This window comes from Ammospiza caudacuta, chromosome 6 (assembly GCF_027887145.1).
Source record: "Ammospiza caudacuta isolate bAmmCau1 chromosome 6, bAmmCau1.pri, whole genome shotgun sequence".
Taxonomy (NCBI): Eukaryota; Metazoa; Chordata; class Aves; order Passeriformes; family Passerellidae; genus Ammospiza; species Ammospiza caudacuta.
The window spans coordinates 54,561,649-54,633,737 of NC_080598.1; the positions used below are offsets into that span (position 1 = coordinate 54,561,649).

Sequence of the window (72,089 nt, forward strand, 5' to 3'; positions counted from 1 at the left end):
TATAGCTCAAAGTAGCTCCAGGTCATAGGAGAGGGCAGCAGGAAATCCTGAAATAAGCTGCATACATGCAAAATCCTATGTCTGCATTAAACATGAGACTTTACACACAGAGATATAATAGAAAGTCTGCTCACTCTTTGTGGACACAATTTCAGCACATCTGGTTTTCTGCAAAGCTAAAAAAATTGTTAAGCATGAGAGAGTAATTCAGTTTCAACATCCTCAGTATCTCCCACTAAGGATATGTGCAATTAATATTTCTTTTGTTAATTATCAAAGGTATTTACAAAGCTTTCTATCTTAAGAACATCACAAAGACATAATATGAAGCGATGAGACTTCTGTGTCCTAATATACAGTTAATTTCATTTGTCTGTTCAAAAAGTCTTCTAGAAGGCAAATTAATATGTACTGACAAAAACATTTCCTAAATTATATAATGACAAATACAATGAGGCTGTTCATAATTCCTATTTTATATCTACTTTTGTGCATATTTTGGTATTTCAAAATTAAATAATTGAGGTATATATTTTAGAAAAGGAATGGTGATAGAGTTGTTTGTTTCTTTGATGCCTGCCCACTACTTTAGTAAGCATGTGAAAAGTGATGTTTCTACACCCAGGAGGACCTAAGGGAAATATTTGCCTCTAATAACTTTTTGACACCTCTTTCAGTCAGCTCTAAGCCTGACATGTGGCATTTTTAGTGTCTTGCTCCTGGCCAATCTCAAAGGAAAGGATTAGACTAACATGTAGATCTTGTAGCAGCTTTCTCTCTGGCTTGGCTGCTCTGGTGTGCTGACATCCCCCAGCCAAAGACAGCAAAAATCCTTATGAGTTTTCATGGCAGCCCAAGCAGCTTTGGAGCTGCAGTGCCTTGGCATGGAGCAGCTTTTCCTGCTGTGGCTGTTGGCTCATCAGGGCTGGCTCTGTGCCTCTCTGTGTGCCACTGCCTCGGTCGCTGTGTGCAGCAAGAGGAACACACTGGTGTGGAAGAAGGTCTTGTTGTTATAGCAGCCCACACTTTTCAGTGAGATTTAATGAAAAGTTATAATATTACTTTATATTAGCTTAAGGGCTTGGTGTTTTTAAGCTACAATTTGCATAAGTGTTCTAGGGAATAGGGTTGAATAAACCCTCGAATAAATCATAACAGGAAATGTAACTAAAGGTGTTCTCCCAGCAGCAGGCCAAGCAAGTTGCCTTTTAAAACAACAGGGAATTCCACATGGATCACGTGCACATGGTAAGAAGTCTAAAAATAACTATTTATAGTAAAGGGTTGTCATTTTCTCCTCTCCTAAACTGTTACTTGTTGGATGTGAGAGGATGATATCCTCTCATACTTGGATGAAACAAATTATTTCTTGGAATATTGAATCAAAATAATTTATTTCTATAGAATGACTGAAATTTTCTTATAACTTTATAAAAAAAGTCTTTAGTAAATGTGTTGCAGTTTTTGCAAAAGGCAGAAGAATTATTACAGAGCATTCACATCTTCTGTACACATTTACAAACATGAAAGAAATAAAAAATTTTCAAAACTTGGCAAGAATTTTCTCTAGTTGTGGTCTCTTTTCATATTTATAATAAAAATAAGACATTTCTGAGACCAGATATTTCTGCTTGGTACAAACCCATCTTTTCCACCAAAAATAATTCATTTGAAAATTCCAGCCATCTTTAAATTATCTGATCTCAAAGGGTTACTTATTTTTACCATCTGTATGTATGAAAAGAAGGATATTACATTTTTAGCCATGTAAGTTTGAGGTCTGCCTGGCAAGTACAGGAATTGTTAAGAGCATGCTGGATTTCCTCAGGAAAGAGAGCCAATATCCTCACTAGCATTGTGCATTTATTAAAAGACAGAAGCAAGAATTGGCTTTCTGCATCTTCCAACCTTTTAGTGTTGCAGAAAGTCCCTCCTTTTCCCTTCTTTTTTTTTTTTTTTTTCTTTTCTTAAGAAGAATAAGCCATAAGATATTTGTGTTTTTATTCTTCATTTCTGGAGTTGCCTTGCAGAAGACAGAAGACAATCTAGTTTTTTTACATGCCCAGTAGGGACATTTATTTCACTGAGGACAATCTTGTTGCAGTACCCCACAAGTCAACACAGAACATAGGAATGCATTACCAGTACTTGGCAATAAGCCTCCACTTGCCCTAAAACAGTCTATTGAAATTCTCCATAGGTGGAAGAAAATCACGGGAAGCAAAAAACCCAACACTACTCTGAATCTCACCCTTCCTTGATCACCTTGTGGGTGTGAGGTTTGCTGTTTGCTCCTGTTTCCAACCCAGATAAACTGCCCCAGTTGGTTTGGTAAGACTTCTCTCATGAAGTCTTTTGTCCCTCCTGAGAAAGAAAGGAACAAAGCAACTGGGAACACTAAATGAGAAAAGCATGCAGTGCATTTAGCATTTAGAAATGCGTGAAGTGCAAAATTGCAGTGTCAGTGCCCTTCCAGGAGCTGCTGAAGGCAGGAGCCTTCTTCCTCTTAAAAAAACATGCTGCCACATAAAAAAATCCACCCCTACCCACCCAGCATTTTCAGGGAGGTATCCCCAAAGCAGCACTGATCTTCCTTTCCTCTTTCTCCTGTCTGGCTACACAGACTGGTCTCACAGCACAGCTCCAGTGGCTCTCTTGAGCCTTCAAAGATCCACCTCGGGGTGATGCTGCTGAGTCTGGGTGATGACACTGAGTCAATATGCTGGGTCAGAGCTGAAAAGAACAGGGGTACCATACTGGTCCTGAGGTGAAAACATGGTGCCTAGCCAGGTTTTCACAGCAGAGATGGTGTAGCCAAGCTGGTCCCTTGCTCTTCTCACCAGCAGGAACAGCAGACATTTGGTGTGGCATTGTCCTTAGCTTGCATCGCTCTGTAACAGAGCTAAGGCAGAGCCTGCTGCCATCCAGCCTGCAGAGCACTGCAATTACAGCCTTTCCCTTCTTTGTCCATTTGATCTGTGTGCTCCTCTCTGGGTGCCTCGGGAAAGCTGACTGGAATCAAAAGTTCGCTATTCCTTCCTCCAGCCCCAGTGCATCAGCTACTCAAATTAAAAGAGAGACCTGCTGTGAAATAGAAAGTGTTCTCCAACTTGCAGAGAGTTCTCATGAAGAAACTGTACCAATCAGTTCAATACCTGTGGCTTCCTACTAAAAGCAAATTATATTTCACAGCAGATAGCCAAGGACACAAAGATGTATAAATTTAGCAAAATGCTCTTTATTACCCTTCTGCCTTTACATGACCACATTGTGAGCATGGAAATACAAAGGGATTCCTTCTTTTTTTAAAGGCAGCCAATGAAAGTACCTAGGTTTTGGAACATGAATGCTTCCAGTAATAAACCAGGGTTAACTCTACTTAAAAACCAATTTTCTATTTGAATTGAAAATTTTATTTGAACCAGAATATCTTCTTGGTAATTAGCAAAGAAATGTACCCAGTATTTAAATCATTAGCCCCCTGACATGAACACCAAGACATATCTTTTAGTAAAAGTTGTTTTAATTTTTGCATTAAGGTTGAGTTTTGTATCATTTGTTCTTCAAGAACTCTACGTGCCCCTAGAAGAATATGAATCAGGTTGCATTTAGCTCATAATCAGTAATTCTGAGTTCTTTCAAGGACACCTATTATAACTACAGGTGAAGAAATGTCTTTTCCATGGGGCAGGAACTGTATGTAGATTGGACTCATCCAGAAACTCATTTACAAAATTCCTTGCCTTCCACTAGAAATCCCAGACACATCTATGCCCTTGTCTTCTCTGAAATAGAAGTAGAGCTGGTAAATAAGTTGAAAAACTCAGATGTATGACATGAACTGTCCTTATCAACAGAGAAGGCCAACCCCAACGCTGCAGACACCAGTCCTGTTGTGCAGTTTGTGGCTAAAATGCCCTCACATTCTGGGACATAAGGCTGGGAGGCTGTTCAGTCTTTCTGCAAACCTTTTGTAAAATACATACGAACTTTTCTCCTGAAATATCACTTCCCACTAGAGTGAGCAAACACATCCTTTGCGTATTTCTATTTATAAATCTTACACATTTATCCTTTAATTATGCTTTCTGGAACACATTTCACTCTGATTTCTTATGGCATCTTTCATTAGGACAGAAGGATAATAATATCTTTGATGAGTTCTTATGCTCCAATGGCAGAAGTGTTTATTTCTCCTGAACTTTCTCCAAGATTTTAATAAATCATACCTTTGCATTCACCAAGCTCCATTTCTTTCAGTTTTTCCTGTATGTTTTCAGATTATTTATTTTTCAGTGCTGAAGGTTAAGGTTTTCTTGTTTTAACTTGATGTTTTCCTGTGAGCTATCCATCACTGAATTCCAAAGAGCATGAGCCCATTCCATAAAACTTGAAGGAGATAATTTACACTAGCTTAAAACCTATGGTTTCTTTGTGTCTTTAAAAAAAAGAATAGCAAGTAGCAGGGGTTTTTCTTACATATATAGTGTATTAAAAAACCCAACAACACCAAAGGACATAGCTCCCATTTAAAAACACCTATAGCCTGATTTTTTAGCTCTGGCCAAAATATTTCAGTGATGAGAAAATAGTTATCTTTTATTCCACCAAATTACACCATCTATGTTTTTTAGCCATTTTTATCTCTTGTTTATCTTAAGCCACATCTCTGACCTTCACACAGCAGACAGGAGATGAAACAGGAGCGACATGGTCCTCTGGCATGTGGGGAGATCTGTACAATGGCATCTCTGGTTGATGATCTCTTTTCCCATATTCTGTTCTGCACAGCTATACCCCTCATGAAATCTGAGGCACACACTGCTGCAAGAAGAGGAGGGTATGTGTCACCATGTGGTAATGCCTACTCTGCTGCTTATACTAACACATTCTATGAATCTCCAGGCTGATTCAGCTGTTTTTATTTTAAACTCAGTAATGGATTGGGATTTTGATCACTGTTCAGATTAAAACATCTAAATAATATCAACAACTTGTAGACAAAGCTAAAACTGTAAAATAAAATTTGCAGAACAATTACAGGCACTTGTATTGTCCACCCCATAAAAGTAAGAGCAAAAACTGGTGTGAATTAAAGGGATGAATGATGAAAATTACTGTGTCTTAGTGTTCCAATGATACTCAGTAGATAGCAAGAGAATAGCTGAAATAAAGATGACAAAAATTACTGTGCTGAGAAATTACTGTAATACACATCAATCCAGTACCTTTCATCTGAAATTGACTACTTTTGAGTTGTCAGAAATGCATAAATGGGACATAAAATCAGATAGATTTCTGCCAAGGACAGAGAGGGATAGATCCCTTGCTACCACAATACCTGCTACACAGAGGGCACCCTGCTGTAGCTCTCAAATTCTCAAGCTGCCAGGCCTGAATGTAGGTTAGAAAGAATAGCAATTTTTATTTGATCATGGTTACTACAGGACATTCATCTGTCATTGACCAGTGTGGCATAATGTCCCTCTCTGGTCTCCCTGACCAATTCACATTGTCTCTTTGCCTGTTTTCTAAAACAACATCTGTTATGCCAGGATAAAGTTGAGTCCATATCTCAACAGCCTGCCTGTCTGAGTCCACCAAGGATGCTTCCACTGGTGACTTGGTGGCAGGTGTTTCCAAAGCTTTCCTGCTCATGAGGTTGCTTGCCAGCAGAAATGCTCCCATTTGCCCATAGCTGTGATGGAACAAGCTCTCTGTGGGTGCTTTTCCTTGTTTTAAATCATGTTCCATGAAGGCACTAACTGGAGGAGGTTGGGCCCTTCAGAAAGCAGAATATTCCTGCTTGTCAGGGGACAGGTTTCCTACGGGAAGTGGAGTTTCTGTGAACAAGAGGGAGAGACCTCAGAGCAGGGAGCCCTCAGCTCATGGATAGACTGAGAAGCTATTCAGAGGAGCAGAGAGTGGAAATCTGGGACTCTCAGATGGTAGTAATAAATACCCCAGGACCAGAAGGGATTGCTTTGTGTTTGTTGCAACTCAGGAATACTCTGTTTTGTTGGAAACCAACTACAGGAGCAATCATGTACTTGCAAGGATAGACTGGGCAAGAATCATCGTGGCTACATCAGAAGAACATAACCACAGCCATGGTAAGGCAAAGGTTCATTTTGCTCCCTGCTCTGTCTCCTACATCACACATGCAAAGTTGCAGGAAAATTGAAAGACTATCAAAAGCATTCTGAAAATCTAAGGATTGTACCAGTCACATAATCCTTATTCATATTTCTATCAAGTTCTGGAAAGAACTGCAAAAGATTTGCAATAAGGAGCTTCACTTCACAAAAAAACCAAACCCATAGTGACTTCTTCACAAAAAAAAGCAAAGTTGAGTCTTGCCAATTAAATCCAATGTATCACATATCCATTAATTTCACTCTTTATTATAGTTTCTACTAATTTTCTCTTCATTTCTCTTCTTTAAAAACAGATGTCATGTCACCCCTGAGTCCTCAGATACAGATGCAATTTAAGTAAAAAGGCATACCATGATTAGTAATTCAGTTATTTCATCCTTGATTTCTTTTGGATCCCATGAGTGAATACACCCTGGTCCCGGGGAGATGTGACTGTTGATTTTTTCAGTCAGTTCCAGCATCCCTTCAGAATCACTTCCCTTGATGAGTCCCCCATAAAGAATGATTTTTCAATATCTTCTGCCATGAACAGTGATGCAGAAAATTGCATCACTGCAATTGCACCTCTGAAATTGCTCTGTGTTCTCTGAATATGTTTCTAATATCCTGTTCAGGACTGGACCTGACCAATTTTCTGGCAGACCCTTTGTTTCTCATGAGTATTAATAAATACTTATCAATAGTTTTGATTACTTTTGCTGGTTGCTTCTTCAGTGTCCTTGTTGTTTCTTCTTTGTTTCTAGACATACAAAGGGTGTAAATATCTACATTCTTTCCTACCCAACCGTCTCCAGGTTCCTCTATTTTAAAGAAACTGGTTTAGTCCATGTTTCATTGAAATCTCATTTTAATTGAGTTTTGAACATTTCAGCCTTTGAGACATCACTCCAGGATGTAGCCCAGGCAAAGCCTTCTTGGAGAACTGGCCAATGTAAGGTCTCTTCATAATGCTGTTCTTCTACATCCTGTTAAAGAGTCTAATTTGATTTTCCACTTCTCCCAGGCAGGAGTCATTGGGAGTCTACCATCTGCACAGATCAGAAGGAAAAAAAAATTTTCAAGGTGTGCATCCAGGAATGCATTTATTTTCAGCAGTTCCTAGTAAATAAAGAATGCTTCCAGAATGACTCTGACAAAACAATTTATGTTTAATTAATCATCAGATTTTGTTTTGAAATTTGCAAGTAAACATTTATTTGATGCTCTTGAGTACCTGTTCTTTTTCAGATATTGTACATTTTTTGTCATCGATTCTTACACCCACCAGCCTAAATCTCAGGAGAGGACATCTGTTACTGAGCTGTTTGTGTGTAAACCTGGACTTTCATCTGAAGAAACCACACAGGAAATCAAACTCTACTGTCCAGTTTGTTCTTGATATCCATGCAACATGTAACAGTTTAAGGTCTCACTGTTTTAAAATACACCAAAAATACTTCACATCTATGGGAGTGAAAGCCTACTGCATGAAGGAGGCAAATACCAAAGCAGGAATTCCATTACAAACAGGAGACAAGTTCCAGACTGCATTCAGAGACAGTATCTCTAATCTGGATTCCAAGGGGCAGAGGGGGGCAAACCCTTTGCAAGAAAAAAGTGGAAATCCCATGGTTCATCTCTGTTCTGCAGCAACTTCTCAAGACTGCTGTCCCAGGAAATTGTTAAGATGTGGAGGCTTGTGAATGTGTGAGCTCAAATGAAATGACATTTTAGAAGCAGTTCTTGGAAACAAAATTAACCACAAATCTCAAAAAAATGTCCAAATGTAGCTTTCATTTAAAATTATTTAGTTTCCCTTCAGTCATTTGTTTATACATAAACAAGCCATCCTCACTCATCCTATACATGTAGATATAAACAAATTAATTAATTGTTTTCTACAACAGTCTCAAAAAGGAAAGAGTGAGAGAGATTTTCTACTTCTAAATACTTGGAAACTGCTGGTACAGGCACTTGATAATTGCCAGAGTAACAAAAAGCAAGTCTTAAAATGGAAACACATAACATTTCCTTGAATTGCAGGTTATGCATTAGGAGTCAATCATCCTTCACTTGACAAGGCTAACAGGAGAAAGTGTTATATCTGTAAGACAAATCATATGGTAGCTATAGAGGCCAAACAGTAACAATTTCAGAACAGTGGTTTTGTCCCATTCGTGGTGTTTAATTGCCCTTGATATTCTTTCTAAAAGGCTATTCAATGCTCTTTTGTAAACATTCTTCAAATTTCCAGCCAAATTTAATTAATGACCAGTTCAAACAAATCTGATTTGGTGCTAGCTTTGTCCTCTGTACAGGTAACTGCTCTGTCCTCAGTGATGCATTTACAGACAGCAGCTGCTCTCAGTTTGGGTTGAGTTCAGCCTCTTCTGGTCACACTGGTGATTCCCCAGGTCTCACCATTTCCATCCCTCTGAACCACACATCAGTCACTTCTCTGGGTCACCATCTGCGAATCAGTGATTGTGTTTTGGGGACACCTCAGATTAAGAAGATTTTGCAGTGCCCATTCATGGATTGCTTTGCTCAGCAACTGTGTGTCTCTGGCAACAGCAATCACTACTTGGAGCCACTATTTGAGTGTGGTCTCATTTTCCCTCATTTCCCATGGATGAGCTCCTGACTTTTAAAATCCAAGTACCCAATTGAACAAACTTACATGCCATTTAATTTAACTCCATCTCATTTCACCTCCTATTAATCTACTTGCTTCCTCCTATGTTATTTTAAGGAGATCTGATCTTGTCCAATTGCAACATGAGGCATTTCCTCATCACATTTCTAATTTTTGTGCCAAGATCATTACCAAAAATATTACACAAGATAACCTGGAAAAATACCCAAGAAGAACTCCAGAAATCTCCCTCTGTCCAGCCAGATACTTCTCCTTTCTACTTTTCCTATTGCCATCCCTCCTCTAACTGACTTCTTACCAAGGTTACCATTCCTGCACTTAAACTTCCAACTTTTGAACTTTACTAAATCCTCATGTGCCCCTGTTCTGGTTTCAGACAGGGACAGGGTTTATTTCTTGCAATTGCCATGAGGGTCCAGGCCAGGACCCTGATGTTATTTGATATCAGCTCACATCACTGCCAGGAGCATCAGGGAAAGGGACTTTTTAATCTGAGGAAAAGGGCCCTCCTTCCAGTGTCATGGAAGAGCTGATTGGAACTACTGGGGGCTTTCTGTGTGAGTTGTTTATTTGACTTATACCTTTTTTTATTACTATTGTTGCTGTTGCTGCTCCTTTTTTTATCTCATTGTTCTTTCCACTAAATTGTTCTTATCCAACCTCTGATCTTTGCCTTTTGTGCTTTCAACTGGAGTGAGAGGGGAGGAGCAGCATGGTTTTAGTAGGACTACTAAATTGTAGGAATACCACTCCTAAGCCAGGACACACTGCTTGTTTGACATCCAGATATGTAATTTCATTCCCCTTTCCATTGGCTAGAAAAGAAATTATCATATTAAAGAAAGTTACTATATTTTAAATTTATTTTTTCACAACATCTATGTTTGGTAAACCGCAGAAATGGATAAACCCCATTTACAGTGATATACAAATTAGAAAATTCCTTCCGAACAAATTCCATTAAAAGGAAGAGAAGCTCTTCATTCTTGAAAAACAAGTCAAATTGGTGCGTAAAAATATTCATGTAGACTAAGGAGAAACCCAAATGCAATTCCTCAATGTTTCATCTCTGATGTGTATGTGTATGCAACACTTTGCTTTGACATTGTTTTTGAGCCAATTTGAACGAATATTCCAAGGAGAGCCAAACTTGTTAACAGCAAATAAACAGAGGGAGGAGAGATCCAGGAGTGTTTCACAGGGAAATCACCTGTTGCTAAGAGCTGCTTTTGTCAAGGGAAAAGAGATTTGCAAAGCACGTCCCTCCCTGTGACAGGAATGGAGCTATATTCCCAAATCTCCTGAATAATAGCAATAAATTACATCTGATCTAGAGGGATACATTTTATGCTTGCTCACTGACATACATTTTGAAAAGAATTACTGTAGTTGTTTAAACAAAAATGTACAGAGCCTGATACAAGCCTCTTGTTTTGAATACCTAAGTTCTACAGCAATACAGATATTATGCTAATAATTATAATAATGATATCATAAGATCTTCTATAACAAAGTACAAAATTAAATATAAAAGTCATCTTTGTCTTGTAACAAGCTGCAACATTCAGTAAGGCATATGGAAATGCCTCAACGACTCAGTAAAACCCTCAAGGGCATATATCTTATGTGAGTTGTATTTGAGAAACCAGTATTTCTTTAAAGAAAGTTGTCTCTGGGTGATAATAGGCTGGTGGTGAAGTATTTTTCCTTTCTACACCAGCTGAGGTAGTTGCTCATGGTAGGGAGACCAAGAGCTGCTTATTCCATCTGTATTAAACACAGAACGGTCTTTATCCACCATTCTAAGCCAGATCTCAGCTATATCTATACAAGTTTTCAGTGTATAACCACTTGTAGATCTCAGCAGCTTCCACTCCAGAGAAAGTATTCCTCTTTCTGCTGCAATGTGAATACAGTTGTGTCTTTACATCTACAAGAAACTGTTGGTTTTGTTGGTTTCCTTAGGTATTTTATTTGCAGTATTAGAAATTAAATGAACCCCACTGAAATTAAAAAAAAAAAAAAATCCCATCTTGTTCATCCAATCCAAGGAAAAAGAAAGGCTAAATTCTGAGAGCAGACCCCTGTCACTTCAGAGGAGCTGCACCTTTCATCTTGCAGAAGTCAATGCAGTGCAGTGAAATGATTATGGGCAACTTTCTTATGCTATTTCTTAGAGCATCATCATCCCACAGCAGCCAAGCAGCAAGGCTGCTCAGAGCAGCATTCTGCACTGGGTAACACATTGTCATGGCAACCAAACAAATGGGTCATCCCACTCCTGCTCACTCCCATTGTTCCACGGGGAGAGAAATCACAGCACGAGCGGGGATGTGACTCTGAGCTTCTGTGAGACTGAGCCAAGTCTCCTTCCCAACCTGCTCTTGGGGAAGCCCTGGGCCTGTGTGCCTGCTCAGGGACATGCCAAGCACAGGTCCATGACCTCAGCAGGTAGACAAGGGCTCAGGAGCAAAAGCAAATCCCAGGAAACAGAAAGGATGTCTTCCTATAAATTATTAGATTATAGCAATAAACTCACTAGTAAAACAATGGCAATAAAGTGGGGATGGCCAAGCCAATCTTATGATGAAATTACCTGGGCAATGTGGTGATTCAGTGGGACAAGTGGATGAGGGAGCTCTGTGAGGATTGTGAAGTGGTGGGTCTGTTGAACGCTGCTTTCTTCCAGCCCTGTCTGTCCTGTGCTTTCCTCACGGCTCCAGTCATAGTCATAGTTGTCGTCTTCTTCTTCCTCTTCTTCTTCTTCCTCTTCTTCCTCTTCCTCACAGTTCTTCTTATTCCCATTCTTTTCTATGTTCTGTAATAACTCTTTGCTGAAACTTCATCTTCTGCTCCTGCGTTCCTATGGGCTCACACCCACCCTGCCACCCTCCAATAGCTTCTGATAGGGTTGTTTCTGCATGACCCATGTTCCACACTGCAAGATACATTCTCTCACAGGGCTTTGCTTTCAGACAGATGAGAACTTAATCAAGTTTACAGCTATTCCACCTGGAATTGTGTGAGCCAGACATCTGGATGAAGAAATTATTTTCTTGAAGTTTACATAATTACTGTCAGCCAAAATTCATGAAATGTTTCCAAGATTCAGGATAGGGTTGACATGGACATGGGCCAAAATTATTGTAATTATTAAAAAATTTAAAGAAATTTCCCACATTTTGCCCTATCCCCATAGTACAGAGCAAGATATGCTGCAGTTTCCTTCAGAGCATGATTCCTTTTTTACTTATGAATATCTATTCTTTTCCAAATAAGATATAACCACTGAAAAATTGTCATTTGCACATCTCAACAGAAAATTCTTAGTGTTTGGAACATAAGACCTCAACAGGTATTGTTTATTCTGTGCATATTACAGGCCAGAGATTCAAGTGCAGTGTTCCCCAAGGAGGGGATGTGACTGAGACGGTCTGAAAAAGTAAGCAGACTCTAGAGATGGGAGCTGGATCAAGAGGAAACCCAGGACCAGTAGATGAGAAAATGAGTTTAAGATGATGAGCAGAGTCACTGAACCATAAAATGATAAAGGGTTGGGAGAGACCTTAAGGATCATGCAGCTCCAACACCTCTGCCATGGACAGGGACAACTTCCACTAGACTAAGCTGCTCAAACCCCATCCAACTGGCCTTGAACACTCCTAGGGATGCAGCATCCACTTCTCTGGGCAACCTGTGCCTGTGCCTTATCACCCTCACAGTAAAGAATTCTTCCTTATGTCTAATCTGAGTCTACCCTCTTTCATTTTAGGACATTCCCCCATCCCCACACACCCTGATAATGAGTCTCCTATCATCTTTCCTGTGGAAGAAAAAGATGGCTCAAAGCCAGTGGGTAGATATTTTCAGAGTGGGGACTGAAGGAGAAGAACAGCACAAAGTTTAGGAGAGGAGAAAGTGGGAATGTTTCTAAAGGAGCACTGATGTGAGAAATCCAGGAAAGCATAATGGAGACTGAGCTATAAAATACTCTAAAGAAGAAATGTTGGAAACATGGAGCAGAAAGGATTGATCTTAAGGAGCAACAGCAAGAACTATGCCTGGAATGGAATTTAAAATTCATGTCTCACCATTCACATGCTCTCAGAGAATATCTGTAAAACTCCTCAGCAAAGGCTCTCATTGCTTCATCAAGAATGAGGACCTGCCACGACTGGGAGTTTCCTCAACAGTTTCTAGCAGCAGAGTTGTGTGAAGTAGCTGTAATTGTTGCCAACATGAAGGCAAGCCATGAAGACACCAGCCTGATATCACATTATGGGATATTCTGCTCCTGTTTCTGATTTAAAAACAAACAAGCCATCAAAAACCTGCACCAGGAATCAGGGCTCAGTGTCATGGAACAGTATATTGTGAAAATGAGCCAAGGCTGTGAAAGGTGTCCAGTCCACAGACCCACAGGGCAGAGCTCTGTACAGAGGGGAGCAGGAGGAGAAAGACTGACCTCACTTTAAAGCTTCTGCAGAATTGTGTTCTGCCCTGCTCTCTCCATGATGTCAGCAATGCCAGGCAAGTGGCTAGAGCCAAACTGTCCATGTGGGGCAATTACATCTACTCATTTTCTGGTCCCTCACTTGAGCCTGAACTGATAAGGTGTTGTGCACCATGGCCTTCCATGTCTTTGAGAGCTGTGATCTGAGTGTCTAATGTGCTAAATGCACTGAAAAAAGTCTTCCATTTGAAACACTGAACAAGCAGGAGCTGGGCTTTTTTATTTCTTTTGTTTCTCTGGATGTACTAGTACTGCCTTATGTTACAGAGATGCTCATTTATATTTTTGTAGCAGTTGGATTCTAATACAAACAGCATGAGGAGTCTCAGAAAAAGTTCAACAACTTTTTAGAACAGGTTTTGAAAAATGCAAGAGGTAAGGCTCAGGAGCCACATGAGTAAACAAAATACTGAAAAGCTATTTAAAAAGTGAGCACTCAATCAGGCAGATGTGGCAAGAAAAAAACACAGTATGTAATGAAGAGATTGCAGATGGAATTAGAAAGCATAATCGCAAAAAGCCAAATTAAGCTTGCCTCATTTCCCATCCGTTGAGGGCTTGACTTTTCAGCCTCAAAAGCAAAATAATAATATAACATTACACAGGTTTTGTACATACTTTCTCCAACAGACACAAACAAATGCTGAAGCAATAAGAAAGCACCATCCCTCAGAGTCATGGGGATAATGAACTCTTTCCTGGATCATCATGTTATTTTGTCGTGGTTGTGTCCTAGTTTGTTGTCCTGCTTTCATTATTGTGTTCTTTCCCATTTTTTGTGAGTAAAAAGTGTCTCTCTATCTTCTTATTTAGTCCCCTTTGCAGTCAGATTACAGTCCTGTCTGCAGTAGCAAGATCTTTAATGCAACACAAATGTTACATCATCTTAGTATTGTCAAAATTCCTAGGAGCCTATCACAGGCACTGTTATTTTAGAAATGCAGTGTAAAAAGACAGCCCTTGAACAAAGACATTTATAAACTCAAAGTAAGACACAGCTATAAAAGCAAGACACAAATGCATAACAAAGACACAAGCAAATGAAAAAGTAATAAAATACATTGCTCATATCAGAAAAAATATCAGTAGTTCTCTGCATTTATGAAAACATAATTGAAAGCACTGTTGTGCCTTTCATATCAGACCTGCTTTACACTGCTTTCCAAAGCTGCAGTTAAAGGAAGAGCTATTTATTCTCTTCCTTGTCACTGGAGGCTTTTGCCTATAGTAAGCAAAATGCAAGCCAGCAATCATGTAACATATTACAGATTCTTTCTTCTGTTTCCAGTTCCCAAAGCCCTGTTGTGTCCACTGTTTTTCCCCCATCTACAAATTTAATTTCATAAAGTATAACAGGAAGACTAGAGCAAAATCTACATGGTAGTAATGGTGAACATTAATAAACAAAAAACAAAGTGATTCCATATTATTGTATTATGCAAGAGAACAGGATTCAAAAGATTTATGACACGTTTCTGTTTGAAGATTCAAAGGGAATAGCTGGAAAAATACACATTTGAACAAAATGCCTACTGATTATTGTACTTGGAAGAGAAATATCATAATTGTGCATACATTCAAATTCACAAGCAATATGCAGATGAAACTAAGTAGTTTAGAGAAACAAGAATGAGCAATGTATAGCTACTATAGTTCATGCTAGCAGTAATAAAGAAGACAAACATAAAAATATCACTGTTCCAAGAACATGATCACAGAAGATCCATAGTTCATATTAGTTCAGGAAACTGAAACTGAAAAAGAACCAGTATTTCCCTTGCCAACAGCCATCACTGGAAATTCAGAATGCAAGGGAATTCTGCATTTAGTTCCAATTTTTATCATGGCCTGTACCAGATAGCTCCTTTTCTTTTTATGACCAATTTCTTTCTTCTTCTTTCCCTATCTGGAGTTCACTCCAAAGGTGAACCTTATTATTAAGGTTCTTATTATTAAATATAATAATAAAAAGAAGAAAGAGGGATGCAGAAGATCTAATCATGCCTAACTTAGCCACAAGTGTGAGTTTGAACAAGTGACTTTATTTCTCTGTGCCTCAGCTTTTCTCTCTGTGAAATGGAACCAACCACAAACCAGTGCAAATGCAGGATCTCAGCAAACTTTTTCTTGCTTATCAAGGTATTTACTTTTATATGATTTGCAAAAAATCCTATTAGTCAGAGAAAAAAATCCTGTTAGTCAATTTGTTTTGAGGAAAAAACAGACCACAATTAATTCACCTCACTTAATTTTCACCACCAAGGATTGGAAGTGTTTCCCGCACAATAACAACAACAATTAAATTCTTGCTTAATTAATTTCTAACATTAATCTCAAACCATGCTTTATAAATAATTCCTATCACTTAGCATTCTTCATCAATATGTACTAAGTACTGGATAAACTTCCTAAAGTAATTAATTTGTTTCATTGAAAATTTTTCACTGAAAATTGCATTCCCAAAGTTATAGATTATCTTAGATCTGACACTGGAATTACAGGGCAGTCATGCTTTTTGTTATGCAAAACTTTTCAGGCTTCCTGACTGCAAGTGTTTACCACCATTAACAATTTAAAATATATTATTGTGGCACCATTAACAAACATTTAAAATTCTTTCAACATAAGGCTAGAAAGAAAAAAATTTCCTGGGAAGTGCAGAGCTGATACATGAACTTAACTAAAGGAAACCGGTTGTATATCTTTGTGAAAATTTCTTTCTTGATATTACTTGTGTATAAAGGGTTGACAATTTGCCAATCTCTATTTTCCTTGACCTTGATGCTAGACTGAGTGAAAGAGCTTCTGGCTATGGCAAAAATGACTGTTTCTGGCCTATTCTGCTTTATTATTCCCCTCAGATATTCCTTGTGGTTTGGGTTCTTTTTAATTCTCCAATAATTATTTTTATGGCACCAATTGTTATAAAATCTTATCCTCACATTTACAAGTGGAATGATACTCTTGAGGCAGTTTCTTCATGTGTCCCTCACCCAGGAGGAAAAAAATGCATTGATAGAGAACAGTAGAAATTTCATCAAAATTGATCATTTTCAAGCAATGGTTATATAATATCCTGTAACAAATTAAAGACTAAATAGACCTAGAAAAAATGCAAGTTAACCATAAAAATGCAAATACAACATAGTTCAGGTTCCATTTTATAGCTTAATGGTGTCATTAGAGAGAGAAATGAAAACCATAATGATAAGACACCACATTAAAAAAGTAGCAGAAGAAAAACTAATTAGAAACAGTATGGAAAAGGAAAGAACTGTACAGCCTAGAGACATTTATAAGAAGGGAGAACTATGAAAAACCCCATGAATTAGGACTACTCCAGAGTTAAGCTCACCTGATTTTTAGAATTAGTGTATGTGTACTAAAAAAACCCCAGAAATTTGAAAAAATAAACATATTTTGAAGAAAGCTGAACAAAAACCAACAAAAAAATCCAAAAACACAGAGTAGAGGAATGATCTGGTCTCTTTGCCAGAAGAAAAACAAAGCAAAAACACCGGAAACATTTTTGTCATGTGACAGAATCAGCAGAACATACCCATATGTGAGGGTGTATAAATAACAGCAATGGATCTGTTATAACTTGTATCTAATGGAAGAAAATGCAGCATCTTTCCCTTAAAATGGCTCAAAATCAGAGAAAGCACTAAGACTGAAAATAACAGCTTCCTTCTGTAGTTTGCAAAAAATCCAGCAGAGATCAAGACAAAATTGAAAACTGAATAGCAACCAGAGTTCTGACAGCAGTAATGAGTCTAGAAAGGCATGTGGATTATTTTTCATTTATTTTTTGTCACCTAAAGCCTCCATCAGGGACAGTTCAAAGCTTTAAGAACAGCAGGCTCCTCTAAGTATTAGAGTTCAGGTTGAAACTGTTAGAATCAGAGCACACTGGAATTTTCAGAGTGCAAAAGTTGTACATTGTCAGAGTACCTCCACTCTGTTTTGATAAATGATGATTTTACAAGATATTTCTTCCTGCATTTATTTTTCTGTCATATACTTCCTCTAGATCTGTGTGTTTTCCTGTTCATTCTTCATATATAGTTAGCATAGAGAGAGAGAGAAAGCTCTTATAAAGACTAAATTTAAATAAATTTTACACACACTCAGATACATGTGGCAGTGCTTCCTCTTTCTGTATTATTCATATATGGACAATTTTCCAAAAGACATGAATAGTGATTCAATTGAATTTCCTCTCTCAAAAATTTAGTTCCGGATGGCTCTTTATCATTTCAAACTCCATGAAGATAAAACTAAGCTATTCATTTGGATATAGGTCTGTCTCACAGTGAATTGTTCATTTTTCTTTATAAATATCCCTTCCACAGAAGACAGAATAATTTATTCTGTCAGTTCAGAAAACCATAAGAACATTGTGCTTTAACAGAGAGATTGTTTTTCCCTCTCTTGCTTTCTCCCCTTTGGAGAAAACACAGTCAGCCCCTGTCCAGAAATGTAGTCTCAGATCTAGTTATGTTTTATGTAGGAAGTAAAATTATTTTTCTAGCCTCAGGCAAATACTTAAAAATATATTTTAAGATGCAATTCAACTAACAAGGCCAGAAAAATTGTTCTGTTTACTGGCTGACCAGTAAGAATCTACACTTTTATTCACTGCACCAAATCTTTCACAGTGCAGGAAAATAACACATAACATGATGTGATTTACAAATTGAACATTATCTGCATCTCCAGGTTGGTATAGCAGGCTGGATGTATCAGACATGTTGTGATAAAAACTTCCTAATTACCACTGACATCTGTCAGGCTGTCAACTACCTTTTAAAAATCCTTAGGATTCAGGCTTTTTTTAATAACAGTTTGCAAGGGAATGTTTGCCTGACCAAAAGATATCACAGGATCATAAATTATGGCGTTGAAAGGGACATCTTGGATGATCTAATCCAAACACCTGCTTCAAGTAATTATGGTTTTATATTAGTCTCCTCATAAGTGTACTTAACCTTCCCTTAAAGACACCTAATTAATTATTTTGCTTCTACTCTGGTGACAAATTGTTATACTATCTGATCAACCTCAGTGTTAGAAAAAAATGTCTATATACCCAGGCTAAATTAATTATTCTTCCAAGTACAGTACTGGCCATTACTTCTGTCTGCTACAAGTTCTTGCATTTTTGTCTTTCCTGGCTTCACACATTATGATGGATCCATCTCTTATAATTTCTCTGGTTTTATACTAAAAAATCTAGTCATGATTCTCACAGTGTCATTTAATGAACATGTTATTCTATAACTCTATATGTTTTTCTATATTTCAAGAACAGGCACCCCACTACTCCTATATAAACTGACAGTGATACTCTTCCAGATCTTTGAAAAATGCCCTTGCTTAGATTTCTTTCAACGCACACGTATTCTTGTTTGTAACAGCTTAAGATAAGATTTCATTTTTGTTTGCATTAGTGACAGAGTCAAGTCTTTCTTGAATGTATTTTATTTTATGCCTACGGTCCTCCAGTTTCTCAGCTTTTTATGCTGTGAAATAATAGGATGGAAAAAACTACTGGAAAAAAAAAAGTTTTTGCTGTTGTCTTGCTCTGCTTTTTATGTATTATTTCTTGACCCTGTATTTTAATTGCTAAGTTCATGCATCTGACAGAAGACTCTGAATGTAGAATCTTTCTGAAAATTTCTACATTTAGGTCTACTTCCTTAAAATATCAAAGCAGAGCTAGACTATGATCTCAGGGATGGCAACATCTCTGACATTCCTCACACAGAGTAAGGGGAAAATCACATCTATTTTTTGATCAAGTTTGCTACAGACAGTAGAAACCTGCTGTAGTGATGGAAGTTTTGCCTCAGTCTTCAGAGCAGCCAAGATTTCATATAATATACTTTCCAAAACAGCTGGCAGAATCCTCTGTGCTATAGTAATTGGGTGATAGATAGCACTGAGCTACTGATTTGATAATAGTTAGAGAGGGAGGCTGTGAGGATTTTCAGTACTAGGCAAGGGAATGAACTTGGCTTTAACTCCTGTAAATTATTGCTGTGTATTTTAGCTCTACACATTTTGGCTACCAATCCAATGGGGAAAATTTACCATGCTAAAAATAATATATTTTGGCAATCTCTAGCTCACTGGTGATAGCTGCAACTTTTCTGTGCAGTGAAATCTATTCTGTGAAGAAAAACTTTCTGGTTTATACAGCCAGAACTGGACAAGGTGCCTGTCTCCCCACTGAGGTCTGCAGGCACTCACCTGTTTTCTTCTGTGAGTGCACAAACACGTTTTTGAGAAAGGTATGGTGACAGCAGGAATAATTTCATGTTTTTCTTGTCAGTCACCTGCCAGCTCAGTGCACTGAGGAGCCAGAGGCAGCACAAGTCAGGCTGGCATGGGGGCACAAATGCCACTGTGCATCTGGGACACGGCAGGGGCGAGAGGCAAGGAGAGAGAGGATGCTCTGCTCAAACCCAGCTAGTGTGTGGGCTGGCTCAGCCCATCTGCTCCCAGCACACCTAAGGATAGGACAGCCTTACAGAAAGAGTGAAAAATAGTTCCTCAGGGCTCCAGCTGCAACTGATGAGCTTTCTTCTAATGGACAGCACCAGTCATTGAGTATAAACTTGTAAAATCAGGTAACAGAGCCTAGAACTTTATACCTGCATATATTCATGGCTGACAGGGTCACTTCAAGGGATGAAAGATGAACATCTCCACTGACAGTTTCTGATACAGTAATTCACAAAGTGCCAGGCAGGTGGCACTGCCCTGTAATTGATATTTTTCCCTTTCTCTTTGCAATATGTATAAGGGTAGTCCAAATTAATGAAACTTATTTCACCCTACCATGCAAGGTCTCATTTGTTTTATGGTTTGTGGCACTGCTGATAGCCTCAGATTCCAGCTAGCAGAGTTTTCAGGGACCCTCAGGAGTTGTAGTACCAATTAATTGCTTTGTGTTTCTTGTCACTGATGCAGATTCTCCAGCCTCAGATTCCTGCAACAGTGAAATAAAAATGTGATTTTACTTCTCTCCAGTCAAAATATGTTAGAGTAGTAGGCAAACAGGATCTTGGGAGCACAGGAGCTCCTAGCAAGGCATAGCTTCAAGTACTTATTGTTGTTTCTGCATTTTCACACTTAGCAAAGCTCCTTGCACATTGCTGACCAGAAGGATGAAGAACTCTGTTTCTATGTTCAGTGTGCAAAAGGAAGTTCTTGCCAAGTTTAATTCTCAATCTCAATCTGCCTTTTCCATTATTTCAGTCCATGAACATGTTTCTTATTCCTGTGTAAGAATGAAGGATAGTTGTGCGCTATAAAATACAAGAAAATACATTTTCTTGTATTCTTTCAGTGCTTCTCAATCTGCACTCACCACTCAAGTATATTTAGGTGAAGAAATAAGTGCAGTCTGTATACCTTGGATGATCTCCATACCCAGACATCTATTGCACGAGATTCTTTCCTTTCCAATTTCTAATGGAAAGACACAAAAAGGTAAAAAAAAATTAAGGTTGTCCTGAGTAGAAATCACTAAGATCTGAAACATAGAACACAGTTACTGTAATTTTCAAGAAGTGTTATGGAGAAAATGGAGGTTTGGATCAGAGTGCTTTTGGCAGTAAACAAGCCAAGTAAAAATGATTTTCAGCTTGGTTTACTCAGGTGGAAGGAGGGGAGAGAAGAGAATTAGCCTGGATTTACAGAATGCTGCGTTTTTGTTCTGAAATTATTTTTGGATTAGTATCTGGACAGATTCCGTTCCAACAGAGAGACTCTAAAAGAAAAGGATTATGGAGTCTTAGAAATAAAATTAGCAAGATTTACTTAGATAACAGTTGAAGAAAGTAGAAGACATGGGAAAATTAAAATTTTTCCTATTTTCAGTAATCTGAGGCATCCCTGAGACACAGGAGAGTAAGAAGTAGAGTTGTTCTAAAAATTAGGTAGTTTTTGTTTAACAGTGTATCAATTTTAAAAAGCCTGAAAAGAGAGAAAAATACAAAAATTGACCTTTGCAATGGCCATTACAACATTGTACATAGCATTGTGAGAAACAGATTTTCCTGATGATCTTTTGTAAGATGTCAGTTTTGAAAAATACAGCAGGTATTCAGTAGTTATCTCAGAAAATAGAAGATGTGTCATCATATGTCAGAACCCCTATTTACAATGCAAATTAGAGAAGATAATTTGACATTGATGAGTGTACGAATAAATCCTATGAATTCTACAGATTCTTTAATCTTGAGGTCTGAAGAAAGAATACAAGGAGAAATTTCTAGGATAGAAGGCAGAAGGATTAAAACCTTCCTTTACTAGTTGGTCATGGTAACACTGGAGTATCACAGAAATGACAGAATGCTTGGAACCCTTTTAACTACCCAGGTTATCTCTCGGTCCAAAAATGCAAAAAGGTCTAACCTGGCAGGGCTTCTACATCAGCAAGCAGAGAATTTACCAATTCAGGGAAGAATAAGCAACCTTGGACCTATAACAACCTGAGTGTGAACAAATAACTAAAAATAAAAGCAAAGTGAACAGACAAAGAGCTGCTAATTTTTACCTACAAAAGCACAGGCTCACAGAAGGGCAGGGTAAAGTGTTAAGCAGTCATCGTTAGCACTCCACATTCTCTGGGGTACCATTGCCAATACCCCAGCAAGGCTTGGTCTGGTGAGCAACAGCAAAAGCTGCGAGGCACAGTAATCTTCTCAAAACATTAAATGTTTCAGTAAAAGGAAAGCAAGACAAGCAGAAAAGGCAGGGATGCAGTCTGTGCGTATGAAGTCAGATAGGCATGGCTTATCTCATGGCTTATACCAAAGCTTCTGGAGGACCTCAAAAAAGGAGTGTCTGCCTCTCACACCTCACTCCCTGAGTGGTCTCTTTTAACCCAATTTTCTACTCTTCCTTTTTCTGTCCTTCACTTTCTCCACTCTTGGTTAAAAGTAAAAGGCAGCAATGCTAGCAGCAAACTTTTTCAACCTACATGACATCACTGTCTTGAAATGCCACTACATGGACAATCTGAAGCTAATGAGCATTTTCCAGTGTGCATTTTCGAGCAGGTAATCTTGAATTAGCCCATTGTAGTTTTCTCACCATGGTATAAGGATGTCTAGTTGCTTCCCATGAAGGCAGGCAAATTAGTAAATGAGGTCTCAGGGAAGAAAGCACTGCATCAGCAGGCAAAAACAGGTCCCTCAGGAATCCTAAAAACCAGGCAGAATTTCTTTAAAGGAAAACAATGAACTAGAAGGAACACGAAGAATAAGAAATAGCCAATCTATTTCCTTAAGGGACAGCACAAAGGAAGAATAAAGAGATACAAAAGAGAAACGTACACTCACAGAATAAAATGCCGAATTTAAAGTGCCTTGTGGTAAAACTAATGCTTTTTCTTGATTTGTTCCGTGACTACTAAAGATACACTTAGGGGCGTTTTGGTGGGGTCTTTTTTGAATTCTCAAGCCTCAGAACCAGAACAGTATTATACTTTCCCTGCCTTCACTGAGTTCTTTCCTGAAAGCGTTGGAGCTCTGATGGGAATGACTGAGAATTCAGACTTCTGAAGGCAAGCCCCAAATTCGGTCTTCGCGGACAGGCAGACTAAGTTTCAAGGAGACCAGGGGAGTGCTTAACACTCCCCCTCGCCCCGGACCTCCCTTCTCTTGCGCTCCTGCAGGATTCCTCCCCTCGCCCGCGGCAGGGGCTGAGCTGCTGGAGCTGCGGGAGGCGCTAAAGCTGCTGGAGCTGCGGGAGGCGCTAAAGCTGCTGGAGGTGCTGGAGGCGCTAAAGCTTCTGGAGCAGCTGGAGGTGCTGGAGGTGTTGAAGCTGCGGGAGGTGCTGCAGCAGCTGGAGGTGCTGGAGCAGCTGGAGGTGCTGGGAGTGCTGGAGGTGCTGGGAGTGCTGAAGCAGCTGGAGCAGCTGGAGCAGCTGGAGGTGCTCGGCTCCCGTTCGGCGGCGCTGCCCGGGGTCCGCCCGGCCCGGTGCGCAGCTCCCCGCCCGCGGGTGGAGGCGGGCAGCCCTCCCCGCCCTCCGTCCCTCCCTCGCCGCTCCCGCCCCGTCCCCCCGAGCCGGGCGGGCGCTGCCGCCTTGCCGGGCCCGCCGAGCGCCGCGGGGAGCGCAGCGGCCCCGGCCCGGCCATGGGGCTGCGCGCCGCCGGCATCCTCGGCTGCTGCTGCTGCCTGCTGCCCCTCGTGCTGCCCGCAGCCCCAGGTAAGGACACCCGCACCCTCTGCTCCGCCGCCGCGGGAAGGGAGGCGACTTGGGAAAGTTTGGGGAGTTTGCCGGGGCCGCGGGGCAGCGGCGGTGATGGGAGCCCGCCCGGAGCCCGCCCGGAGCCCGCCCGGAGCCCCCGGGCGGCGAAGGTGTCCCCAGCCCTCGCTCCAGCCGGGGATGCCCGTGTGGTCGGGAAGCTTTTCCCTGGCAGCGGACGGAGCGCGTTTCTCTGGCGCTGGCGCAGGGTGTCCGTGCCTAGCGGGGATCTTCAGAGGGATGCTCGGTGCGAATGCTTAAGCAAGCAAACAAAACAAAAACTGCGACTGAGATCTCTTCTCCTTAACTTGCGTTATTTATGCATGATTTAATGGAAATGGTTGTTTTCATCCCATGTAGGGTTGAAATGAGTTCAGCACTTTTATTGCAAGTAGTTTTAAATGGATTTATTTTTCTGGCTGAAAGTACTTCTGTGTTTCAAGTAGTTGTGAAACAATGCATTTGGAGTGGCATGTCGTGAAACAACATCCGTGAATCTGCTCTGGCATTACCCCTTTAAAATGGTGTGTAGGGATATTACATACACTTCTGGTGTGCTAAAGTAACTTTGTATTCTTTTGCCATTAATTCTCTATGTCATTTCACTTACGCTTTAGGAACATTCTATAACACGTTCCAGATTAGGTTAATTTAAAATTTTACAATGCAAAAATGTGTCTGAAAAGAAAAGAAAAGGAACATTTCACAGTCTGGGATTTTTCAAAACATTGTAATGTGCATAGGATGTGATACATGCGTATAGGGGTTTTTTGTGCTCATTTTTCTGGTTTGATGTTATAAATCTCTTCTTCCAGGCGTGATCTGTAAAGCTGGCTGCCATCCAGAGAATGGATTCTGTGAATTTCCCAGTGAATGCAGGTAAAAAGATCTGTCAGACTGGGGTATTAGCACAGGAGTGTTCAGCTTAAATAATTCGTAGTCCTGGTAAGAGAGATAGAAACTGAAATGGTTTGGTCTCTGAAAATATGGAGCTGTAATGAAACAGCACTCTGTTAGGATACAGTAACTGGAAAGCATGGATATTTAGATACCTGTTCAGTTTCCTTCTTCCAGGATGAAGTATTTACATTGATTAGTTGGGGTTTTTTTTCTTGCTGAATGAAATTATTTTCTTCACATAAACGGCTTCTAGTGTCCCAGAAGCACCGATGGTATGCTTTTGTTCAAATAGTAAAATTTCTAATTCAAAAGTTTATTTGTTGCGCATTTGTGAACCAAAAAGGGGGTCATCCTTGTAATTATGTTTATTAAAAATAAACTCTGTCTTGTCTTTTATCTCTTTCAGGTGTCAGCCTGGCTGGCAGGGTGCACTCTGTAACCAGTGTGTTCCTTTCCCCGGGTGCTTGCACGGCAGCTGTGCCAAGCCCTGGCAGTGCATCTGCGAGGAGGGCTGGGTGGGCAGCCTCTGTGACATAGGTTTGCACATCCTTTTCTCTCCTTGAATAAGCGAGGGGAAGCAGCCCCACCTGGTGTTGGAGACACGCAAAATCCTTCTGGATAACTGATTTTTAATGTTAGCTCCAGATAATGAGGAGATTCTGGGCAGCAGCACATAAACCTCGAACTTCTATAATAATTTAGGCAGAAGCAATGCAGTATCTTTTGTAATTGGGCATATATGTGAGCCAAGTATAAATTCATTATATTTTAAACTGTAATTATCAGGGACAAGGCCAACAAACAACTGGTCCCTTCTTGTCATGTAAGCTCTTCTAATCAAAATACAAGTTATTTTGTATATATTAAATAATTTTAAATATTTATGAAGCACATTATATATATATATATATATATATATATATATATATATATATGCTATTTTCTTAGTACTTCTTGAAATGAAAACATTGTGTTTAATTTTTCCTTTACTTGAGCCAGTGATGATTCAGTGAAGTAACATTACTATAACTGAGAAAAAGCTCTTCCTGAACAGAATGCCATTTCCCCCTCAGGTCTGAGGGAAAAGCACAGCTCTGTGTGCATTCCCTCACCCTTTGCCAGTCAGAATCAGCCAGCTTAGCATCAGCAAGCTGAAGAATTGGCCTTTGTTGAGGTGGTTTATTTTGGCTGACAAGGCAAATGTTCAGTCAGAGAGATCTGACAGGATGGAAACCACATGAGCATCCAGGAGGATGCACTGCTCAGCCCACACAGCTGCAGCTGGGACAGGACAAGTGTCCAGGGCCTCATTTCCTCTTCATGCCTTTCAGGCTTTTGTTGGTATATGGCTCATAATTTTTAGAGCATGCGTGAGATCTCCAATACATAGCCAGAGTGGTGATTGATGACAGATTGAACAGCATAAGATTTTCAAGATGACTAAAAGAATCAGAAGGTTTTAGGTAGGTCACATCCTTGCAGTGACATGGAATTTGGTGCAAGGTTCTCAGGTGTTCATTTACTCATTTACTCACCAGGTTTTGCCAGCCTCAACTCACTGACTGCACCCATGAGCAGAGAGAGGCTTCCTAAAGTCATTCCTGGTGTGTTTGCAGGAGCTGTGGTAGCAGTGCTGACATCTGTGGTGCAGATGTGACTCTAAACTCTCACATGTTGTTCTGGACACATCTCACAAATATGTTTGTACCTGAGACAGACACCTAGATTCTCATCACAGTTAACGAGGAGGAATGAGTCCTTCTCTGATCTACAATCAGAGATTTCTAAAGCTGCACAGATCAGTCCCCCCTCTGCCACCTTAGGAGGCTCAGTTCTGTTGCTTATCTGCAAATACAAAGTTCCACATTTTCAAAGGTAGCACCACCTGGTTTGATAATGCCACTGACTGGGTGGCTGTTTTTAATACAGGCAGCCTGGTTCTCAGTTCAGGCCAAGAATGACCTTCCTAGTAATTTAGAGACATGCAGGTTATGAGTTGGGCTTGATCCACTCTAAACACGTAGGGCAGAATCAGTGGTAGCATTTGTGACTGTTATTGCAGTCACATGGACAGACAAGGCACTTGAAGAAAGACACCTATGAGTTGGTCTTGGTGTTAATACTGCTGGTTAACCAATTTGGAATGGAGTCTGTCCAACTGGCTCCATGATGCCATGGCATCTTCTCATCTTATGGAAACACAGCCTTGAAATCCAGCGTGTGCACCCCTGGAACCAGGCTGCACAGCACAGATATACACTGCACAGCTGATACACACTGCACAGTACAGGGACCACATCAAACACCGACCATAACAAAGGGAAAATCAATTGAGTCAATTTGTTTCGGGGGGAAAAATGAGAGCCCAGTCAGAGTGTTTGATCCAGCTTGCTAAATCAGATCTGTCAGCCTGTCACCCCAGGCTGTGCCGACACACTCGTGTTAGCAGGTGCATGACCTCCTGCTGGAATCCTGGCCTCAATTGGGCTAAAAACCCAACATACAGTGTGAGCTGGGAGTAAATTGTCCTACTTGTCACCAGAGTGCTTTGCCAAGGCCACATGTTGGCAAACTCATCAGAGAGTACAGGTGGAGTCTCTAATGCCTGTGCTATGAATGCATGAGACAGAGCTTAAAAATTGTCCTGTGACAAACTACAACTGAGCATATCTTCCTCAAAAACACTCAGTGATTGCTTTATGCACTGCAGCATGACAACTTAGTTTGATGGAACTATTAGTTATGGGTAATATGATTGAGGCCACTCATAGTATATGTATAAGTGTAACATCCTGGTTTTGCATTTTCATCTGTTACCACTTGGTGGTTGTCCTTTTGAGACGTAAAATACAATAGAGAAAATGGGCTAATTGAGACTAACTATGTATTATATTTTAAAAGAACCTGGTACAACACCCTTTTAAGATGTATTTTAAAATTAAATACCTGACATAAATTATTGACAGTAATGTATATATATATATATGTATATACATACCTATTCATAGATGTATTTCAGAGAGTTTCCATGCTCCTGCATCAAAGTTCATGTTTTCTCCTCCATCAAAGTACACACTTTATTAGCTGCCTTTAGAGTCTGTGAAAATAGCTGGCAAACAGTACTGCTTCAAAAAGCATTCAAGATTATTTTGGTCCCTGTAAAATTGGAGTTTATACTAAAAGTGCATGCTAAGTTGTCTTGCAATGAGAATAGGCTAATGCATTAGGAAATAGAACCTTTTGTCCAGGAAAGATTGTATTTGAAAGCTAAGGGTGGTGTTTTCTGTGGTTAAAATTTTTCAGTACCTCATGATATCATCTAAATTTCATGTTATTCTGTGGGACGCAAAATATAAATGCTCTTAAATCCCTTTTTATCTTCTTAGAAAGTGTGTATATGTGTGTGTGAGGCATCAGATACCTTCCAGTCAGCACTTCTCTGCAGCTGCTGCAGTAGCTTGCTAAAATGTTTGTTTATTTAGTTTTAATTATTTTAAAAATTCAGTAATCATTTGAGTGGGAAGTGGCTCAGCAGGGCAATTGCAAAGAAAATGAGATGTGTGGCTTTGGGTCAAGACGTCATACAGTTCTTTGTTCTGGTACAGTTATATAAGGGTTGAATGTAGCCCAGCCAAAAGATGATATTTTAACAGATTTTTTTGTAAATTGATGATCTTTGTTTTTATGAAACATTTGTTCATAAGCACATAATGATATGAGCAGGGAACAGGGAGAATTCCCAATTCCTGATTGCTCATGGAGAAGCCAAAATTCTGAAAGTATGACTAAGACTATCTAGAAGTTCTTTGTTCCACACTAATATTTTATTTCTAATCCTACTTATTTATAGAATCGAGCAATTCAAACACATTTTGCAAGCAGGAGCTAGAAAGAGCTAGAAATAAGCTGAAATTGCTTGCAGTAGTCGAACAATCTGAATTCCATTTTTACAAAGGGGGGAATAGATCAGAATTTATAAAATGCAGGGTGAAGTATTGCTAAAGCTATATTTTATTTGAAGTATTGTATATCATTCACAAACTCTTTCTCATTAGATTAATCAAGGCCTGTTGGGTATTTTTAAACAGATATTCATCCATGTTCAGCAAAACCCTGCACCAATAATTCAACGTGTATAGAGACTGGTGATGGAGGATATATTTGTCTGTGTGCCCAGGGATTTACAGGAAAAAACTGCCATCTCAAGAAAGGACCCTGCATTATTAATGGGTAAATATTGATTTCTGACATGCATTTAAAATCTACACTTCTATTATTCAGAATTCTTTGCTAAGTGGAATTATATCTGTGTCAAAATACACAATGCTTCTGATAGTTGCTGATATTATCAAACTTTACAAATCGGATCTATTAATATTTTAAAGATTTAAGAGATTATCAGTGTGGCTTTCTGTGCGCAATCTGAGTACTAAAAGTGCTAATTTGCACATTTTATTGTGGTGAATTTATGATGCCTGCTCATGATTTTTGTAAAAAAACTTGAAGTGACTCCCATCCTGTGCTCTCACCTCTAGTGAGGGCTAATTTATACACAGCCCAATAAGAGCAGTAGCTAGCACAGAAGCTGTCTGCATGAAAACACCTAGCCCACCAGCTTGCATTTTTTTCTTAACCAACATATGCTAATGTGCTCATAGTTAACTGAAGGAGACAATCTCACTTCCATCAGAGCAGGGAGACCATTACTCTCTGTTCTTTAAAAGAAATGGGGCATTAAGAACAGCTGTGCAGTAGGTTGAGGGAGGTGATCCCTCCCCTCTGCTCACTCTTGCTGAGGCACATCTGGAGTGCTCAGTCCAGTTCTGGGCTACCCAATACAAAAAGGACACAGCCATACTGGAGAAGTCCAGTGACTTGTGAAGGGCCATGGATATGATTAAAGAAAGGGAACTTCTCTCCTGTAAAGAGATACTGAGAGCTGGGTCATTCAGCCTGGAGAAGAGCAGGCTCTGAGGAACTTGTCCATTGTGTGTGAGTACCTGATGGGGGGAAGCAAAGATGACAGAGCCAGACTTCTCATTGAGGTGCTCAATGAAAGCTCAAGAGGCACTGGGTACAGGCCAAAGAACTTCCACCAAAATCACTAGTAGAACTGCTTGGGAAAAAAAAGAAGACTTTCAGTGCTAGAGAAAATGTGAATTTGGGTTTCTGTTCAAATCTAGAAGCATCTGCTGTCTTCTAGCTCATCAAAGTTCTGATCCCATAAACATGCAGAATGCCTTTATGGTGGATACAAACTTGGTAAAACTATCACTCTAAAATCACAGTTTTCTTTTAGGAGATTGCCTTCTTGCTCTCTAGCTCTATATGGATACCCTCTGGTTCTCTTTTTGCTCAGTGATAGATAATGAGTATTCAGATCTACCTTATGACTGAATCTTCCTGAAGACTTGTAAATTCTTGTTTAAGGAACATTAACATCTCTCACTCTCTCTGGCAAGAATTGCCATTCTTTCACAACTTCAGTAGATTTTTTTTGTCATCACTTTTATTTGGGGGATACTCTCACAGTTTTTTCTGGGTTTACTTTCAGCCTCTAAGATAGCTACTCTGATTTGCCTATTTTTCTTCATTGACAGTAGGGAAATTTAAGCTCCTTGAAAGAGCCATGGCTCAAATCCAAGCTACTTGCCTAGTATTGGAGATATGAATAGGTTTTTCTGATTTTCACCTGTAGACCAAATATTTCAGTAATTCAGTGTGGATGTATATGCTTATCCCATATGCTTATGATTATCCCAAAAAACAGGTGAGTTCTAAAAATACAGCATCAACAAAATAATAAAGATTAGTTCCATGTAATTCCTTAAACACCTTATGGTTTTAAATTGCTGAAACTCCTTTTTTTGTGTTGGCACTCTGTTTTTGGACTGAATGCTGATGAACTAGCCTGGAAATTGTGAACAATTTTTCTGAAGAAAGCAACATAAGTTGCTTTCTTTCTTGAAGCAGTGATTCTTTTTCTCTAGGAAGCTGTCTTTTTCCGGAAAATGAGCAGCAGGCTCTGCAAATCTGCATTTAGTTCAAAAAGACAACTGTTGTCAGCATAAGCACTCCGTGTCTGCTAATAATTCACAGTCCACCAGAGAGTGCATCCCACATTGTAGAAAGAGACCTCATCAGATGGTGCCATTTCATTCACCTCTCATTTCCTCTTCACCTCAGTGGTAATGTTAAAAATGTTGATTTTACTGAGCATTACTGCTGGTTTCTTAATATTCCCAGGTGGAACCAGAGCAATTCACAAATCAAAGTGGTTTTTCTAGTCTGCTTACATGTATCTGGAGTAGTGACCTCTCTGTGATGTTTGGAGGTTTCTGCCCTGAAGCAGAGCAGTGAGTGGTACTTTCTAAAAGAAACCAGACTATCTGGGAAGCAAAGAATGGTATGGAATGGTTCCTACAACTAACCCTTAATGTGCAACACCTTGCTGTATGCCAAAAATGCAAAGCAGAAGAATTTATTCAAGGAAATTAATATTAAGCCTTTATTTATTTTAACATATTTAAAATAGACAAATGCAACTCTGTTAGTAAAAAATGAAGAAAATTTTCATAATTCTGCATTTTTCCCCTTAACTGTTTTTTATTTCAATATTTTACATTTCTGAAAATTTCAGAAAACGGAAAAAATTCAGAACTTATGTTCTCCAACAGTTTCTTCCCATTTCCCTAGAAAGTACTGAGATTCAACCCGGCCATGAAGGTTCAAACTTCTACACATTTATGTTGGACAAACCAGCTTGTCCAATTTTCCATGGGACCTGTAAAGCTAAGGGAAAGTGCTAGGTTCTCCAAGACAGCCATAACCACTGAAGGACTGTATAACTCCAATTTCCATATTTTGATTAAAAAGACATAGTGACTGGTTAATATCTTGGAGTTCCTTACCTCAAGTTATCACTAACCATGTCTATGTCAAATCCCAGTTTTGTTTTCCTAATACTGCTCCCAGACTTCCAATATGTTCTTTTAGTGCATTTTTACCAAGAACAGTACTAGAGGACAGAGCAGTTACTGTGGAAGCTGCAGAAAGCAGACAGATGATTCCTCTGCCAGAATGTTCAGACTCTCCTGATGGGTGGCTGCTGGGTGTTTCAGTCCCCAGTGAAGCCAGAGGTGCTTGGAGCAATCTCTACCAAAGGCAGTCCCAGAGCAGTGGTGACAAACCCAGCCTTGTTGTGATCAGGGACCATTTGTAGACAGGAGCTTACAGCTCTTTCACAGTCATCTCAGCCAGACATCAACAGATCTTGTAAATCTCTGTGTGCCACCGTGGAATTCCACAACAGCCTGTTGCTACTGACTGCTGCACATGTGAAATGTCTGCATCTGAAGCTGTGGTCTTCATCACCCCTGGGACTTTGCCCTGGAATTGGGGGGCCTGAAATAACAGCTTGGACTTTTCAACTCTCAGGCAGTACTGTGCTGTATGTCTTCAGGGATACATAAGTATTAAGAAAAGTTTTGTTGTCAGTGAGGCTTGTCCTAAACTTTGCCAAGTATTTTTCATATTTTACAAAGTGAGTTTTAAAAGCTTGGCTGATGTGTGATGAACTGCCGTGAAAGTTTGAGGGTTTGAGGTTTATTTGTAAACCTGGGACTCAGGGACCCTTGTCAGCCAGCAGGGACAGCTAAAGGAGCAAGAGCACTTTGCACAGATCCCCTGAATTAACACATTTGTGCCAGTCAGTGGTGGCCTCATCTTTTGGCATTACACTCAGTAAGGCACAGTTGCATTGTAAAGATAGAAAAGATCTATCAGTTAATTTATGTCACCTAAAACATGTTATCAGGCTGCTAGATGGGAAGTACTAAAAGAGTTTGTAGAAATACTTGGTTTCATATGGTCCTGCTCTCACATTACAGCTGTCTTTGCCCAGGCTGAAATTCTCTCATTGATATTTTTTTGTTATAATTGTATTGATCAAAAATTTCCTCTGAACAGCTGTTTATAGGAAAGTATCTGTTTGCTTCTGAATTGTTTGTGTCATGGAACAGACAGGCAGAATAAAAACAATCAGCTTTATGCCTAGCTGCTGTGACACTGTTTTTTTCTGCCAATACAATATATAGATTATTTTAGGAATAATCAGCTAGAAAGGAAGCAGCCATGGCTTTTCGTGTCTTTGTTCTGTCTTGTGTGAATAGTTGCTTAGCTAAATAGCTCCAAGCATATAAAAATATATAAAAATAGTGAGAAGCTTAATTTGAATAAATGTTTGAAATAATTTAAAATCCCTTCACAGCTCATTGGGTTGAATCTATATACTGGTGTACTAATCCTGCCCAAAGGGTCAGCAGAAGATATTATAATCTGTATTGACAATGATGTTGAACAAACTCATTTTTTATTCAGCTTCACTGACTTCAGTGGATTTGCATTCGGAATTGGCTCTTCTAAAGAAAAATAGCTCTTTTTATTGTATAAATTGTTTCCTAATAATTTCTTCCTTTGGACTTCAATTTTGTCTCTGTGTTTGTCATGTGTCCTAGTTCTCCCTGCCAGAATGGAGGAACATGCATTGATGACAATGGTTTTGCACCCCATGCTTCCTGTCTGTGCCCTTCTGGTTTCGCTGGCAACTTCTGTGAGATAGACAGAGATGACTGTGAATCCAGCCCGTGTGAGAATGGAGGAACCTGCACAGATGTCGGAGTGGGTTTCAGCTGTTCTTGTCCCCATGGCTATACAGGGAAGCTCTGCAGCAGCCGTGTCACTTTCTGTGCAAGTGGCCCGTGTGAGAACGGGGGCACTTGCAGTGAGCATCCCCAGGGAGGGTTCGAGTGCATCTGCAAACCAGAATTTGTTGGCGTGACCTGCAAACATCCCAGCAAAAACACAAGCCTCTCTGGAATGAATATGGAGACAAAGCATATGCAGAATTACAAGCCACCCTCAAAAGCTCACCACAGATCAGTGCACCAACAACAAGAAATCCTGAAAATAACAGTGAAAGAAACAATTCAAAATGCAGATCCCTTAATGAGTAGAAGCCAGGTGATATGTTTTGTTGTGCTCGGCTTGCTTACGTGTCTTGTTGTCTTGGGTACAACTGGGATTGTTTTCTTTTCAAAATGTGAAATGTGGCTTGCTAATGCCAAGTATAGTCATCTCCTGCGCAAGAAAAAGAACTTTTTTCTGAAGTCTAACAATGGGGAAAACCTCTCAGTTAATATTATCTTCCCAGAGAAGATCAAATTGACTAATTACACTAAGAACTACACTGCCATCTAGGCCCTTGAAAGCCAAGCAGCATCTTGCAACTTTTCATAGCAATATGTAAAATTTATTGCCTGTGTTTGGCCTCAGTATTTGTGTGTATATTTGCTGTAAATTGTTCTGAGTGACAATGAAGAAATGTAATGGATCTGTCTTGCTAAGGATTTTTTCATTCCCCAAAATAAAAGGTAAAAAAAAAAAAAAGGATTAAAAAGTAAGGAATGTTATTTTAATTTCTCTTCAAGGCAGCTACTTTTTGTAAAATAAAAAATAACTTATCACTGCAACTGTATTGCAGCTTTCTTGTCTTGTGCATAGTTCATTTGGCAAGTACAGTACTTGCAAATTACTCAGTAATGCTTTTTTTTCTATTTAATAAACAGCAGTTAAGGGCTATACTGGTTTATTTATTCATTTCTAAACCTTACTCTACAGCAAGGTCTGCAACAAGTGTCCATGCTGAACTCATTTGATATCTGATAAAATCTTTAGAAATTGCAACCAGCAGGAGCAAATCCACACTGATACCTCACCTATTCAGTCAGTGTTGCTATTTTTACATGCTTATAAGAGAGATTCTGTAGAATCTTAGAGGTCTTTGGGATATTAACTTCAGGTTAAAGGTCTCTCACTTGAAAACCTGCATCTATAAATTGTTCTATTTATCTATTTTAAAATGTTAAAAAGGTGTTCAATGTCTTTCTTTTTAGAGACCTAGTAGAGATTAAAGGATCAGATTCTGATTTTTCTCTAAATATTTCTTAAAGACCTCTGCTGAGTGAAGTATCCTTCATGACTGTGTCATGTGGAGAAAGGAAAAGATGTCACGTGTCACCTGAAATAGGACAGCTGCTTTTAATTCTTCACTCCTGCTTTTTCTGTCACTTTTCAAGGAGAGGGCAAGGTTTTCAAGAATCAAAAGCAGCAGTGGCAAACAGGCAAGGGGTCATGAAAGCCATAAAATTGTCAGGGGCCTGGGGGCAGTGATAACTCTTAACCTCCCTGAGGGGCCTCGCACGGAGCTCTCACCCACCTCCCACCCGTGGGACCATTTTGGGTCAGCCCAGCACTGCTGGTTCTGTCTGAGCTGGGCTGAAACTGTGCCTGCACTTGGTGCTTGGACTACTCCTGCAGGAAGCCCAGCTGCTGAAAGGACCCTTTGGACCTGTGCTCCAGCCCCGTCTCTGGCCCTGTCTGCTTTTGCTGCTGCCAGGAGCCCTCGGGTGGCCCCTGGAGCTGGTTCATCCCCTGCTGTGTCTGGAGCTGCCAATGGGCCCCGTTACCAGCTCCAGCTCCTGCGGGCCTGTGGGGCTGGTGGGGCCCGTTACCAGCTCCAGCTCCTGCGGGCCTGTGGGGCTGGTGGGCCCCGTTACCAGCTCCAGCTCCTGCGAGCCTGTGGGGCTGGTGGGCCCCGTTACCAGCTCCAGCTCCTGCGAGCCTGTGGGGCTGGTGGGCCCCGTTACCAGCTCCAGCTCCTGCGGGCCTGTGGGGCTGGTGGGGCCACGGGTCTGTCTGTCCCACCCTGGGCATGACCCTCCTGGCCCTCCCAGCTTTGTTCCTAAATGGCCAACCTGACACTGACTGCTTCCTGTAAGAAAAAACAAAAAACAAAAAACCCAAAAATACCCCCCAAAAAAAACCCCATGAAAACCCAAAAAACCCCACCAAAACAACCAAACCAGTCACTTCCCACAGCAGTGCCTAAAGGTGTCTTTAACCGCAGTTTTGTAACAATTTATTTCCCCAGCCACCCTCAATAGGAATGATTAGCAGCTTCTCAGTTCTCATAACTGTGCTATTCCCAAATCCATTAACAGCTGCTCAATTTTAAAAAAGCCTTGAAGCATATACATGGCATTACAGTAAGATTTTTTTTTTTTTGCTAATATCTCTCTGAATTGCTACAAGTATGTGGCAATATTGTTGATAATATTTGCACATATCATAGTATTATGATGTAGTGCTAAGAGGAAAAATGGTACTCAGGTATTACTGTGGAAAGTGGTGAATTCCAGATAACTGGGTCAAAACTTTAAATGAAGAAGATGCTCCTTCTCAAAGCTCTTGTTGGAAAGACAAATATTTATCAAACCTAGCAACTTTTCAGTCAGCTGTAGGGAAGTTTGAAGACTGAGAAACCCAGATGAATGTAAAACTAGGTAAGCAGAGTTGAATTTCAAGCCATAAAACATGAGTCTTAGGAGCTGACACACTTCTTTTAAAACAATATGTTTTAAACATATAATTCAGTATTGTTCATTTTAGCTTTATTAGAAATATGTTAGGGTTAATTTGGAGAAAACCAGAAACATGCATAACTCCATTGGGTATCTTGCAGCTTTGATTTAAAACCAGTTACAACTTTAGGTACCTGCTGGGAGTCAGTGGTTAAATTCTTGAGCTGCCTGTACACCTTCCCCACACCTTTGAGCAGAGGCTTCCTTATCCCTTACAGCTCAGTCTGCTGCAGAACAGAACAAGGCTTTAAGTAACAAAGCTTTGTATTTTAAACATACAAAACTTAGGAAGTTGTAATTCATATTTATAAACTATCATGATTTTTATTTGGCCATGGTGACCCAATGGGCAGTTCCTCCATCGCAGTGAATTTCTTCATATGTAGACAGAAGAGCATTTTTGAGAAAAGATCATTTGCACAGCATGGAAAAAGAGTAGATTTCAGCTCTTAGTATCCTTCCTATCGTTGGTGGTCTATTCTCCTGCTACCTTCTCCAAAGAGAAAAAGGTTACCTTAAGCATGAAAGTCTGGAGAAAATAGTATCTTTCTTTAGCTCCTTCGTTCCAGGAAATAATTAAACATGTATGTTTGTATCTCATATTTGTGTTGTTGGTGTAGTGAATAGCTCCAAAGCTTTATCACCACACAAGTGACAGACAACTAGGATGATAAAAAATATTATGGATAAATAGCCTGCAAGAGGTCTCCAAAGCAAGAAGTTTAAAATAAGCATTGTGCATAAACACTGATGTAAGAGCAAAGAGAAGATAGAACATTGACACCAGGTCAATTCTATGTTAATTCCACATATTTTTTATCAGTGGACAGAAAACAACATATCTATGATACCCATTGCCATGGTACCAACCTATGTTCCCATGTCTCACATTTTGATTTCTGAATGTTCTCCTTTAATCAAGCAACGATGCCTCTGAAATTCAAACTCACCTCCCTGCCTTTTTGCCTGTGTAAACCAAGAAATAAATAAGGACAGCTAGGCTGAGGGATGAGTAAGGACAGTGGGACACTTTGTTAAGGGACACTCCTTCTTGTCCCCAACACATGAGGAAATATTATAATTTCTTTTATTTTAACCACCTCCCTTTGAGCCATCTTAATCTCTGTGTTAACAACAACAACAACAAAACAACAACAACAAAACAAAACAAAAAAAGGATGTTCCACAAATATCTGGTTTTTTGAGATAGGCCATGGATGCTTTTTGCTTTTCCAGTTTGGTTTGATTGTTTTGAACTTGTTTGGGTGAGTTTTGGTTTTGGGTTTTTTGAGGAGAGGAATGTTGGTTTAGTTTTCTTCCGGGGAGGGGGAAAAACACCATGGTGGGGGAGAGGTCTGTCTGCTGCAAAAGTAGAATGAAGAAACAATCACTGAATTCTCAAGAAGAATACATACATGTTTTTTTCCTTTTACTGCCATTCTTGATGTTGGCCCATAAACCAACAATTGCTTTGGATCAATGAGGATTACATCTGTAAGTGCTAAACCATCTGCTGATGATACTTCCACAGCAGCCCAGCTAGTTGGCTCTTCTAGGTTGATAACATGAGGGTTTGTTTCAAAGAAATATTTAGATCCAGGTGGACCACAGTGTTCCTATTTAAAACAGACCTTCAGCTTTTGAGAGTGAAACAGTGTTAAGGACCTGGCTGCAGGGATATGTACAAACCATCCCTGAAAATAACAGGGCAGTTTGCACTGGGCCAGTACAATACTTTTCACAGCTATGTCATTTCCTCTCTAAGTTCTCAAATTTGCCTTGGCAAATTTATTTACTATCACAGCCTGAAGGGCAAAACAATTTGCTATAGATATGGCATGCTCTTTGTTTTTATAAATACAAAACCTTCCTGGCAGAAATACATGTGTATGCATCCAGAGAACATGAAATCATTGCACATGTACTATACATACATTGTGAATTTTCCAAAACACATCTCATTTACTATGCATTTCTTGTGAATAAGGCATGGACAAGTCCTGTGTTCCTGGAATTCACACAGCCTAGGAAAATATCCAGTTATGCCTGGCTTAGGTGGAAGAAATGTCTTAAGAGAAGACTTTTGTAGTTGCTCAATCCGTATTGGAGTCAGCACTTGAGGTCCACAAAACAGGGCAGCTTTGTTGCATCTCTGTGGCCATTAAATGAGAGAAACCCAGAAAAATTTACTGGGATTTTGTCCTTTTTAACATCATGTAATATTTTGAAGTTTCTCCAAATTTTCTTATAGGAGATGAAGGTGCCTTTTAAAATTATTGTAGTGAAGGTTGTTGTAAAACTTTGCAAGAGGAGGACTAAGACTTCATGTAAAGGGGAATATTTCAGTTTCAAATATAAACTGAACTGTTGATCTGGGATTTGAAGAACCATTGAATTGATTGATATTTGGTTATTAGCTCTAAGACTCAAAATGATAACTTCAGTCCCCTGTAGGTCCCTGAGATGGGGTGTGCTGAAGCTCATATCTGGGGGTCTCAGAGTGGGTACACAGTGAAGATCATTGTCCCTAGCAATTGAGACAAATTCTACAGGCACAGAGTAGCCTTCTTATATTTTCATGGTCTCTCAAAGTCAAGTCTGAGCAACTTCAAAGAGGCTAAAATATCAAAGTGGGAGAGGAAGAAAAAATAGAAGAGGGAATTAGCCAGGATTAGTGAGAAATTTTTATTAGACCAGGAATGTTTTTATAACATGAGGCTTGGAGCAAAAATATTGTTTTTTATTCTTTGCCTTTCCATCCCTTTTCCTCTCTCAAAACAATGTCCTTACTATTTGTTCCAGTCTTCTACTGTGTCTGCCCGCTTGATGGCAGCATGTGAACGCAGAACCGTTTGACTCTCCTCAAACCGCTCCCTTCGCGTTTCACGCTGGAAAGTTTGTAACCCGCTCCTGGTGACTGGCTATGGGAAAATGGCAAAAACAAAGAACCAGAACATGCCAGTAGTCCTTCGCCTCTAGGTAATCACTGCTTCTGACATGGTGAGCTACAGCAAAACCACATCTGCAGCAGCAGAGACAGACAGCAGTGATCCTCCAGAGAGAATTGCTGTTCTCGTTTGGAATTAAACTGAAAGTAGAATTTGGCCGTCCTTCTAACGTGTCCATGGCTTTTGGTAGCCCAAACGCAGACACTGTGTACTTTTAAAGGGTTCAAGGGCACTGTTGGCAAGTGCTGGATGGGGCTTTGAGCAACCTATTTGTGTCCCTGACCACAGTACAGGAGGTAGAACTAGATGATCTTTAACGTCCTCCTCAATCCAAACCATTCTAGGATTCTGTGATTTATAAAGAACACTACATTTATGAAAGTAGATTAAATTAAAAGTCACTGAGAGGAAATTAGGAATAATGAAAGAATAACCAAGAAATTATTTTATATAATTTCAGCTAAATGAAAAGATTTTGGTGTACTGGTATGCTTCTAGACTCTCTCATTTTGCTTGAATACATTTTTAACCCAAAAGGGCATGCACAACAACTTCATCAATATTCTAATACCCATTCTTATGCTTCTCACACTGTATGGTGAGATATTTATTCACATGTCTCTGCTTTTTTGGCTTTCTAAGGTGCTCAAATTGGAAATGAGAAAATATGTGCTTTAATTTTTAAAAATCTTTTTGTACCAAATTGAAAGACAGAACTTCACTCATATTTCCAGAGCAGATGCAGGCACATCACAACTTGCTGGGAGCTGTGCATCTACAATATTTCCAACAAGAAATAGTTAATATTTTAAAAGGCTAAATAAACCTGGAGTTATTCCATTCTACTTTCCAGTGTTTAAATTACTGGAAGTATTACATGAGTCCTGCATTTTATCATGGGCAAATGTGAGCTTTGAAGGGATTCAGGCCTCTACTCTCACCTGTGCCTGTTTTTCTTCCTAACTAATGGGACTTGGAGGACTAAGGAGATCTGACTGATGTGGTGGCTGGGAGCCTGGATTGCTGGGAGATATGAAAGGCAGCCTGTTTCCAGGGAGTGTTGGAGTAGTCCCTGTAGTTTTGAGCCCAAGAAAGTTTTTGATGCCTCCTTGCTGAGAGAGAACAAAGATTGCCTGGAAGCCAGAGATGAAAGCGAAAGGATCACGTGTGGGCTTACTGTTGGGAAAGAGCCATAAAGGGACCAAGTCTGATGTGGAGCCCTGTCTGAGGCAGTTTTTCTTTAGACAACTGCAGGGCTGTTATATTCTAAGAGATTAGCTCAGCAGGGGAGATCTTAGTTTGTGCTTTATAGAGCACGTGTGAGGTTGAGGGAGCTGAGAGGGAGAAGCTGCAGCTTTATCAGGTTTGCTCTGCACAGATGCCTGCAGGCCCAGCCCTGTTCTCCCCTTCAGAAAGATGGAATTGTCCAATAGTTTCAATGAAACTGCTGCTGGTACCTTGGGGTGTCGTCTTCCTTTTGAATATCAGTCCTTTTGATATTTTGCTCATTACTGCACAGATTCTGCATTGATCTTGGCTGGAGATTTTCATTTTTCTATCCTACGGTTATGATCTTCATTAAAAAAAAATAAAATAGTACTGATGAGTGAAAAAGGGTGCAAAAAATTCAGGCTGTCCCCCAGCCTCAAGACTTTTCCTCTCCAGAGAAAAGGTTAGAGATTGTTAGCCCTGTTGGCCAAGTTACAAAATTGTGGCATGCAAATGGCTTTCCAGTAGCTCCCTCCAGTTCCTAAGTAGGTGATCATATCCATTGATATCATTTCCAGAAGCATGGATCTGGGGAAAGGGAGCTTCTTTAACATTATGCACACAAGTGTCTCAAATCCATCTGTCTTTGAGAGCAAATGTGGCATGGATAAAAGCAAACAAACAGAATGGTGGTAGAGCATTTAGAGTGGAAGATCATGCCCAAATTGATGCAGCCATAATCCACTAACAACTTTAGCAAAGGGCTTCATGTTCTACTCAGCAGAGGCACACAAAAAAGGGAGAAGAAAATGGAGAAATAGCCTAGTTTAAAGGGACAATGGAATGGTGAGTCCAAGCATTTGCTTTGAGGATGTGAAGTAAAACAGTGGGATGGTCTCCACAGAATCCCAAGACAGAAGAGGAATGAAGGCCACCCAGTTAACCTGGAAACAATGAAAGTCCTCAAAGTCCTTGTCGTTCTAGCAGGCGCGACTAGCTTCAGGCAGGGGAGGAAATCTAAGTAGGTGGCATAGCTACAAGAAGCAGGGAGTTCAGGCTTTGTTCCTTTCTTCTGTTCCCCCTGAGATGTGCTGTTTAGATTTGCCATACTCTACCCAATTGCTTACAGGCGGCAGGGCATGTGTGACCACTACAAGATGGTGAGGAATTGGGCATCCTGGTATGGATGAGTGAACACCATCCATTGCACAGTTTAAACAGAGGCAAGAAGTGAGGAGGCTGAAATGGGATTGATGGTATTCATCAAATATGATATTCAGCCTGCCTGAGGTCCTTGCGCATGAAAAGGTCAAGCTGGAAGAAAACATATTTGCCGTTTAATTCAATGATATTCAGCAAAGACTAACCCAAGTAGTTGAAGAGTCTGTTTGTATCCTGATGGTGCCTGTACTTGGACAAAAATAGTGTCATTCCTTTGGGTAGGACCATGATGTAAGTCTTTCAAAAAAGCAATTGTAGCTGAAAAGGACTCCTTGCTGTTCTTTCTTCTCTCCAGTCTTTGGAAGGACTTGATGTAGAGGAGACAAAATGTTATTGAAGCCTGTGGTACAAATGTTGGAGCATTAAACTATCAGCTTAAATAGGTCTTCAGATGTATTCACATAATAAACACTTACATATGTTCTGTCTCTTGTGGGCAATGCTGAGTTTGCAAATTAGTGAGTTTCCACTGAGAAGTTCCAGCTAAGGCTGCCCACAAGCTTCTGCCCAATCAATACTCATGTTTTTTCTACAGAAATAAATTTGTCCTAAAGTTCCAGTGAACCCAACTGATTGTACATTAAAAAAAAAAAAAAAAAAAAAAAAAAAGACCACTTTGAACATGGACAGTGTTTGCTTGAATGTTTGCAAGGTGCTTTAGCAGACTATGGCTGTGGCAGTGAGCAATGCTGTGACTAGATGGTGCACTTGCCATATTATACATAGAAACCATGAATAGAGTGGTGATAGCTGCTTCTTGCACAGGTGTTTGTGAAAGCTCTGATAGTGATTACTGTGTGCATGTCTGTCTTTGGGGGAGGATAATTACAGCTGGAGGATAATTATAATGGGATAAGGGGGAACTCTGGATTTTGAGAACATATATTAAGTATATACTGAGTATATATTCAGTATAATAAGTGCAAACAACCTGCAGAAAAAAAAGAAAAAAAAAGAAACAACACAATGACTAACAATGCATTCACAACACACTATAGTATTTCCATCCAGTCATCCAGCAAGTCTTATTCACTGCTGTTTATGCTATCTTGTTGACATTTATACTGTAAATCCTGCCTGCACTGAAACACGTCTGACAATCCTTTCAATGAGCCTGGGCTAGGGCTGAAATAGCAATGCCTGATGAATATCATCAGCATTCAGTTTTCCCATGCTTAGTCTCTGGCTCAGACTAATGTTGTTTTAAGTCTCAGAAAAAAAACAGCTTGGTTTCCAAGGATGAGAAGATATAGTCTCTTCTACTTGTTATTTAAAAATAATAATCTGACAGTCATGTTGAAGCATAACAGCACTATTCTGAGGGCTGCACATACAGACTTGATGTCCTTTTGGCATGAGTTTATTGGGCTGTCATAAATTTCTAGTTATTAATGCAATAGTTAAAACAACAAGCATGAGGGAAGAAAATACCATCTTTATTAGAAACAACAATTTCATGTAAATGTGAAGCTTTTTAAAAGCAGAACACCTCCTGCAGGTCAGAGATCAACCTTTGAAACATCTTGAGTTCTAGCTGAAATACATTCCCTCACAGACAACTTGTTGTGCCTCAATTGCCCTGGTTACAGGCTGCATGAAGATACCCAAGCCGGAGAAAATAAAAACATAATTGGAGTTGTTTTGTCTTCCACTTTCAGTGAAGTCAGATTGCCTTGTGTTGGTTGTGAGCTGCCAGTTGCACATGGTTACAGGTTGCAGCTGGCTGCAGTGTCCTGTCATCCTGCAGGAGCATGTGGTTGCCTGAGTCTGAGGTGTGATGGACCTCAGAACCTTACTCTGAATTAGTTCCAGTGTCAGAAATGGGGATTGTAAGATTGTTAGAGTGAAAAGCTTCATAATGTATATTCAAAGCCTGCCTGAGATCTTGCTCGTGAAAAGGGCAAGCAGTGAGAAAATACATTTGCAGTTTGATTCAATTTTTGCATGTGTGTGTGTGTGTCTGAATAAAGATTTCAAGATAAAGCTATTCTGAAATTAGAACTGAAATGGGAGCCACAGGGAGCCAAGGGTTGCATTCTCATTTCACTGGCTGCATTCTTCTCAAAGTACAGTGAGGATGTCTTATGGTTGCTGGGATAGGAAAGTATAATTCTCCCACAAAGCACTGTGCATCACCCATATAACAAACTTGTCTTGCCTTGGCACATCGCTGCTGGTGCAGCTCCAAAAGTTCAGCTGGAGAAGGGCTCCAGCAGTTCTTTCATTCTATCCATTCTAATCCAATTGTCAAGGATTTTTCAACAGGTTCACTCTGCAGAATCAATCTGCACTTTGTGATAGCATTTTGACATGAGGGAACACCTAAGGAGGGGTGAATTACACTCTTTTGTACATGCTAAAAAGTGGAAAAGAAAAAGAAAAAAGAGAGAAATAAAGAAAGAGAGAAAGAGAGAAAGAAAGAGAGAAAGAGAGAGAGACAAAGAGAGAAAGAGAAGAAAAGAGAAAAAGAAAGAAAGAAAGAAAGAAAGAAAGAAAGAAAGAAAGAAAGAAAGAAAGAAAGAAAGAAAGAAAGAAAGAAAGAAAGAAAGAAAGAAAGAAAGAAAGAAAGAAAGAAAGAAAGAAAGAAAGAAAGAAAGAAAGAAAGAAAGAAAGAAAGAAAGAAAGAAAGAAAGAAAGAAAGAAAGAAAGAAAGAAAGAAAAAGAGAAAAAAAAGAAGCCAGAGAAGGATCCTTCATCAAGAGCTGTAGTTAAAGGAAAAGGAGTAATGAGTTCAAACTGAAAGAGAGGAAATCTTTAGTTTAGATACAAGGAAGAGATTCTTCCCTGTGAGGATAGAGAGGCACTGGACCAGGTTGCCCGGAGAAGCTGTGGATTCCCCTACCCAGGAGTGTTCAAGGCCAGGTTGGATGGGACGTTGAGCAATCTGGTGTTTGCTCTCGCGGGAGATGTCCCTGCCCATGGCAAACCATTCTATGGATCTTTCCAGAACAGCTAAGTTGCTTGACTGGAAGAAGGCTGAAGGTTTTTCACCAGTCACAACAAAGCTGGATTGTCGCACAGGTTTAGGTTTTGATCTCTTCCTATGAAAAATACAGACATTGTTTTCGGTTGTAGCAATTAGCAACATATATGGTCTAGGCAAAGATTGACATGTAAACCACATTTTAGTGTGCACTTCAGTTTTGACTCTCATTCTGAATTCAGGTCTGAGTTCCTTCTTTCATTAATATCACTGAAATATTTTTAGAATAAAAGCTTCAATTAACAAATTTCACCTAATTCTTTTGGAAGTTCTGTGAGAGGCAATCATTTTTATTTTCCTCAAAATTAAAGAAATTATGCCTTGCCAAGGTCCTGCCTTCTGGCTCTAATTTCTGCCATCAGGTCCCAGACTTATAGGTCCTTATAGGTCCATCTTTTCCATGGGCTTGGTTAGCTCCATGAATGATACAGCACTTGCAAGGCAACTATTAGCTGTCCTCAGTGGAAAAAAAGTCACTCTTGACCTCTCTGTGTACTATCTTAAAAGTGCTCTTCTCCTTAGTGCTTACTGACCTATTGAAAGACATTTGTTCCGGAGTGAAGATTTTAAATTTCTGAAGTTTAATTCCTGTTATTCTCTTTTGTGTACTCCTTTGGTGTCTGTGGTCAGATGGTAAAGCACACTGCACAACAACCACTGTTATTGCTTACAGCTGAGTAAACCCTCTCTAAGCTTACTAAACCAAATGAAATTTTGCTATGTTTTCCAGCAGAGACATAGACTCTGTTAGCATAAAATAGTCAAAGGGTAGTTGATGATATGTATTTACCAGTGCAGGAGTGAGTTTGAGTTGGTAAAGCATATGTGCTGAGGAGGCTGAAGAAACAGAAGGTTTCACAGGAGCAGGGAGGTGACTTTAACTGTCATGTTATGACAGCATGTGTTCATTACTTTTCTGGGCATGGCCCTTTGTTCTAGTGCCTTGCTGGATGTGTTAAATCCTACGTAGCACTGAAGCTCTGGGGACTTAGAGTAAAGAAATAAAAAATAAAATAAAATAACATAACATAACATAACATAAAAATGAAATGAAATGAAATAAAATAAAATAAAATAAAATAAAATAAAATAAAATAAAATAAAATAAAATAAAATAAAATAAAATAAAATAAAATAATACACTATGTAGTGCAGGCTGGATGTTACGCTGTGTCTTCAGAAGAGCATGAATAGGAAGAGCAGGGTAGCTGTGTCAGCTCAGCACTGCCCCTGTGGCTGTGAACTCATTCCCTAGCTGGGTTTTTAGGTCAGGACAGCAGTGCTTTGATGGAGCTGTGCTATTTCTGCTGCCACAGCCTGTGCAGTCAGCACTGGTGCTGCTCCACTCCTGCAGGTACTGCAGCCTGCCCAGACTGCCTGACTGAGGGAAACAGATTCATTCAGCTTCCTTGAAAACCTCCTCCCTAAAACTGCCCTACTGAGGGGACAGGCAGCCCCAAGGGACAGGCAGCAAAAGGCCAGAGAAATAACTCAGTTCTTTCTCATATTCACATTCAGTTATCCTTTTCTCTTTTCCCACAACTTATCATTTAAAGTAAACTAAGCCAGTAGTAGTTAAATCTGAAAATCTGTGAATTTTCTGTTCACAGGTATTGGTATCATGAAAAATGCAAAGTAAGACATGTCTGTTTTGACTGCCAATAGACTGCTTCTACCTACGTGATAAGACTTAAACTGTGCAAGCTGGGAGGAAAGTGTATTTCTCACTGTGTGGAAGCAGCAAATGTTGATGGAACAGAGCACTACTGAAGAAAAAGCACTCTTCATTGCTTAACAGCTCTGTAGGTCATTGAAGGAACAAAAGAGGAGGTGAGCTCAGGTACAGCATCTCTGTGAAAACATGTCATGGTACTGAATAGTAAATGGATGAAAATACGGTAGAAATACATCTGCATCTCTGGATATGCACATGAACACTGCACAATCAGAACTCCGTTCTGCACCTGTCTTTTGTCCACTCATTAATTTCAGTTCCTTATATAGGATCAAGTCCAGATAGTGCTTCCTTTCTTCTAGAATAAGTCTATAAAATTACACAAAAAAATAAATTTCTTTTACTAATAGGTAAAGTCTTAACAATGCTACCAAGAAAGGAAGGTCAGTAACGAAACTGCATTCATTCAGTTAGTTAGATGAGAGTAGAATATCAACTACTCTCATTCTCTTGGGACTCTGTCTTGCAAACCTTTGTGCTGATGTTATTTATAGAAAAGATTATGAGAGACATCAGTTGCATTTACCACCTGTAGGGAGAGGATGCCAGTTTGGATATCCACAAACTGAACTGAAACTTTCCTTTGAACTCAGACTGATTTTGGTTCTCTTGAATTATTATGTTTTCTTTCAGTGCCAAATGCAAGAGATATTGCAGGAGAAAATTAAAAACACAACCTGATTTTTTAGATCTCCATCCTGTTCTCGTGGACCAGAGATTTGGCTGACTATCCAAGCATCTGGAAGCTCCATAAAAGCATCTTCAGAGGTTTTAAAGTCAGCTTTTTTACAAGATGGTTTCTAATGGGCTGTGAACCCTTCTATAAATACCAGCATCATCTGTGTGTACATCTGCACACATAACAGTTGCACTGAATCTACCTAGAAACAGGTGTCATTGATCCAAACACAGTGATAGTTGTGTAATTTTTTTTCATTTGCAATAAGTCTCTGATTGGCAGTGTTCCCACAGAATGATTTATTTTGCCTTCTAAAGAGATAAAAATTTTCTTTTGCTATAACTTTGGGCTTGAGTCCCTGATGGTTTTTTGAGAAAGGGGCAATAGTACTGGGAATTTTATTTAGAAAATGTACATATGCAATGAACAAAAATACACTGTGCTAATGACAACCACTCTTATAAGAAGAATTTGAAGTACATGTGGCTGTTTCAGCACTCCCCATCTTTCATTCTATTTAAAAGTCCCTGGCAATATGTTCGTCCCCTGGACAGAGGGAGAGGACAGACATTATTTAGCGAAGGGGCGGCTATCTGATTTCACTGACATTTAGAGAACATCAGAATCACAACAAAGCTGGGGTGAGAAATCTTTTGGCAATTACTGCAGACATACAAATTCGGTGCCTAATACTGATGACACAGAACAGATTTCCCTGTTTGTGTTGTTGAAACTTCAAAACCAACTCAGAGCTGAGACTCTTTTTCATATGTGCACATACCTGGAGAACAACTGTGACAAACTTAGCCACAGCAAAAAGGGCACAAGTGTCCAGACTACAGACTTTATTTAAGGATATCTTGATTTTATTTATGAAGGGAAATTTTCTGGTTCTATCTTATCCAATCTTACTACTAACCAGAATGTAGGGTTTTTTACTTCTGTCCTGTTCTACAGGAAAAGAAATATGATTTACAGCAATAAAATTTTGTTCTCTAACTAGTCAGGTGAGCAGAATTACATGCAGAAACTGCCAGAAAGGAGGATGCATGCAGATAAACTACATTCCCCTGTTACATTTGTGGATCTTCACTTGTAGCTGGTCACAGAAGTCTTCAGCCTTGAATCTCTCATCTTTTACTTAAGATTAGTTCAGTGTACCTTGTAAAGGGCCTAGTTTAAATATTCCTATTTGTCGCTGGAATTTGCATGAAATTAGAAATACCATTAACTGATGGCAAAATTAAAAAACAACATCCTGTGTCTGTTCCTGTGACCCAACCCATTTTACAGGATTGGCAGTTCAGCATTTCTGTTTTCAGGTTTGCCCTGGGTGGTATCAGGAACTCACATGTGTCAGAAAACAATACAAGGAGAAACAGCCACCAAGGTAAGCCCTAAGCAGTTCCATCACCTCCTGAAGAGATGCTGTGAGGACTGCAGGAGCTGGGAGAGGGGACTGAAGGATAGTAATGTGGCACTCAGAATTCACTGAAGCAAGGGATTGAAGCTGATGGCCAGAAATTCCAGAGATAAAGAGTATTCCAGAGGAAGCTGAAAACCTTGTTCAGTCACCCTGATTTATACAATATATGAACTTTTAGGTGTACTTTCTGAAGGCTGAGCTCTTGCAAAACTGCAAGTCTTCTGTCATAAACTTATGTACTTGGTAATGTGGAGCTATCTGTGCCATCTGGCAGCTGTCAGCTTTCTCTATTCACTTCCCCCCTACTAATGCAAAACACAGAAACTGGACCTTTTACATCTTTCTATGTGAAAAAGTTTGGTGTCTAGAGGCTTTTTGAGGCCAAACCATTGCACTGTTCTGGTGCCTGCTATTTGGGCATCCATTGCAAACATTAATAATAATTTATCCTGGCTGGCAACAACCATATATATTCCTTCTTCCTCTAAAATTCCTTTACAGCAGTGTGTTTTCCAAGAACTTTGCATATGTCCTCTTAAACACCTGAAATTCACCTCGTACATTGCTTCAGAAGGATTTAAAAAACAGCTGGTGTTTATCTCATTGCTATCTCCATTTTTAGCTGCAGTTTGCTGACCTCCATCATTTTATCAAGGATCACATTCTTCTTTTTTTTCCTTTTCGCCAGAACACTTACAGCTATTCTCAAATCTTTTTTAGTCAGCACTGACACTTTGCTACAAGACACCAGTGAAATTATTAATGTGCTTGTTTTCCTTTTGTGTTGTGTCCTGTGAGGAGAGGCACTGGGTCAGGGAGGCCCTTCACGTGAAAGTGGAGAGGTTGTGCCTGGAGGGGACAGGAGGGCAAGGCAAGGCAGCAGACAGGAGTAGCTGCAGCAAGTAGCCAGGAGCTTGCCCTGCAAACAGACTGCTGAGGAGGCAGTGAGAGACAGCAGCCAGACCTCCATGGGGAGAGAAAGACTGGAGTGGGCACTTTGGATTTGGAGTGGATGGGAACAGCTTGGAGAAAGGGTTGTGCCCCAAAGGAGATGGCGAGCAAAGGCCGTTTGGTTTAAAAAATGCACTTAGTCTGTTCTGCAAGTAGATTTCTGTTTGTCAGAGTAATGGAACATTATAAACCTACGTTTTGCAGATTAGAGGTAATATTTTTCTCTTTCATTTGTTTTTTTTTGTCATTGTGGGAGTGCAGATTATAAGGAAAGGAAGTCTAAACACGCTTGTCATCAAGCTGGGGTAGTTGTGGGGATGATCCTGCTCTGCAGTGATTTCTTTGGTGATATTGAAAACTGCAGGCTGGATGTCAGCTACATAAAATGTTCAAACACTTTCCTGAGGGTGGTGAGGCACTGGAACAGATTGCCCAGAGGAGCCCAGAATGTTCCACCCCTGGATGTGTTCATGGCCAGGTTGAATGGGACTTTGAGCACCTGGTCTAGCAGAAGGTGTCTCTGCCCCTGGCAAAGGGTTTGGAACAAAATGATCTTTAAGGGCCATTCCAACCCAACCAATTCTACCATTCTATTTTTTTCACTAGATCAATAAAATAATAAAACAGTATGAGGAGCTGTGCAGAACAACATGCTCTGAATTGACATTTCAATTGACATTGCTGGGATCATCCCTGCCTAGAAAAGATGCTCTGGCTTTGCTCTCTAGAGGCTGCTGTAAAGTCAAAGGCTTATGATGTTCATAATGTAAATCAAAATCTCATGTATTTCACAGGCTGGCCTTACAGCACCTCTCTTTGCCCTGAGGTGCTCAGCTACCTGGAGAGACCAGCTAAATGCACAACTGAGCTCACTCTAATACCTGGCAGAAAAAAAAGGAATCTCACTGTAATTCTTCTCTGCAGCTACACATTTCAGATGAGAATAGTGTGGGGCAAACAATAGCAAACAAATCCCTGCTGCTTTTCAGCAGAAAGGTAAGATAGTGCATGAACCTTACTTTTGGGGAGTTTTGTGCCTTTAGATTGGAAGCAGTATTACTGAAGTACTCCAGAGTGGTGAGATTTTCTGTGTCAGGATGTCACAGTGCTGTGAGCATGCATCCTAGGCAATTGGTTGCCAATCCCCAAAACAGTGCCAACTTCAGAAATGAAAGATGTTGGTGGGGGTGCTGCTAACCACACATCTTAGGTTCCAAAAAAATAACATATTACCTGGGTGAAGTCCATCTGCTGAAGCTGTAAAATTCTGAGCTCTCAAAGGCTATAACAAACCTCACTGTGGAAACTTGATTCTCCGCTATTCAAAGAAATTTTCCCTGTTCAGCACCTTGCCAAACGTCTACAAAGTTCGGGTTTTACAAATTTCTCCTGAGTTCTTTCTTGGTTCCATTCCACTTTTATCCTACTCCTCCAAGGTCACCTCTACTTGTAGCATATCCCATTTTCCATTTTTTAAATTGATTTTTGAATAGCTGTCCTGTGACTGTTGCTTTTTAGTTGTAATGTAGCGTCATCTGTATTTCTGGACCAAGATCAGGGTCCCATTGTGACACAATGTGAGCAAACAGGGCAGGAGACAAATCACTGTCCCAAAATCATATAGCCATAACAGAGTAAAGGATAAGAAGAGGGGAAGATGAACCATGATAAGGTGGGTGAGATTTGGTTAACAGTTGTTGTGACTCACAAGTCTGAGCTGGATAATTGGAGCTGCTGTCTTGCACCCAGAGTCTGGTGGCACAACTCCAGCCCTGCCTGCTGACATGGTGTGGCAGGTCTGTAAGCATCCCCAGGGCTGGCTGCAGGCAGCATTGTTTGAACCAAGATTGTGAATATGTCAGCTCTGGTTCCAGGGCTCCTCTACAACACTCCTCTGTGATTGTTTCCTCAAAAGCAGAACTAAGAGAATTGAGCTCAATAGAAACTATTTTATTCCGTTTCATATGTTTGCAGCTCCTACCTCCCAAGAATCTGTTCAGCTTGCTAAAAAATGAAATTGCTACAGATGGATATTTCTTTCAATTACTGTAGAAACATGTAACAAAGCCTCTGGCATGCCAAGAACCAAGCATCAAAGCTCAAGAGCTTACATATTCTATTAAGTGGTTTAATATTGTAGAAAAGAACAGAAAAAATACAGTGTTTTGTCCCTCATGGCCTTCTTTAGGAGACCTCAGGGAACCAAAAGGTTGCAGTTTTTCTGGTCTCCCTGCTCTAATATTAAAACACTTAATAGAATATGTAAGCACTTGAGCTTTGATGCCTGGCTCTTGGCATGGCAAGTACAGTTCCTACTGGTTTGATGATTTGGGGTGGTCTGTGGGAGATTATTCCCCCCTCCTGTTGACATTCCACAGGAAGCACAGGACTGGTGAACAGATTCTTCCTTGTTGTCCTGGGTGTAGCTGCTACTTGCACTACTACCCATATCCTCAAAAAACTTTTCACACAAAGGGAATAGTTGCAGCAAAGGTGAGAGGATGAGCTCACAGCTCCCATGCTACAACAGAGATTTTCCATTGCTCAGACCCATTTGGGGCTGCAGACTGAGACACACACAGCACCAGGAATAGGAAAGAAGCTGAGCATTGCCATAGAACTGAGGTGTCCTGCAGCTCAGCAAACACAGATCATCTTATTTGTCACCATGGGCTGACCAAGAGGCTGTTTCATCACGTTCCCATCTACCAGCACTACACTCCTGTGCTAGCTGTGCATGCACTAGAACTGAAACAGCAAAAAAGTCACCCCAAAACCTTATTTTCACTTAATTTTCCAGGCACATATGATCCAAATTAGAACTGAGTAAGAGTAGGAAGTCCTGTTCCATGGGAAGTTGTTCCAGACTTCATTGGAAAAGATGAAATGCAAAAAAATTAGATTCATTTAGACAGTAAACTGTGTTTTGCAAATTACTTTGTTGGCTTAAAGGTCTGGTACACTGTGCTCAGTTAGCTCAGGACAGATCTCCAGGCATGCACCAGCCATGTGACTCCAGGTTGTGCCACAAGGTTCAGAAGTAATCTGGATATTTCCAACAGAAAGGAAACCTCTAACCTTTAATGAAGAATGAGCAGAAACCTGGATAGTAGGGCCAAACTGCACTTCAGCAGAGAAAATGATGTTGTGGTAAAGCACTTTTGATTAATATAGCAAAAAGATAAATAGAGCTGCAGCCCTTATGGGGAAATTGGCTTAGAGGAAAATAAAATAAAGTACCTTATTGGAATTAAGTATTGTGGAGCAGATTGAAGGTACCCAGGACAGGGGTGAGAAACAGGTTAATTTGGGTAAAAGAAATATTTAATTATATCAGAATTTGAAACAGCTTCAAAAGTTCCTATTCAGATAACTTGAACTATTCTCACAGAAACATTTGTCTTACAGAAATCTCAGATAATTTTGACTGAAAATTGTTTTGCCTGTCTCTTATTTTTTCAACATGGTCTAAGAAGTTTTGATATGATTTCGATAGTGTATCTTTGATCCATCTCTCCTTTTAAATTTGGATCCTTCTCTCACTCTTACTGTTTTTGTGTTGGTACAATTTCATGCATTTGGACACCTAACAAAGACACAAATTGGTCTGTGACCTGAAAATATGCCAAGATTTTCTAATTTTAGCAGCAGGAAAAAGGAACAAGTATTTCCTAAATTCTGTACTCCACCTCCATTAGCTCAACACTGGCCCAAATCACTCTCTCTTCAAATGTTTTGTGATTGCTATAATGAAATACTCTGGCTGTGTATTAGATGTGGAAACTGTTTTTAAGCCTTGTTTCTAATTTTAGAATGAGTATTATGAGGGATTTCTATTCCTTGCTCATTTAAAATCTGGTTTAAGAGCCACAGAAGAGGCTATTGAAGGAGATCACCAAAATGCTCAGCTGAGCTTTGGTAAACCTGCATTTCTCCCTTTAACATGAGGGGAATTCATTGTTTGCAAAGTTTCTTTCCTTCTTTCTCTTGTCTGCAGTTTCAGCAATTTCTTAGGTTGAGGTTTTATTGGTTTGAAGGTTTTAGCTACATTATTGAGTATATCCAACAACAAACATTTAGAACTTCACACACCATTTCTAGAACTCTTCAAAAGCTTGTTGACAAATTCTCGTCTGTGCCAGAAAATCTGTATTAAAATCACAGATCAGAGATCACAGAATGGCTGAGGTTGGAAGGACCCTCTGGAGTTCATCTGGTTCAACTTCCCTGCTCAAGCAGGACTCCTATTAAACCATGTCCAAAGAGACTTTTAATACCTCCAAGATGGGAGAATCCTTAACTTCCTGTACCAGTGTGCAGCCATCCCACAGTAAAAATTGTTGTCTCTTTCTTATCTTGTCACTGGGCACCACAGAAAAGAGCTTGGCAGTGTCGTGTCTGTACCATCCTTCAAGCATTTATATAGATTGATAAGATCCCCCTCAAACCTCCTCTTCTCCAGGCTGAACAGCCTTTCCTCATAACAGAGATGCTCTAAACCTTTAATCATCTTCGTGGGCCTTTCTTGACCTCTTTCCAGCATGTCCATGTCCCTCTTGTACTGAGGAACCCAGAACTGGACGCAGCACTCCAAGTGGGGCCTCACCAGTGCTGAGCAGAGGGATGCAGCCCCACATTTCTCTTCACAGAGAAAAGCAAGGCACAATACTTCTCAAGAATATTGTCATCGCATTTGCTGTGCCTGTGTTTGTGCAAAAGTAGAATGCAATATGGAGATTGTTTACCCAAAGTGATGGTGTTTTGTTTCCTGGGCCTATCAGGGCCAAGTGTGTGTGTGAGGCGGGTCTGTCAGCTGACAGTCATGAGATTCTGGGCTGTTGTGTGCAGAGCTGAGTGCTTGGCAGATTCATTTTAGATGTAATGTATTATAGTGTAATATAGTATAGAATAACACAGTATAATAAGGTAATTAATTAGCCTTCTGATAAGATGGAGTCAGATGCATCATTTCCCCTGCTTTGTCAGGAGGCCCTGCAAATACTATAGAGGGGAAGGGTCACCTCCCTCAGCCTGGCACAGTAATGCAGCTCAGGATATTGTCAGCCTTTTCTGTGGCAAAGGCATGTTCAATTTAGTGTCCAGCAGGATGCTTGGTCCTTTTCACCTTATCCATGGGTGAGAGCTGTAGAAATAGAGCCTGTATCCCCAGGGCAGGGAAGATTTTTGTCCTCTTTCACAACCAGAGAGGTAGAGGTTGGTTCCCACCTGCTGCAGGATAACTAAGTTAATAGTATGCTGAATCCATGTGACTTTATCCTGCTCTCTGCAAGGGCTTGTTTTCTCAGGCCTACCAGCAGCTGCCATGGCTACAAGGCTGCAGAAACTGGCTCACATGATGTGGCAGAGAGGACACGGGGTGAGCTTCTGGGAACACAGGGCTATCTCAGAAGGTGTAGTGGCACAGTGGTGCTCAGTACTTGCATGAGGTGGTGGGCAGAAAAAGTCATAATTGCTCAGAAATTGGAAGATGAAGTCAGATAACACACAGGAATCTATTTTCATTTTCCTTGTAAATGAAGCAAGAAACCTCTGAAGCGAAGTTCCTAGTGCGGCAATGGATTTTTTTATCGCTGTAATTCTTCACACAAAGGTTAGCTACACAGTTAAAAGGACACTATAGCTTGTTTGCTTGCCACAATATATGTTTCTATAGAGTCAAAGAAAGAGAGTCAAAGAAAGGAGTTTTGCAAAATGTGTCAGTTTGGTTTTTCAGCAAACTAGCTAACACATAACTGATAAGCATAATAGCATCATATACAAATAATCTGCAATAAGAATTATCTATGTTGTAAAACAGGAACACAAAATAATAAGCTCTTACACTGGTGGCACCTTTTTTGCAAGTTTCAAATCTTGTAAATTATATTAATTATTTAAGACACAGGGCTTTGTATCTTTCAAGATAATTTAAAGTTCATCAGTGCTAAATATGATGATACTGTTGTAGAAGAATACTGGAAATGAGACATTAAATAGAAAAGATATTCAGTATCTACACTGCCGAATGCATTGCATTTTAATAAACTTTCTAATTACATATTAAATTTCTAAGTACATATTTTAAAAAAGAAGAAAGTCTAGTGTGGTAAAGTGCTAGGGCTGGTTATGACTTCATGAAGTCCTACAGACATCCATGTACACTAGTGCATTGTTACTACTGTTTCTGAATACTTTCAGCATAGTAATGAGTCTACATGGATGTTTTAAATCATAATTTTGCAACTTTTATGTTTGCTTTACTTGCTTCTTAGACTTACTAAAACATTTTAATAAAGCTTTTCAATTCCAGATTATAAGACTTTCATGGAGAAGCCCTCAAAGCACTTCACAAATTCCATTCACAAAATCCTGTGGATAAAGATTATCCTCATTGTACAAGATCAGTAAATTAAGAAACAGAGTTTCCATAATCTGCTTAAAGTAACTGTGGAATACAACTCTCAGTTCTTAATTTTATCTCTTGTTCTAATAATTTCCTTTTGTATCCTCATGTATTATTCCTAAAAATATGTTTCAAATGTCAAGTGATGTTAATTCATAAAATCCATAGAAGTGGGTTTGAAAGAAGAGCCCTGTGTAATATCTCTGTGTTCAGACCAGGCTTTCTACAACTGCAATTTAGGCTAAGAACAGCAATACCTTCACCAGTGCATCTCCCTGGGTACCTGCTCTCCCTGTCTCTGAGGAGGGTCTACATTGGTCAGGCTGTGCTGAGGAAATAAGGCTTTTATTCCAACCTAAATATATATTTTGGTTATAAGTCCCTGTCCTTCTTTGTTGTTTACTTGCTGTTTAGGTACAGATCTCAAACTTTTAACCTGCCAGCTACTGCCAATTTCTCCTGTCTCTCCTCTAAGAGTGTTGTTCTTAGTATGGTTTTATTCCATTCACTAGCATGTCTCCATTTCTTTCCCATATCTCAATAAGATCAAAGCCCAGCAAAGTTTTACTGTCATTAGAAGGGGATTAGAGGATGGAATGAATATTACCTTTTCTTCCCACAGTGGATCCCAGCCTATCATGTCTTTAAACTGACCAGAGCATAATCATCATTCAGTAATTACCAGAGTAAAACTTTATGCATGTGGGTGAATGAGCCATAACATGCTGATCATAACATGTTCAAAAGAGATGCAGTAGTCATGCCTTGTATATGCTAATATTACACAGACCCCAGACATAACATTGGAGCTGTGTCCACTGTATCAATCTCTTAGAGCGCTGTAACTTTAAGGTGTCCTCAAATGACTTGCAAAATCAGCCTAGAAAGAATAAAGATCAGATAGAGAAAAAATTCTATTATGTAAGACATCAGTATTCTTTTAGACTAGCCTTTTTTGTGGTTGAGCTGAAACAAAAGAATACATATTTCCAGAGAAAGGAATTAAAAGAGCAGATTTTAATGTAGAAATCCAGCAAGACTAAATAGCACTTTTGTTTAATTGCTGAAGTGAAGACTTGTACATGAGTTTTTGTAGCTAATAGCCCACATCCAGGAACTATCATGAACTCAAAGTCTTTAGGAATGTGTACTTGAATATCGATGGATTGTTAAACATAGGATGGTACTGAGTAGTCCAAATCTTTATGAAAACCTGATACTGCTATTTTAGCTGTTATTAGACAAAATGCTGGTATTGAATGGAGTTCAAGACATGTCCTCTAAGGAAAGGATTCTTTTACCTGTGCTCCTGCGTAGTACTCTGGTCTTCAAGTACTCCTCCTAAATCAATTTAAGAGTCATATGGCCCTAGCTTGACAAAACACAAAGGCATTTTAAGGCACCTATTTTGGTAAAGACACCATCTCCCAGGAAGGAATTTTGGTCACATGATCAGAAGAACAATTCTGTTTGATCTTAAAACACTCATTCATGCCAATTACCTCTGTGCTTGATTTCTCATACCATAACTCCCCCTCTGATAACTCTGGGATTATCACAATCAGCACAGTCTCATAGCTGTGGATTTTTCCTAGCTTTCTTTTTTTTTGGACATAAGCATGTTTAGGGCTGTGATTTGGAAAAAGTGTCTTGTTGATGATTAAAAGTAAAGAACAATGCTTGGTTCTCCATGTATTGTAATTCATTAATTTGCTAATCTGATCTCCTTGTACAAACATGTACAAGGCTGTCCTGAGTAAGGATTCTGACATGCTGAACTGTACAGAATACCAGGCATTTAAATGTTATAAACAAAATTCGGCTTTTTGTTTACATGGCAGAAAGATGACATTAGTATTTAGAAGATCTGGGGCAACTGCTTCTCTAGCAGGTGATGAAATTGTTTGGCAGAAAGCAAATAAAGAAAGAAAATACCTTCTTTAATTTGAGAAAAACTTGAGAGTTGGGAAGGAGCTGAATAAAGAGACTCCCTAAACTACACCAAACTTCTCTATTGTAATTCTTCCATCCTCTAAGATTAGCTGTTTGAAAATCCAATTAGTCCCTCAATAATCATGACTGTTATCTAATGATGAACAAACCATCTGCAGAAAATATTGCAATCACAGGCACAGCTGTTACCATATGCTGAAATTTTCTTCCATGACCTTGGTTGCTACAGTACCTACCAGCTGAAATAAGACGTGGAAATATTGCCAGCTTCAATTAGAAAAGCAAGCTGTTCCTTTCCCAAGGCTGTTGAGGCACTTCAGCCATTAACATGAAACACAAACCAAGGCATTATTACAAATTTTGATTACTCGTTCCTAAGCTGAAGAGGTGAAATTCTGGAAAGAATTTCAGTTCATCCTTATTAGCGTAGCTAAAAATAGAAAACTCAATAGTTGATTTCAAAAGATTCCCAATTATCTGTTGCTTCTAGAAATGGAATCTTAAGCCTGGAGTGGGAGGGGGTGCAGGAAGCAGAGAGGCTCTGGCAATGAGCTGCCTTGGGTTTATTCAGAACAAAGGCACAAAAAGGGATTTTTGGCAAAGAAATCTGGCATGCTTTTCCCTATTCAACAGGTAGGAAGTATGTGACCTTGTTTACTGTTTGTCTACCATGAGGTCTATTTCTAGCAACCTGAGATATTTTAATAAAAGTAATCCTTTAAAACCTATCCAAACCTAAACTTTCAAACATGCATTTGTAGTAAGAAGGTGCCAGCTTGATTATGTATGCCTTTGTCAAGTAGTAAACATTTTAATCTTTTGGAGATTTCATGTTAGCCCTTCTAATCCATTGTAACCCCTTCTGCATTACACTAATACTGAAAACCAGAATTTTTATATAAAACTTAACAAGCCTGATGAAACCAATGTAATTTCTTAGGCCAGGAAAATTATTTTGCCTTTTAATTGCTTAAATTATCCATTCAGTTTAATATATGCAATAAAAGAATAAAAGAGATGGAGAGAATGAAGAGTGTGGGTTGTATTACAGTGCCTGCAAGCATTCCCAGACCTATTTTGTTTTATAGATTGCTCACTAATGGTTTAGTGTGTGATATCAGTGTTTAAAATCCAGTTTCTTCAGTAATTTTGGTAGGATGACTAAGTCACATGGCCTTTTTTTTCTCTCAGAAAGCTGAAACTAATTCTGTAAGGGGGGTCTGTGGTGAAGATAATGACTCTTCTGACTCATTTTCCATGGACATTTTCTAATACCTACTAAAAAAGAAATGTTTCTGCAAACAGTCCAGTTGCTGAAATTATTCGTTGCAATAGGGATACTAGAATTGCTCATGAGATACTTGCTCATTATTTGTAACTTTTCATTCCTTCTTGTATCTGCAAATAGTATCACCTGAAGTGAAAAGTACATTAAATGTACAGCTGCAATAATTTAAATGACACAAATGCTTTTTACACAGCTCTGAAGGACAGAAAATATGATTTATACTGAGATATGGGCCAGCTTCTCAGTAGGTAGGGAGGAGACAGAAAAACAGAAGTAGCCAGTCAGATACATTGCCTGGCTTCTACCTACACCACAATCTCCTTTGTCATTCACCACATTTGTAATTCTCTGCTTTTTCTCACCTACACAATGAACTCCCATTTTCTATTTCAGTATCCTTTTAAAGCATGTTCCAAGGGTCACATTAAAGAAGCAGAAAATGTCTGTCCTGTTGCCAGACTAAGAGCTCATTCACACAATGTGGTATCTGACCTATAGTTTCCAGGTCTGTGCTCCAGGAATACACCAAAAGCATTGAAGGAGCTTTAACTGTGTTTCCTGTTAAACTAAACAGTCCCACTTAATAGATAGAAAACAATTACTAGCTCATTGCTAATAATTTTTATAGTGAGGCAAACTCTAGCTTAGAGATGGCATTGGGAATTTTGCTACTGCCTTTGCAAAAGATGAGACTTTCCCCTCTAAGATTACAATGGAATTATGCTAGCATGCGCTTTAGAATGCTTGCAATTATCACTGGTTCTGATGATTAAAAAGTTCAATGCATGAATCAATTCTTTACAGTTAGAAGAGTGTGTGTGTGTTTGCACATAAATCCATGTATAACCAAGTGTACTCACATTGGAATATTCACTAAACCATATATTAACCTTAAAGCCTTAAGAACTGATTGCAATCTCTTAGTAATGTAACAAACTCAAACTGCAGCTACTTTGTGATTGCAGTTTAAGAATTCTGTATCCCTTTTGCCAAGTCCACCTATCCTGCTTGTTAGGCTACTGCAGAAATCAGTCTGCATCTTCCTCAATAGATGCAAAAAACTTTTGAATCAATTATCACCTGAGGCAACCATGATTTTTAATTAAAAGGGAATATTATTTTGTGTAATTCATACATATATCCTAATGCTGTCAAAAAGCAGAAAAAAAGTCCCAAACTATTTTCTAGATGTAGGTACACCAGATTTTGGCACCATTTAAGATATGGCTCTTGGATTATCACAGGGACAATATCTAAGACCAGAAAGACTTTCTCAGTCTTCCATTTCTAAGTGTAATTAGTGAATTTGTGTTCACAGTTGACAAAAATTGTGTTTGCAGTGGTTTTACAGATGAGCACCTTATCATATTCCTTTCACCAGTCTTATGATAGAGGAAGAAAACAAGATTGATCTATTTGAAATATAATTTAAAGAGCTAGGAGCCTTCCCATGTCTGGATATCACTTACTTCAATAGACATAATTTTAACCCTTCAAACAGTCTGTAGTTTTCCAGGGATCGTACATATTTTAGGGTGATAAGTGATTTATGTTCTCTCTGTCCTGCTTATGAGAGTATGGTATGCTCACCCCTAGCATTTCTTTGAAACATAGTGCACTAGAAATTGAATGCAAGGTTATGCTGAGTGAAGAAAGTAGAGATATGAGCTACAAAACTTCTTTTTATGCTTGTTTTTTAAAAAACCTTAATTATCTTTCTTAATAGTGTGCTGCCATCATGATGTCACCTAATTGTTTACTGCCTGAACCTGGCCTCTGTGCTGCTGCCTCAGCAAACTTTTTGTATTTGGCTGCTTCACAAAATTATTTCTATTTGGGTAAAAAAAATGGTTTCAAAGTATGTTCAGGATCTATCTTTTCTTTCTGCATATTCCCTCCAATTCAACCATCTGTGCAAATTAGCAATGCTGAAATGCTTATTAGAGCTTTTCCCCCCCTTCTTGATTAACACTTCTTGCATTTAATGAAGTCTCTTGTAAATTGTGGATCAAATGTTCAGACTGCTTATGTCACCTGACACAAGTCTAAGAAGAAACAAGATGATGCATCCCTTCCAATCTGGAGCTCTGAAGCCCCCAAAAGAGTGAGCAAATGGCAGAGGTGCAATGCCAGTTTGTGACCCGGCAGAGAGGATAAACCAGCCTGTCTGGAAAATGTGAAACATCTGCAGCTGTGTCAAATCCTGTCTGTCTCATGGGCTTAGGCTTTTAAATGTTAGTATAGGTTGGATGGCACCATGAAACCTGGATTCACAAACCTGAGGGCTTTAGGAATGCAGGCAGGCATGCAGAGATTTAGCCTGAGGAGAGCTGTGAAGGTACAGAAGCCTCTTTATGTGGTTCCACCTTCATCAGGAGCACCAGCCATCAGGGCCGAGTGTGGAGGGGGACCAGCACTCGTGGCACATGGAAGGGAGCTACAAGATGAAGGTGTCCATCAGGAATGTGCTCTGGAGAAGGAGGACTGAGGGCTCAGAATCAGGGATGGGGGAGCAAGGATCGGGGTCCAGTACTGTCTGATAGAATAGCCCCCAATATTTTTTCAATCAAAAAATTTTTTCAATCAGATATGTTCTCACACTTTGAGAACATTCATTTACCTCCTAAAATTATCTAGTGAAATCAAACTTCTATCAGGTCAAATTGTGAAAATTAAAGTTCAAGGAAAATGTGATTAAATCTCGAGTTGCCAGATGCTGGAAATAGCCCTGAATTTTTCTTCCTCTCTTCTCTCTTTGCCAATATTGTGAAGAGAGAAGGAAGGAATGAATTCAGAATTGGGTTTACCTATGAGCTTGGAACATAATCCCAACAAAAAGTTTGGGGGAGAGCCACTGTCAGAAGACAGGAAAAACACGTTTCATGCTTTATATAAAATCTCTTTATTCTCATTTTTCATCTGTGAATCCAACACTGCAGACAGTCTGACCTAGAAACATACATCTTTTATTTCCAGGTGTTGTAATTCCTGCTCACAGTTTGATTTTAAAGATCCACTCTGTAGGCCAGTGTTTCTTAACTTCATTTAATTGAATTACTGTAAGGATGTTTTCAGGAAAAGAAAAAACACAGACCATGTCTACAGTGTTCCCACAATTGTCTTCATTTACAAGCAACTTAAAATTAGGCTAAAGTTTGAATGTTCATTTATTACGAAATGAAAGTCTGTTTTCTTAGAAGTACAGGGAATATGTGTGGTTTCTTTCAAATTTCACAGGCTGATGTATTAAACTCTACCAGTGATGCATAAAGCACAGTTTGAGAAACACAACCCCCAGGAGCTTTGGAGATACTGCAGACTGAGCAATATCCTGGTTCTTAGCATGGTTGTCTAATGTATTAATGTGTTGATGACCATGTTTAGTCCTTTGATTGCTCTCCCTGATGCATCTGCTAAAAAATTAACCCAAGTGAATTGTATCAGGTAAGCAGCTTGTTGCTGTTGCATGCATGAAATTTGGCTCTCAATTGTCTTATATCAACGAGCAACTGCAACCAATACTGGGTTTGGCAAGGCTGCCACTGTCACCTTTGCAGACAGAGGGAGACAGTTTTGCAGCAACCATGTGAGGGACTTCACAGATTAATTTATCTTTTGCCACACTGCACAATTCTTTGAGGGGAAAAAAAGGCTCTTCACAGAAAAATGAAAAAAAAAGTCGTGGTCCAGTACCAGCATAAACCAAAAATCCAACAGAAACTCTATAGCTTTCTGAATCCAGAGACCTTTAAAATTTAGTCAGATACACCAGGAAAAGCATTTGACAGATGAAGAAACTCCCATGTTGAGCCTGGCAAAGCTATTGCATTGACATAATTCCTCCTTCAATTTCTAAGGTTCAAATGCTTCCCTCTTGGAAGAAAATACCAACCCAGTTCTATCTTCCCTTGCTCCCTTGTTTTACTGGTTTTCTTTTATACTGCTCATTCAGAAACTGATTAGCTTTGCAATTTTCCTTCCCTTGCTCAGGAAATACATAGCCAGAATCGTAACCCTCCACTTTCTGTTTCAGTCTTGTCAATGAATCTCAATCAATTTTATATTTTAGAAATACTGGTAAGGCACTAATTGTGCATATTATTAGAACCTATTTAAAATCATTGGGACAGCTGTTTTAGAACACATTTCCTTGAAAAAATTTTCAGCCTGAAAAGCAGGATTAATTAGCTTTGCAATGACCTACATAGATTGTTCAAAGTGCTTGATTGCTATCAGCCATCCAAGGAAAAAGCTAAGCAAATTGCACTATGAATTGATCTCATACAGGGGGCATTGAAAGAGAGAGAACATTATTTACAAGGTACAAAAAATAACTTGGTAACAACATCAAACAATATACTAATATCATCTGGCAAGTCATTTGAATTTATATTCAAAGAAGATCTTTTAGAATCTGAGGGACAAGGCAATTGAATAAAATAAGATCAGTGCCATTATTATGAAAAATGAACTGCCAACAGTCTCTGATGATTTTTCTGTTGTCTGTCTGTCTGCCAAAAGAGGTAAATGTGTGTTTAGTACATCTCTTTCTTGCAATATAGCATCTCTTATTTTTTTGTCTGACATTTTGTAACCCTCTAAGTAGTCTAAAATTCATCTTTTTTGGTGTGCTTTTATGTTATGTTGTACTCTGCATAGACACTTGACTGGCTTTAGGGCTCTGCAATAATATTTATAAGGGAAGATGAATCAACCCAGTATGTATAACACTTGTGCATTCTCCTGCAAAAAGAAATTAAAATGGTAAAACTGCACAGTGCGGACATGGCAGGGTATGTGAGAAGATACATTTTTGTGTGGACTGGACTTCAATCTCTGGTGCTACAGCATCCCAGGAGGAAAGCCTGGATGGGGTCCCACTAGGACACTGACTGTCAGGGCAGCCCTGAGAGCTGCTCTCAGTGTTATAGGGTGTTTACAGGGCCAGGAGAACCCGTCCTCCCATCACTCAGATCAGCAAGGCTGGCAGGGCAGCAGCAGGGAGCAAGGGTTCCGTGTGCCTGTTCAAAGCTCAGCATAATGTGGATGTGGACTAGACTGCTGTTCCTTTGATGCCTAATCCTGTGTTTGCAACACTGCTGAGTTGAAAACCACCTCCTCCTACCTCCCCTTTCTCTCTGTTTGGTGAGGTCTTTCTGATCTTCCTCACTACCAATGGGGTACCAGATGATCCAAAAAAAAGTTTAACATCAGGTGCAAACATGCAAATTTCCCTGGGCATGTCCTTGCTCAGATCACTGATGAAGATGCTGTACAAAACTAGTACCACTCTTTTATGAACTCTGTGCTTTTCAACAACATACATAAAAATAAGGCCTATGAAGTGGCACGTAAGGTGGACAATTCTAATGCAGCTAAATCATAAACTAGATATTTTATCTAATTCTTGTTGAATCTAGAATGTACACTCCATGTGCAGTAAAGTGGTACAGCGCAGAAGATCTTTGTGAGCACTATAAAGTAGTCAAAGGCTCATCTACCCAGACCACAGAGATTTTGCAGTACATCTCTCCTTCTCCCTCCTGGAGTCTGCATAACGTGCTAGAAGATTTTTCAGATGACTAGAAGGTACTTACAGGGTGAAAGAGATACGCTTTGTCTAGTGATTAAATCAGCAGAGAGAGTCCAGGTTAAGATGGACTTTGTCAATAAATTCTTTTCGCTGCTTTATTCTTTACCTTCAATGTTCATAAAATTATGTTGCACCTCTTGGGGAAATAGGAAACCTTTGCTCCTTAACATTTACAGAGTTCAGAGCTGAATATAAAAATGGTATTGAGTTACAAAGTAAAATCATAACAGTAACATTTCCCTGAGAAGCCAAGTCTAAACCAGATCCAAAATATGTCATCTCCCTAGAGCCCTGTGTTACATCTGTAAGACCAGACACAAAAACCTTGGTAAAGTCCTGCTGAGTAACTAAGAGGCTGACAAAGACAAGGCCAAAGGAGATATAAAAGTTATCCAGACAAACACATAATCTGCTTTCAATAGCACAGAGACCAGAAGTACTAAGGTTCTTTTCAGAAACTGTCATAGACATGCAGCTTGGGCAAAATAATTAGGTGTTTGGCCCATTTTGGGACTTCTGTCCTAGCTGTATCTATCCCCTTTATGACTAAAGAGAACTTTACCTTCCTGAAATAAGGGAGAGGAGTTGCCAAGAGAAAGACTTTCTGTAGCACCAGGCTCAGAGCTGTGTCTGAAAGGCACCGGAGCTGGGATTCTGCAGCAAACACCAAGAACCTGTCGGGGCTCAGAGCAGCAAGCTTGTTCCTACAGGTAAGCAAAAGGAGCACCCAGGGGCTGCACACCAGCTCAGCTGTAGGAGGAAAGAGGTTCTGGTCTGCAGACGCTTGATTCCATTACAAAATCAGTGTGGGAGGGGGAAGTGATAGTCGTAACAGCAATTTTTGTTTTTCAGGAAGACTGAATGCAGACAATGAATCAAATAAGGGCTGGCAGCAATTTATGCAAGCTGGAACGTCCCTATTCTTGTAGACAAGATCTGCAGATAAAGAAAAACTTTTAATAAATGGCAATATAAAACTTCCTCCTACTCAGTTTGTTACAGTCTTAGGAAAACAACAGCTCAGTCAGGTAGAACTCCTCTTGTCTTAGTGCAGAAGGATGATTCAGGACAAGATTTATTCCAGTCCCATTTTCCGCGGTAATAATTTAGAAGAGTTATGAAAGATCTTGAAAGTTGACTCATGAAACCTAAGTGTTTCTGTAGAATGTGATAAATTTCATAATAATTTGAGACACAAGAGGAAACAGCAGCTCTGTGTGGTAGAAGGAAGGCTCACTGAATGTTGCTCATTTGCAAATGTCCTAGAGGGAATGCTATTATATAAATTGGTTTATGGTATTAATAAGGAGAGAATTCAAAGGATGATTGTTGGCAGGGGAGAATTTAACCTGGCCCAAAACTTTGAAATTACCAAAAGTAATAGGAGCAGTACTGAAAAATTACAAGATATGTGAGTATAACTCAGAGACAATCAAACTGCTTTAGTAAACAAAATATGAAGCCAGTTGGAAGGAACTTGTTCTCCTGAGAGTTGTTTCCATGTGGAGGAGCTCATTTTCCATCAGGTTGTCAGCATAAAATGGCCCAATGCTGTAAGTGCCTGAATTTACAATGCAGGCCAGAAGATGCAATGGTGACTTCAAACTCAGGGTACAAAGTCCACCAAAGGATGAGGGGTAAGACGAGCAGGGGGGAAAGGTTTAGTGCTGATGGCAAGGCACACATTCCATCTCCTAGGTGGAGGGCTCTGTGCTTCCTCTGTGATTACATAAGTTTTGGTAGTCAGAAGTCCAAGGCTAAGTCTGTTAGGCAGTGAGCACACCAAAGAGCTAAAAGATAATCTCTCTCATTTTATGAGCACAAATCCGTGTTTCTTTAGAAGCAGAACTGATCCAGCTGCATGTAGGTTAACAGTGGAAAACAGGTCCCTGTAAAAGGTCTGTGGGGAGGCAGCAACAGATCAATCAGTACTGACCATTATGTATTGGGGATTCTCCTGCTGGAAGAGGCTGTAACAGGCTACCTCAGCTAGATTCCAGAACAAGCCTTCTATGCAGGGAAGCAAACTGAATCAGGTGGGAAACAAACTGAATGATGTAGGAAAGAAACTTAAGAGAAAACACACAGTTAGATCAAAAACTACAGAAAAAAAGCAAAGAACTAGTCAAAATCAAGAGATTAAATGAACAACAGGGTAAATGAAGCATCATTTTTATTCAAGGAATGAAATCTCCCTTTTTGGCAAAACATGGTTGAAGACAAGTAGGAAGGAAAGGGTGAAAAACAGGAAAGCCATCAGTATCTAATTTACCTTCCAATATTCCAATCTTGGCAACATCACAAAAATTCTGCATAGACACCAAAATTGTTAGTGATGTGTGTATTGAACAACAAATATACAGGAGAACATAAGTGTTGATCACTAAATGTTCTGCTGTTGTTAAGGATAAAGAAATGGACAATTTGATAAGGAGCATCAAAGGTGGTTTTAGAGACTGTTTCAGCTATTAACATACTCTGGTTTTTGTATTTCCCCTGCTATACTTCCCCTACTTCTTTAAGTTCATGGACATCCTGAACTGATGTTTTGATGCAGACTGGCATGTTTCATTAGTAGAGATTCTACCCTGTGAATCTGTTTACTTCTTAGCCAATTTTGTTTGCTTGTTTTTGAACTTACATGGAATTGTTGTCTCCTCAGTATGATCTACCAACCATTGAGTTATGTACATATTTAAGTTTGGGAAAGGTACTTTTAAAAACTATTTATTTTTATTGATTTGAAACTTCCACATCTCCACACTTGTATATAGAGAGAAAAGCTTGACAGTTTTCCTTTTTATTACTTCATTGTTCATACTTTTATAGATCTTTCCTTTCCAAGTTGAAAAGTCCTTTGTTTTTGCTTTACATGGAACAATTGTTTCAAATTTCTGGTTGTCCTTGTTCATCTCTATACCTTTCCTAGATCTACTCTACCTACTTCAGTTCCAGTTCTACTGTAAGGAAAGGCCAGATCTAGACACTGTTCAAAATATGTATCATTCAAAGCACCATGTTGATGTCTTGTCTGCTCTCATCAATTATCCAAAACAGTCCCTTTATCATGGAAGATAATCCCAAGATTTCAGATTACTTTCCTTCAAGCTGCTTAACAATTCCTTAGGAATTCCTGATGCATCTTGATAATTTGTGAACAAAATAAGTTCTCTGACAGTTGCCTCTTCACAGCTTCCCAAAATTCTACAATTTTTATCCATATTTAGTATTCTTTGCTCTTCCTTTGGTAGCTTTTATGTCCTTTTCTATTTCCCCCAACTATATATGACTTCCATCTATTTGGGAAGATGTATTTTTAAGAGCTACTTTCGTCTTTAATTTGGCTGTTTCATGAAGCTGAATCCTTTTTATTTTGTGGTTGGATTTTCATTGAATGGTTCTGTTTTCATTGAATGGTTCTGTTTAATTAGCACTGTTCATTAGCTGCAGTCCTCAGATGTGGTGGTTTTAAACTTTCTCCATGTGAGCTATAAAAATTTGTCTTCTAGTTGCTCCTTTTTAACTTCCTGTTAACTAGTTTTCTCATTATATGTAGCTCTATTTAAGAAAGAAATGCTATTGTACTTCATCTGCCTTTCCATCAATTCAGTTTAACACACTTATATGAAACTTTATCACAGTCAAATTGCAGTGTTCCTTACATAAAATGTATTTGGTGGGGGATCATGTTTGTTTGTGGGTTTTGTTAGGTTTGGGTTGTGTTTGTTAGGTTTGGGTGTGTACATTTTTTTTAAATGTAGATAAAAATCAGTTTGCTATAAAAAGAAGAATTTCAAGACCTTTTCAGAAGCAAAATCCTTTCTGGATAAAGACAAGGCCTGCCTTTTTATAGAGAAGATGTAGATTTTTCTCCATAGCAAAGATGCAGTTGCTTCTCTCTGCTGTCATTATTTACATTGGGTTGACCTTACAGGACAAGAAGGTATCCAGCTGTCTTAAAAAAGTATAAAGATGTAGGAAAGGTGGAAAGGCAGATGGTGATTGCAGAGAACCACTGCTGCCCCTAGGCAGTGGCCAGTGAGCAGGAAAAGGCATGGTATACACCAGGGGCTCTGGCTGTTAGTCAGGAACCCTGGTGGAATGGTGGAATGACCAATGTGAGCTATCTTATCAAATGTAACACTTTTGAATTGGAATAGAGGAGTTAGCTACGTTTACAGAAAAGAAGAAAAAATATCCCAATTATTTATTATGTGATTGCTATAAAGGGGAAAAACACTGGCTTTCTCACACTCCCGCAATCTTTTCTGGATTTTTTGAATCGTTTAGTCTTCTGCCATTACCTTTAAATTACATTTAATTGGTACTAAAGTAAAATTTTGTGGCATACTCCCTGTCCTGGTTTGAGATTTGTCACATAATATTATGTACTTAAATTTTGCTGAAGTGTCCCTGTTTTACAGCCCAAAATAAACCCTCAGGCTGCTCTGAGTACATGTTGTCCCTCACTCATATTTTCTTCTTGAGTTCTGATTTTGCCATTTTGGAAAACACTGGCAGCAAAGACCATAATAAGTGGAAATAATGTCTGAGTCAAAACTGCAGGAGCACAACTTTTCCACAAGTTATATCATATATTCATTGTTCATTGTTTCTCCATATAAAATGTTTCCTGACAACCTATAACATCAGGGCCAAAACTAACTTGTTTTATGGCAGCAACTGATGCGTATAATTTAAATTAAAATCAGAACACTTGCAGGGATTGTCTGTTTGGAAGGAGAAATAGACCAAGAGGTATTTGAAGATCTCTTCAGAATCCTACAATGCACATCTGTGATGAAGTAAACACAGCAAGAAGCTTTTGCTAGTGACATAAATAGGATCAGATATGAAAGCTCTGGATGTTCTTGGTACTTGAAAACATAAGCCAGGGAAAGACTCACGCCACAGCTCGTAAGATTTGAATTTAAAACATAAACTTGAAGTAAATTAAAGAACGCATAATTTAAAAAAAATCCAACATATACTTTATTTAATAATTACACTGAAAATTTGGTTTATCTATAATCATCTAAGAATTTTTTAGGATAAATGTCAGGTATTCACTTCGTACAGTCAACACAAGATACATACATTAAAATGAGTTAAGATATGTATCCTAGCTAAGTGGGATGAAAATAACTTAAAGGTGATATCTCTCTGAGCTTGTACTTCTTAGAGCAGAATCAGCAAAACCTGCAAGATTACCAGGGTAAACATTATGATCAGTGTGAACAGCATGCACACTTCTTGACATATTTCAATTTTTTTCACTTGTTCTCTTGTGCACCATGGTAGAGAGTCAAAGATAATCACTCTTTGCTCTGTGCCACAGAATGGTTTGCATGGTCTCATTACCTCATCTTCTCTCCAGGCTCCTCACCTGTGTATAAGAAAAACAAGATGTCAGCAACTTGGTCAGCAGGGATTGAAGTTAACTTAGATGCCCAAGTGCGAACCAAAATCCTTCTTTGCTACTAAAAGACCTGATAGTTGTCTAGACTTCGCAGTTCACCCAGCATACAGGATTGTACCTGCAAACATGGTGAATAACTTTGGCACTGCACTTGAGAATTCTAGATCTCAGTCAGGTCTTGGTAGAAAAAAAACAGAAAGAAATCCTCCTAAAATTTCAGTCCAAGTGGTAAAATCAAAGCATATCTAATATGCTGACTAGCTCCTTTTCTTCAGAAAATGTAGTTTGGGCTGCTACATTTTTGTAAGAGTAAGAGTAAGATCCTTAAATATTGCTCTTCAGAATATTTATTCAGGAGATGGGGAATCTAGGAGGAAGAGGGAATAGAAAAGAATATGAAGAACAATCAAATGCAAAAGTACAAGATGGGTTAATGAGGACCCATGCAGAAATCCTGTAGAATAAGAGCTAAGTCTCTAAGGCTGTTTTTTAATAACATCTGCCAGAGAGAAGAGTGAATGTGATCAAAGTGATTTGTTGTTGCATGTACTTCCTGGATTCTCACAAAATCACTCTGCTTGGATAGCAGCTGGTGGAATGGGACCTGAAATCCTACCTCTGAGAACTATTCAATGGGCAGTTTTCACATTAAGAAATATGTAGTTCACAAGACTAACCAGCAGAGAGCAACACTATTTAAATTTGAACTGAGCATGATATCTTGACAAACTAATTATTACATTACTGTGCATAAAACTGTATAATGCAGCACGTTAAATGTAATGCTCTGTTACATTAGTCACAGCCACTCACTGCCAATGCATTCCAATGGAATGTCTAACCCAGAAAAACATGTATGCAAATCATCTGCATACTTACTTTTAATTTGCATGATCTTGAGGGGTTCTTCTGAGGTTATGATGTATGGCAAACTTGCAAAATTAAACACAGATGTACTTTTATTTCACACACAAAATTTGACTGCAAAGCTTTAACAAGGAATTTGCACAATGAAATTATTCCCTCTAGCCACCAAAAGGGGTTAGATGGTTCAGATTGAACTCAGTTTGTGCAGGGTATATTGGGCAAATAAAAACCTTCTGGTTTATCTGCAAGTTTTTCTGTACATGTTGGTGGGAAAAGTTTACCATCTGCTTTACATGGGAGTCCTTGAAAATTCCTAGACTGGTTATACTACAATCACTCACTTGTTGCAGCCACTGGACAACAGCAATAAAACTGTCTGCATAGTTCAGGTTGGGGCATTGGTGAGGTGATCTGCTGAGCTCAGTCACCCTGAGAGATGCCCTTCAGCCTGGGCAATGATTTCTTTTTGCCCTTGTTTCTGTTTCTTTCAACTTCCTAAAGATATAGGGACCAGCTTAAAATCCAGCTGTCAAGAATGGCAGAGTAACAGGTTTTCCCAGATGGTGGGAAAGCCTCACGTCTATCCCAGTCCACAGATTTAAACTGGAAGATGATGTGTCTGCCAAAAAACATAGATTTTTTAATGCTGCCAGTGAGCAGAGCATCTCTACTCTTCTCAGCCTGGGAGATGTCTTGGAACAGTTCTCCAATTGATAGTAAGAGATACTGTAAGGTGGCAGTGGATTCCTTGGCAAATGCGAAATAGGCTCTGAAGGGAGAAATCCTGAACTGTCTCAGCCACATAGTATCTTTAATGATCTTTTCCCATCTGCATAATTCTCCATTGAGGCTAAACCAAAAGGTTATCAAAAGACACAGAATTTCCCTTTCAATTATTTTAAGAAGAAATTAAAACTTTTTTCCTTAAACATATTCTTAAAAAGAACAAAACTAGGGGGAAAAGTGTTCAACTGTTGTGTAGCATTAAACTTGTAAAGTTAAGTGGCTTACTGAGCATCTTACAGCAACATGGTACATTCAGTATATTGTAGCAGAGGCAGGCAACCAACTTTCTATGAAAATCTTTCTGTTTTGCCAAATTAAATGATTCGGTCTGTTCTCATGCAGGTTCACCCACAAAGCATTCTTGTAGACTGTCTTGCAAAAATTTTAATTAAATATTGCTAAATATTTCCAGAAGGTGAATGCAAAATTAACATAGAGATTTCACAGCAGCAGACTCATCCAAGAAATTGTACCCAGCTAATTAGGAAAAAGGAATTGTACCACATGTCAAGGCAAAATACTGGACATGTTACAAATTATAAGATTTCAAAACAAATAGTGGACAGAAGACATAGAGGTCAATCAGTAGTCATTTTGATTTTTCAGTAAGATTTACTTCCTAAAGTTCCTAGAAAAGTATGGAGATCTTTACAACACACAACCATGGAAATATCACGGA

General features: G+C 39.4%; 1 protein-coding gene across 1 annotated transcript; it reads left to right on the top strand.

The window, feature by feature from the left end:
* Positions 1–23,457: 23,457 nt before the first annotated feature.
* Positions 23,458–33,981, top strand: DLK1 (delta like non-canonical Notch ligand 1). Its single transcript, XM_058807687.1, has 5 exons — positions 23,458–23,830; positions 24,385–24,448; positions 24,876–25,006; positions 28,558–28,699; positions 32,986–33,981. Exons 1-5 carry the CDS (start codon positions 23,458–23,460, stop codon positions 33,725–33,727), a joined length of 1,452 nt encoding a protein of 483 aa, XP_058663670.1. The 3' UTR covers positions 33,728–33,981.
* The last annotated feature ends 38,108 nt before the right edge of the window (positions 33,982–72,089 follow it).

Excerpts from the sequence above, each read along its gene's own strand:
- DLK1 (XM_058807687.1), top strand. The coding sequence starts at position 23,458 with ATGGGGCTGCGCGCCGCCGGCATCCTCGGCTGCTGCTGCTGCCTGCTG. Across the intron at positions 24,449-24,875 it reads GAATTTCCCAGTGAATGCAG|GTGTCAGCCTGGCTGGCAGG; the intron begins GTAAAAAGATCT and ends TATCTCTTTCAG. Across the intron at positions 28,700-32,985 it reads GGACCCTGCATTATTAATGG|TTCTCCCTGCCAGAATGGAG; the intron begins GTAAATATTGAT and ends CATGTGTCCTAG.